Raw genomic sequence first — 71,397 nt, 5'->3', positions numbered from 1 at the left:
AAAGATGGGCTTATTGGGGAAGCAAAAGGCGAAATGAGCAGCCAGGGATGCAGCACAGACTCAGCTGAAACTGCGACCGTGAAAAGCAGACTGACTGGCCAGGGACACAGTGCAGTCTCAGGAGCTGCCACCGTGACCCTAAGCAGTCCTCAAATTAGGGTTTATAAAGGTAAAAGCATAGCACAGATATAGGGGGTTCATATAGGGGGTAGAGCAAGCAACAAGCCATTTACAGAAGCAGAATTTTGGGGTCAGGTTGACCTAATCAACTCCCCAACATTTCCTCCCATGTTTCCCCAGTCAAGATAGAGTCAGCTGTAGTCCCTACAACATCCCCCCCTTTTCTTTCTGCCTAGTCAAACCCTTGACTTATTTCATTAACATTGAGGGGTGTGTACTGGATGAGTAGGACCATCAGTTTTATGGACCATCAGTTTTTCTTTGTACAAACGAAAATGTGTTAACACATGGGCCAATCCAGTTTCCTGTGCCTCTAAGTGCCTAAGGTTGGCTAGTGATATCTGTGAGGTCCACCCCTCAGGAGGGCTCTGTGCAGGTGCTCTTACCTGTTTAGATCTCCATCCAGTTACTTAGGTAACTGGCACACCTGGAGGCAGTTACCTCCCTCCCTTCTGAGGTCACATCCTAATCCGTCTGGACACACGCTAATATGCCTGGACACACCTCCCACCCCAAGCATCCCCTGGGAGTGACTAGCCTGTCACAGAGCTTTACCAATTTTCTTAATAGAGCTAGTCAACTCAGAGGAGTGGGAAGGCTACCACAGAAAGAATGTCCCCCAAAAATCTTTTATTTTTTTTTACTGTCAAACTGATATACAGAGTGGTTACAGTTTCATACGTTAGGCTTTGGATACATTTTTTAAATTTAATTTGTTAATTGAACACAAATTTTTTTGACAAGGTGTTGTGCAAAAAGGGTACAGTTACATAGTAGGGTAGTGTGTACATTTCTTGTGATATCTTACACCCTGTTTTTCTTTCCCTTCTCTAGGTCAGGTAGACACATATACAAAATACAATGTATCAAGAACATATACAGTAGCCACGTGGCCATGCCCAAGAAAATTCACCTAGGGCTTTAAATGTAATGTCGATATTAGACAATATGTCGACAGTAGTCTTATATGAATGTACATACATAGCTTTTGAGCTATTGTATTCCACTGAGAGGTCGATTTTTGACCTTTATATGTTGAGTAGGTGTTTGGTTTTAGTTACATACTGTTGGGTCGCTGCAAATACCATTTGACAAGCAGTTTTTGGTTTCACAGACCTGGTCTCTACTATCTCTCCGTCTCCCTTTCTTTTCTTTTCTTTTTTTTTTTTTTTTTTGGCCAGTCCTGGGGCTTGGACTCTGGGCCTGAGCACTGTCCCTGGCTTCTTTTTGCTCAAGGCTAGCACTCTGCCACTTGAGCCACAGCGCCACTTCTGGCCATTTTCTGTATATGTGGTGCTGGGGAATCGAACCCAGGGCCTTATGTATATGAGGCAGGCACTCTTGCCACTAGGCCATATCCCCAGCCCCCATCTCCCTTTCTTAACAGTCATATATCAGGGAGATCATGTCCCTTTGTTTTCTGTGTTCTAGGCTTGTCTCGCTCAACATTATTTGTTCAAGTTCTGATCATTTCCCTGCGAATAACAATATTTCACCATTCCTAATCGCTATGTAGTATTGTGTATAGGTACCATATTTTTTGGATCCATTCATCTGTGGAGGGGCATCTGGGTTGTTTCCATATTTTGGCTATTGTGAATTGTGCCACGATAAACATGGAAATACAAATGTCTTTTTGATATCTTGGGACTTGCTGTTTAGGATAGATGCCTAGGAGTGGTATGGCTGGGTCATAGGGTAGGTCTATATTGAGCTTTTTGAGAAACCTCCATACTGTTCTCCAAAGTGGTTGTACTAATTTGCACTCCCACCAACAATGGAGAAGGGTTCCTCTTTCCCCGCACCCCCTCCAGCATTTGTTGTTGCCTGAGTTCAGAGTATAGGCCATTCTAACTGGGGTGAGGTGGTATCTCAGGGTTGTTTTTATTTGCATTTCCTTTACTACCAGGGATGTTGAACATTTCCTCATATGTTTCTTTGCCATTTTTATGTCTTCTCTTGTGAAGTCTCTCTTTAGCTCCTTTGCCCATTTCCTAATTGGTTTATTGGGCTTGGAGGAGCTTAGTTTTTTGAGTTCTCTGTAGATGACAGATATTAGGCCTTTGTCTGTTGCTGTGCTGGTAAAGATCCTTTCCCATATGGTTGGCTGTCTTTCTGTTTTGGTGGCTATGTCCTTAGCTGTGCAGAAACTTTTTAATTTGTAGTAGTCCCATTTGTCGAGTCTTTCCCCTATTTGTTGTGCCCCTGGGACTCTATTCAGGAACTTCCTTCCTGTGCCTGTAAGTTCTAGCGTCTTTCCTACTCTGTCCTTCAGTAGTTTCAAGGATTCAAGTCTGATATTGAGGTTCTTGATCCATTTTGAGTTGATCTTGGTGCATGGTGATAAGCTTGGGTCTACTTTGAGTTTTCTGCATATGGCTGCCCAGTTCTCCCAGCACCAGTAGTTGAAGAGGCTATGTTTATTCCATTGTATGTCTTTAGCTCCTTTGTCCAATATCAGCTGACTGTAAGAGTGCGGTTTTATTTCTGGATCTTCAATTCTAATCCATTGGTTTTCCGGTCTGTTTTTATACCAATACCAGGCTGTTTTTGTTATGATGGCCCTGTAGTAGAGCTTGAAGTCTGGTATTGTGATACCTCCTGCACTGCTTTTTTTGCCTAGAATTGCTTTGGCTATTCTAGGCCTTTTGCTGTTCCATATGAATTTATGGATTGCTTTCTCTATTTCAGTGAAGAATGTGACTGGGCTTTTGATAGGGATTGCATTGAATTTGTATAAAAATTTGGGCAATATGGCCTTTTTCACTATATTGATTCTGCCTACCCATGAGCATGGGAGGTCTTTCTATCTCCTTGTGTCTTCTTTGATTTCCCTTATTAGATTTTTTTTTTTTTTGGCCAGTCCTGGGCCTTGAACTCAGGGCCTGAGCACTGTCCCTGGCTTCTTCCCGCTCAAGGCTAGCACTCTGCCACTTGAGCCACAGCGCTGCTTCTGGCCGTTTTCTGTATATGTGGTGCTGGGGAATCGAACCTAGGGCCTCGTGTATCCGAGGCAGGCACTCTTGCCACTAGGCTATATCCCCAGCCCCTCCCTTATTAGATTTTTATAGTTTTCATTAAATAGGTCCATCACGTCCTTGGTTAAGTTGATCCCTAGGTACTTTATTCTTTTTTTGGCTACTGTAAATGGAATTGTTTCCATAATTTCCTTTTCTGTTTATATATTGCTGGTGTACAGAAAAGCTGCTGACTTTTGTGGATCGATTTTGTATCCTACTACTTTGCCAAAATGGTTTATTAGGTGTAGGAGTTTGGGGACTGAGTTTTTTGGGTCCTTCAGATATAAGATCATGTCGTCTGCGAATAGGGATAACTTGATTTCTTCCTTGCCGATGTGGATCCCTTTGATGTCCTCCTCTTGCCTTATTGCTATGGCTAGGGATTCCAGCACTATGTTGAAAAGAAGCCCCCAAAATCTTAGTTCCAGCGGATCCAAAGCAGCCTTCCAGCAGCAATCAGCTGTGTGTGATGGGAGTCCCATCTTCTTTTACTGCCATAGAGGTGCTCAGGGTGAAGATGTAGTTTCTTCCAGATGACTGTCAGGCCATCCTTGATCTCAATCCAAATGGAATGGGCAGGGGCAGTGGCTCCCAATGGCTCCAATAGGATATCACACCTTCTGCTAGGTTGCCTGCAACTTTCTGCATAGACTGGTTAAAGAACCATCTCTCACAAGTGCAAGTCTCCGCTCTTGTATACTTGTTACCACTGTTTTCCATGCCTCGAAGTTACTCTGCCTCATCTTCCCAAAAATGACTCTGGTACCTTGGTCTTAAAGGGGAGCTGATGGGTAAAGATCATTCATCTTCTATAACTTCAGGCTGATTCAGGGACGCTGACCCTACCTAGCCAGGAACCTATAACTTTACTTAGCCTACTATCCCAAAGGGTTGCCAGTATCAGATGTCTACTAGAAGCTTTACTCCATACTGGAAATTACATACAACAGTTAGCTTTTAACAACTGTACAGACCTCTTTTTGGGCTACCACATTGTAGTCTTTTAGCACTCTGGTTTAGAGAAGGATTTTCCTGAGTGGTTGGGGAAACTGATCTCTGATGACCTAACAATGCCTAAGTTACCTTTGCAGGCCTTAGATATCTCAAGGAAGACACTGTCTCAGATCCACAAGCTTCCTTTCCTGAAACAATTATGCCTTCTCAAAATTCACTCAGGGCTTTGAGCAGATGCAGGGTGTCGGGATTTTAAACTATTCCTCATTTGACAAACTTGCTTTTTTTTTTTTTTTTTGGCCAGTCCTGGGCGTTGGACTCAGGGCCTGAGCACCACCGTCCCTGGCTTCTTCCCGCTCAAGGCTAGCACTCTGCCACCTGAGCCACAGCGCCCCTTCTGGCCGTTTTCCATATATGTGGTGCTGGGGAATCGAACCGAGAGCTTCATGTGTAGGAGGCAAGCACTCTTGCCACTAGGCCATATTCCCAGCCCCGACAAACTTAGCTTTACTATCCACTATCACAGATAACCATCACAGATAACCAGCAAGTTCCTGCCCATTTAGTCAGACATGGGCATTAGAAAGGCATGCTTACGAACCATTTTCCTATGATCTCCTGGCTCTGATTAACTTTTGAAGCACCAAACACATGGCTCTAAGGTATGACACCATCTCTGCCATCCCAGCAGTGGCTTACTGCCTCTGGATGCTTCATCACTTTTGTTCCAGAAGTGACTTTTCCACTTTTACGGTCGCTGGACTTGAACTCAGGGCCTGAGTGCTGGTCCACAGCTCTCCAGCTCAATGCTAGCACTCTGCCACCTTGAGCTCCACACAACTCAACTCTGTTTCCAGCACTCTGCTGACTGATTAGAGATGAAAACTCTCACAGGGACCTTTCTCTGCCTGGGCTGGCTTCAAACCGCAGTTTTCAGGTCAACGAGTCTTACAAAAGGCCACTTTACTTCAATTAAAAGCAACAAGGTAGTCCACACAGAAGTAAGCATGCTCTTACCTGGAACTTATTAAGGGTCAAAGTTACATCTGACAAACTTGGAGGACTTGTCTGACCTTCCCTGTGGACCTGTCTGCAATTTTTACAGAAAACCTGCAAGGCAAACTGGAGTAGCAATTAAACAACCATCTTAGTAGCCCTAATTTTTCCTTTATCCAATTTGAAATGAACATTTAGGACAATTTCACTTCCAAATTTCATATCTAGAAATCCATTCTTGATTTTTAAAGCCTTTTCCTAACCTCTCCTTTAACACTTACACTTTAGCTTTCACCTGCATTTGAAGAACTCTGAAGCCTAGAGCTCACATTGCTTCAGGCTGCTTGTTCTAAAAGAGCCAATTTTTTTCTTCAGTCTGAATTACTACCTAGAACATCTGAACTCAATAATTTGAGGTTTTCCTTAATGCAGGAATTACAAACATGAGAATCCGGACTTAGTATCTTCGCTTTTTCAATACATCCAAATTGCAAAATAGCATAGAAATTAAGTTACATCAGGTAAACTTTTTTAACACTCCTCTAAGGTTTTCCAATTTTAATCTATCCCAAGGGGAAGTTTTAGAAATACCAATCAAATCATTTTTACCATCAGGTTTTCAGTGTCCATCAGCAAGGAAAAGACAAAGTTAGGCCTCCATTGGCCTGTCCTACAGAACGGGCATATACCCATCCCACACCTTGGAGCTTGATGAACAGCCTTGGTGCCAGCTTACCCTCTTCAACTATGCATGGACTCCCCCCAGGGCCTGTCCCATCATGGACTCCCCCCAGGGCCTGTCATACCATGCAGACTGCCCACTAGTACCTGTCCCACCATGTATGGACTGGCCAAGCTGCACCTTTGCCAGATCACCCCTTACTCCTGATGATAGGCACACAGGCCTGCCCCAGGTTTTTTCCTGTCCTTTCCTATTGATCTCTGAATGAGAAACCCAAGCAGTTCTTTAACAGTGATAATCAAACAATAATATACAAATTTCTGACATTTAGTCCCAAATTTTAACAGTGGAAATAAATTTCAAGTTCCCAATGCCTTTTGCTAAACCAGATAGCTTGATGACAGTGCAAACAGCCTATGTCTTTTTTTTTTTTTTTTTTTTTTTTTGGCCAGTCCTGGGCCTTGGACTCAGGGCCTGAGCACTGTCCCTGGCTTCTTTTTGCTCAAGGCTAGCACTCTGCCACTTGAGCCACAGCGCCGCTTCTGGCCGTTTTCTGTATATGTGGTGCTGGGGAATCGAACCTAGGGCCTCGTGTATCCGAGGCAGGCACTCTTGCCACTAGGCCATACCCCCAGCCCAAACAGCCTATGTCTTAAGATAAAGTTTTTCAACCAGAAATTAGAGAAATCTTTTTAACTGTTTCTTTAAAACACTGCAATATCCTTTTAGACTTTGGTAATGTCCAAACTTAATGACCTTTCTGGACTTTAAACTTAACTCACCCATTTTTACATCATACTGACAGTTTTAATCTTGAACATATTCACACTCACATTTGTCAATCTTACACTTGCATGTGATCAAAGTTTAAGATAAAACTTTTTAACAAATAACTTTAGCATTCTCCAGCCTCATTTTCCAGGGCTTTCTTGTGTTAGCAAGGAATTTTAGCACACCAAGTACTTTTCAGCTGGAGAAAGCTGGATCGGGGTTCCCTGGACTAAGACTCAGCCCACCCAGTACTTGACTCTAGTCTCAGCCCAATTTTGACTGGAGCATTTTACCTATCAATTGACCCTTTAAGTACCTTCAGTTGGAAGAAGGGCGGTTACCTGAGGCTGATCTCAGCCTACCGGGTGGCCTGACTATCTTAGGCCAATTTTAGCCAGGAGCACTTCACAATTTCAACTTGTTAACTTTAGCTAATTGTTAGTACAATGTCCTCAGCTGCCTGCACACTCCTAACTGCCTCATTGAAGAAGGGGACACAGCACAAAGCAGGCTCTGATTTCCTCTAGAGAGACACAAGACTGAACACCAACAAGAGACTCAAGACTGAGGCAAACACAGAACTCAGAAAAACATATAACACAAAACAGGACAGAGACTTACTTCCGGAAGATTTCTCTCTTCTTTTTTTTTTTTTTTTTTGGCCAGTCCTGAGCCTTGGACTCAGGGCCTGAGCACTGTCCCTGGCTTCCTTTTTGCTCAAGGCTACACTCTACCACTTGAGCCACAGTGCCACTTCTGGCCGTTTTCTGTATATGTGGTGCTGGGGAATCCAACCCAGGGCCTCATGTATAGGAGGCAAGCTCTCTAGCCACTAGGCCATATCCCCAGCCATTCCGGAAGATTTCTAAGTAACTACAAAAAACTTTTTTAAGGCCAGTACTTTGGCTTCCCTTTTCTTTGGGCATTTTTCTTTCCAATGCCCTCTCTCCTTACAATAGGCACACTGACCCTTCTCTAATTTCCACATTCCTTCTCTGGCCTCTCACGGGGCTCAAAGCCCCTTCCTTCTCTGTTCTTAGACAAATTGATTGGGCGCTTTCCAGCAGCCCGGACGACCCCCACCCCCACCCCCCAAGAGTCTGGAGCTGCTCCCTACCAGCAAATTCTGGTCCCAGTCCGGATTCCGTGAGGGGTGGGCTTCCTCTATCTCAAGGGGGTCTTCTGATGGCCTGCCGTTGTGTCCCGGAACCAGCTTCTTGGCTTCCTGGAGAATCCTGCCTTTCTTTTCAGTGGTGAAGAGAATGTCTAAGAGTTGCTGGACATTGGCCCAGGTGGGTCGATGAGTCAGAAAAAGTTTCTAACGAGGTTCCGAGAAGGGAGGTGGGGAGGCAGAATGGCTTTTAGCTGTTTAGGAAGTGGTGGCCATGGTTTCAAGGTCAAAACTGTGGTTGAAGTTTTTTCAGAACCAAGGGCCACCCAGTACTGAGAGTGGGCCATGCAAACCGGCAGAAAGCAGTCAGTTTTACTGGGAAGACACAATCACCAGATAACTTAGCTCTTTTTTTTTTTTTTCCAAAATTTTTAAAATGTTGTAAGACCAGGTCTAGGGAAAGTTCCTCAGTGGGTGCTGCTTGTCCCATGACTTCCTATAAAATATGTCCAATCACAATAATAGCAAGCAAAAGCAGAATCAAGAACAGACACAGATAGACGCAACCATACACAGAACAAGGAACAAGATTAACATACATCTCCTCTATAAGGACCTTCAGAAGGGGCTCAAGGTGTCCCTTGACCACCCTGGCCTTAAAGAGCTCCTGTGTCCAGCTTCTCTCTGTCGCAGGCCCACAAATAGTGCACTTTTCTGATACAGAAACAGGAACTGAGACAAAACAAATTGGCCAACCAAGCTTAGACACACAAACCTACACCTCTGGAGGTTTCTTTACCCCGGTGTCTTCCCCCCCAAAAAGGACTCTTCTTGGTCAGGGAACCAATGTTACAGGGTTTGAGGGAGGGGAGTCCCCATCTCTCCAAGAGTCCACCATTCACAGACAGTCTTAAGCAAAAAGATGGGTTTATTGGGGAAGCAAAAAGTGAAATGACTGGCCAGGGACACAGTGCAGACTCTGGAGCTGCCACTGTGACCGTAAGCACTCCTCAAATTAGGGTTTATAAAGGTAAAAGCGTAGCACAGATGTAGGGGGTTGGCGCAGGGGGTAGAGCAAGCAACAAACCAGTTAAGCAAGCCATTTATAGAAGCAGAATTTTGGGGTCAGGTTGACCTAATCTACTCCCCCAAAATTTCCTACCATGTTTCCCTAATCAAGATGGAGTCAGCTGTACTCCCTACAACAATAGTATTACAGACGTGAGCCACCAGTACCCAGCTAGATTCATTTTTAAATACTATATGCATACATTCCTCCTGGAACATATTTGAATCCCAAGGTATTAACTTGCCACATTTTTGGTGGATAATCTGTATTTGGTAAATGACTAAGACTCCCAGAGGTAAGCATTATGTTTCCTACTTAACAAAAGTCCTAAGGCACAGAAATGTAAGTTTGCCCAGGGTTAGAGCCAGTGTCTAAGTAGGCGTACTTCTAAGACTGTGCTCATTTCTTTTTTTTTTCTTTTCTTTCTTCTTCTTTTTTTTTGGCCAGTCCTGGGGCTTGGACTCAGGGCCTGAGCACTGTCCCTGGCTTCTTCTTGCTCAAGGCTAGCACTCTGCCACTTGAGCCACAGCGCCACTTCTGGCCATTTTCTGTATATGTGGTGCTGGGGAATCAAACCCAGGGCCTCATGTATACGAGGCAAGCATTCTTGCCACTAGGCCATATCCCCAGCCCCTCTTCTTCTTCTTAATTAATTAATTAATTAATTTTTTGCCAGTCCTGGGCCTTGGACTCAGGGCCTGAGCATTGTCCATGGCTTCTTTTTTCTCAAGGCTAGCACTCTGCCACTTGAACCACAGCACCACTTCTGGCCATTTTCTATATTTGTGGTGCTGGGGAGTTGAACTTAAGGCTTCATGTATACAAGGCAATCACTCTTGCCACTAGGCCATATTCCCAGCCCCTGTGCTCATTTCTCTGTGGTTTCCAACTTTATTCTTTTTTGCCAGTCCTGGGCCTTGGACTCAGGGCCTGAGCACTGTCCCTGGCTTCTTTTTGCTCAAGATTTGAACCCAGGGCTTCATGTATACGAGGCAGGCTCTCTTGCCACTAGGCCATATTCCCAGCCCTCCAACTTTATTCTTTTGCTTATTAGTATCTAGTTGCAATACTATTTGTAGAAAGAAAAGATTATTTCCCTCAATTATCTTGGCTAGGCACTGGTGGCTCGTGCCTGCAATCCTAGCTACTCAGGAGGCTGAGATCTAAGGATTGAGGTTCAAAGCCAGCCCGGGCAGGAAAATCTGTGAGACTCTTACCGCTTTAACCAGAAAACCGGAAGTAGTAATGTGTTCAAAGTGGTAAAACACTAGTCTGAAACAAGAACTCAGGGACAGCTCCCAGTCCCTGAGTTTAAGCCCCACAACTGAAAAAAGAAAAACAACAACAACAAATTATCTTCGTACTCTTGTTGTAATTCAGTTAACCATAAAGTTGAAGGTGTGTTTCTTGGCTCTCAGTTCTCTACCACTGAACTATATGTATTTGTTCATGCCAATGCCATACAATTGTCATTAATATAGCATTGTATTAGGATTCAAAATTGGAAATGTGAGTTTTCAATGATCAGACTCAAGCCATTCCTTCCAAACTTCACCCACTTATTTACTTTATCTTTGAATAAGTTGCTTGAATTTTTTCAGTTCATCAAGTGTCTGTCAATTTTCAGTTCATCAAGTGTCTGTCAATAAGTGTTAAATAATGCTTTACCATTTAAGTTGTTATGAGTACTATTTTCACATAATGTCATATTGTTTTTGGCATGTAGATTAGCAATAAAGTCAGATTTATTGAATATTGAGAAAGGCAAACATGCCGAATTTAAATTAAATGAGTTGAGTCTGAATTACATGACTGTTACAGAAGATTGTTAAAGTCTAAAAATGATGTATTCTTTTGAATAAAGTTAAGATTCAATTATATAAGAATGTTGGACTTTCAGTGGACACAGGTTCCAGGTTAATAGCAACTTTATCACTCGTTTAAATATTATATGTGTACTTCTAAAAAACAAATAGTTGATAATCACCTCAAAGCACTCTCTCAGATTAGATAAACTCTGGACTGAGACCAAACTAGCCACATCTTTTCTGTCCTTAAAAACAACAAAAAAAAAAGGAAATAAAATCTGAAAGTGTTGATGGCTCATGCCTGTAATCAGTCCTAGCTTTTCAGGAAGCTAAGACGTCAAGGATTGAGGTTTCACTCCATCTCCAGTTAACCATCAAAATGCTGTGCTGGAGATGTGGCTCAAGTAACATTCCTGCCAGTCAAGCAAGCAAACAGAGCTATTGCAAGGCCCCAGGTTCAAGCCACAGTAGCAACAAAAATAATTTTGTACAAATACTTTTTCCACACTAGGTTATTTTCAAGAGCCTTATTATATCATTATAGTGAGCTAGATTTCTAGGAGTTATAGACAAAAGAGTCTTGCCAACACTGAATACTCTTATTTATTTAAAGTATTGCCTAGTGTTATTGATCAAAGTAGTTATCTCTATGTTTAAACTTTATTTTTATTTGATTGTTACAGAGTGTTGTCCTTTTTTTTTTTTTGTCATGGGGCTTGAACTCAGAGCCTGGGCACTGTCCCTGAGCCTTTTTGCTCAAGGCTAGTGCTCTACCAGTTTGAGCCACAGCTATACTTCCAGTTTTCTGGTGATTAATTGGAGATAAGAGTCTCATGGGCTTTCCTGCCCAGGCTGGCTACCAACTGTGATCCTCAGATCTCAGCCTCCTTCATAGCTAGGATTACACGCATGAGCCACTGGTGCACAGCTTTAAAAAATATTTTTGTTAAGCAATTACAGGTATAAATTGTTTGAACCTTTTCTTTGTCGATTCATCATTTGTGATTTTAGTAATATTACAATTCATGTGAATTTCTTATGTGCTTATTAATCCTTCACCTGTTTTGCTGGAAATATTTTAGTAATTTTTTGTTTATACATTTTTTTTCTGCAAAATTGAATTCAGTATTTTAAAGTGGTGACAAAATTCATCGCTTTTTAGAATTTTGTGTTCTCTATCATTTTATGGCTATCTGTGGATTTACTTTAGTATTGCTATGAGGGAAGAATTTAAATTATTCCTATTGGGCTTGGGAAGTGTTCATTAGTACTAGAATACATGTTTGGTGTGTTGTTTTTTTTAAGTACTGGAGTTCGAATTCAAGGTCTGGTGCTTGCAAGGCAGGCTCTCTACCACTTGAATCACGCCCTAGGTCCTTTTTGCTTTTGTTATTTTTCTAATAGGGTCTTGCAGTTTGTGGTGGCCTGAACTTCAGACTTCCAAATAGCTGGGGTGATAAGTGTGTGTCACCACACCCAACCTTTTAAATTAGTTAAGATCTTCCCAATATTAACCTCCTGAGTAGTTGGGATTACAGGCATGAGCCACCATGCCCAGTTGGTTTGCTGCCTCAACCATACTTATTACAGCTTTATAAAATGTTCTCATTTCCAGAGCTTTGTTTTAATTTTTTGTTTGTTTGTTTGTTTTGGTATTTTCATGATGTTGTTCTCTCTCTCTCTCTCTCTCTCTCTCTCTCTCTCTCTCTCTCTCTCTCTCTCTCTCTTTGCCAGTCCTGGGCCTTGGACTTGGGGCCAGTCCTGGGCCTTGGACTTGGGGCCTGAACACTGTCCCTGGCTTCTTTTTGCTGAAGACTAGCACTCTGCCACTTGAACCACAGCGCTACTTCTGGCCGTTTTCTATATATATGGTGCTGGGGAATTGAATCCAGGGCTTAATGTATAGGAGGTAAGCACTTTTGCCACTAGGCCACATTCCCAGCCCATGATATTGTTCTTTAAGGTGAACTTTAGAATACTTTTGTTGCAGTTTTGGGGGAGATTTTTATTCTAATTGTGGTAGATAAGTTTGGGGAGAAAATGGTATCTCTATTAACTTTGGTCCAGTATCTTTCATTTAAGCCTTCTGTTTTTCAATAAGGTGGCCTCTTTTTTTCATATTGGTAGTACACACTCGTTGTGGAAGTTTCTACCTGTTCATTTTCATCAAGCTTTCTAGATTGTAGGAATAGAGTAGTTTTGGGGTTGTGAGATTACTCCTGACAGGAAAGAAGCTGAGCCTAGAGAGGCTGTACAGCTGAGTCTCAGAGAAATTCTATTACATTCTGGGAACTGGTAACACCCATCTCCTGTTGCCCAGACTAAGCTTTCTAGTTTTCACCTCAGGTACAGAAGTTTATTGATTCCCTGGCATAAAGATAATAAATCATCTCCCAGTCTGGTTTAACTGTACAGTACCTGCAGTCAAACCCCACCCTGCTAGCACTCTGTTTCATCTTTCCTCTATCTCATTGCTTTGTTTTACTTAAGACTACCTTGCCTTCAATTCGCTCATGGCCCACTTTAGCCCGCCTGCCTGTGAAGACCATTCTTGGGTTATGAATTCTAATTTGGCTTTCTTTACAATTCTTTTAATCCTGGGAGTGGTCATAGCTCCTGGTGATTGCTGGTCCAGAGTGATGCTCCACCCTTAGCCAGTGTCCTTCAACCTTGTCCCCACTACTGCACACAGTGTATGCCCTGGACATGTGGTGCATGCTGGGCTAGCATCCACCCAGGTCTACAACCAGCTGGATAGCAACCAAGCTTTTGTAGGTGAGACCCTTCATGGCATTGGAGGTAAAGAAATAAGGAGAGTCTAGTCTATGGCATTCTCTGAGAAACAGAAATGGAGTGAATTCATTCGAATCAGGAAAATACATTCTATTAAAATAATAAACCTTAAAAATTTCACAAAATGTTCTTAATAAATAAATATGTATGTAATTTAAAAAACTACAATCTGAAGATTGATCACAAGTATAACAAGTAACAAACACAGATACCCATGCACTCGTTATCTTGTCCCATTACCACATGCAGAAGCTCTGAGAGCAGTAGTCAGATCAACTGAATGGCCTCTCTGGTACCAGGACTGTCGGGATCTCTGAGGACCCCTTCCCCTCCCTTCCCCGGAGGAGATGTTCCAATGTCGGGGTCTCGAGGACCCCTTCCCCCCCCATCTCCCAGGGGGAAATGCCTGAACCTCGATTCTGTGGAAGAAACTCCGCCCTACCCCTCATACCAGCAGAAGGAGTAAGGCGTGTCCTTACTGGACTGCTCTAAGCTGAAGTGAGATGCCGAAATCCCTTCCTCGGTCCCCCATAATGTGTCAGGAACCGCAGGACAAAGATAACGGGGAGACGGCTGGATGGTTGAATGAGTCTCAAAGGATTTAATTTGGGAGGGGGGCTTATATAGCGGTAATGGAGGGAAAGGGAAGGACTTGGGCCACTGGCTAAGCCAAGCTGCCCATCAGGTGATGTCATGAAACTTCCTTTGTGGGCTGGACAACCCTATCTTGGTGGCACGCACATGTTCACCCCCCAGGGGCGGGGGGGCTTCTTTAACGGTTGAGGCCAGAAGGTGGGAGGGCCTCCCTCCCACACTGTCCCTGGGCTGGGGGAAGGGCAGCGTCTCACTCTTGGCGCCCTTCCCCCACCAAGGCCAAAACTGAGTCCCCAACAAGGACAGCCTATATTATGTCTACAAAAGTTACTCTGTTTCAACATTTTTCTGAGCCAGTTTAGGTACTAGACTCCTATGGTCAAGTTCTGTGATGTTTCAGGCTCTAATGAGATTGGCCTATAATAACCTGAAGAGTTGGTGTATGTGTCTGTGGTCTGACCTCAGGGGCTCTCTCTGCCTTTGTGAAGACCATATAGGGAGGGGCTGGGGATATAGCCTAGTGGCAAGAGTGCCTGCCTCGGATACACGAGGCCCTAGGTTCGATTCCCCAGCACCACATATACAGAAAACGGCCAGAAGTGGCGCTGTGGCTCAAGTGGCGGAGTGCTAGCCTTGAGCGGGAAGAAGCCAGGGACTGTGCTCAGGCCCTGAGTCCAAGGCCCAGGACTGGCCAAAAAAAAAAAAAAAGACCATATAGGGAAACAGCTAGGGGGCTCTGTCTATGAACACAGATGGAATCTGCTGTCTCATTGATTTTGATCATTCCAGTTTCCTGAACTGTGAGATATGTGTTCTTTCTAAGCTACTCACAGTGGGGCTTTTTGTTATGGCAGCCGGAATGGACTAGAGCAGTAGCAAATCATTGCATGATCCTGAATAGCTTCCCACTCCTATCTAGGAAGGGAAGGAAGCTCCTGTGGGGGAGTGGCTACTTTAGTTCTGCTTAAGCATGGTCTGAACTTATTCATATCATCTGTTATTTATGGTTTCAACTTAACTCTGAATTCTTCATACTCCTGGGTCCTATTAACTGCTTCCTCTGCATGTCTCTCAATGCTGGGTTTCCCTGTAAGTCTCACATTCAAATGTTCAAGATAAAGAATAGTGAATTTGTCTTGGAGAGGTGGAGCATCATTTAGATCCCTATCAACACTGCTGCCATCTGGTTGGTTGCTGAGAAGCTGGGGGGGGGGGGCGGGGGGCTTGAATGATGGGCCCAAACACAATCTTGTGACCGGATGCTGTGGCTGCACGGCCAATGTTCCAGAGAAGAAAGAGGCTGTGAGTCTGGCAAGCCTTGGGAAAATGGTCAACTTCTCTTTGTGTCAGTGAAGATCTGAATGTGCCCCCGGATTTCTTTCTGAGTACGTATAAAAACTTTTTCCTATGCATACTTTTTTCCACTTGGGCTAGGAATCTTATTTCTTCTTTTGTCAAAAATCCCTTACTCAGGAACTGGGAATGTGGCTTAGTGGTAGAGTGCTTGCCTAGCATGCACGAAGCCCTGGGTTCCATTCCTCAGTACCACATACACAGAAAAAGCTGGAAGTGGTGCTGTGACTCAAGTGGTAGAGTGCTAGCCTTGAACAAAAAGAAGCCAGGGACAGTGCTCAGGCCCTGAGTCTCAAGCTCCAGGCTAGCAACAAAAACACAAAGTCCCTTACTCATTATGCTGGAATTTTCAAGCCTTTTAGGAACTTTTCTTTGTTTTTTTGTTTGTTTGTTTTTGCCAGTTCTGGCGCTTGAACTCAGGGCCTGAGCATTGTCTCTGGCTTCTTTTTGCTCAAGGCTAGCACTCTACCGCTTGAGCCACAGCGCCACTTGTAGCTTTTTCTATATATGTGGTACTGAGGAATCGAACCCAGGGCTTCATGTATACAAGGCGAGTACTTTACCACTAGGCCATATTTCCAGCCCAGGAACTTTTCTTATAGCCCAGCTGACCTTGAAATCATGATTCTGCCTCATCCTTCCCAGTGCTGGAATTACAGGTGTGCATTACCATGCCTAACAGATTTTAGGTTATGACCTAAATGTTAAAATTCCACTGAATTCAGGAAGACTTTGCATTCCTGTTGTATGCTTTGTAGACTTCTGTCCAGCAGGTTAATTTCAACCCAGGAATTGGCACAGGATGCTCCTAAACCTAGTCTCCTAATATGTGTTCAGGTTCCTGAATGGGATCAGGAATCTTACATAAAGATAACCTTTGAAAAACACTAAAGTATGCAAGCTAATTTGGGGTAGATACACTCCAGAAAACTTCAGCAGTATCGGCCGGACTAAGCATGCCATTAGCAAAACTGGATTGTCACACACTTGGTTTATGAAGTGATGGGTAAGGTACAGAGACAGTGTGGATGCTATGAAAGTTTCTGGACCAGAGTCTGGGGTCCTGAGCTTTCTGTTTCTGCTTGATACTGAAAATGTATGGCTTTAATATCACTTCCCTCCAGTTTGCATTACTGAAAGATGGAATCCCTGTCAACCTTGGCAACCTCATACATTGCCAGATGCATGTCAGTAACTGCCTTGGCCAGAGATGGGCCAGGGTTGCGCAGCATTCTAGTGCTGCTTGTGGCGCTGAAAAGTGGAGCTCGTACATCATTGGCATGTGTGGTCCTCAACCCTCTGCTTTAGGAGGAGTGGGACTTCAGGGGCCATGACTTATCATCTAAGTGCTTTGAGGAGGATCTCTCTTGCTCTTCATCATACCTCTTTATAAGGAGGTTCAGCCTTGCATTGCTACTGGTGAGGCTGCACAGCACCAGGGCCAAGGACAGACCTGAGTGGGCTCTGTACCTTACCAGCATTACACTATCTGTGCTTCTGTTTCACCTTCTTTCTACCTGCAGAGATAATACTCGTACTTATCTTCTAGGAGTACCATAAGGATTAAAAGAGCTAATATGTCTGAAATGCCCACCAAAACTAGTACTTCAGGGGGAGGGAGAATATACCAAAAACCAGTGGTTCATACCTATTGTCCTAGATACTCTGGAGGCTGAAAGAGGATGAATCATGGTCTGAGACCAGCTTGAGTAGAGTAGTTTGTGAGACCCTTTTGTAATCAGCAAATTAGGGCTAGAGGTATGGTTCAAGTGGTATAGCACTGCCCTCCACCCCACTCCACAAGGAAGGTGAATAGGCCCTGTAGACTGTTTTGCCTTGAGAAATTTTGCAAGCAAGACAGAGAGAAGTCATCAGAGATTACCAGCTTTTCTTGCCCTTTTCAAAATCCATCATTGCACCAAGAGATCCCCTCACTAGGTGCGTCATAGAGGAAGAGAGTGGCGAAAGAAGGCTTGTAGGATCCAGGAGCCAGCGGAGAGAAGGGCTTGTCTCCTAAACTGGGAAGGGATCAGAGAGATTCATGTCTTACAGGCTGTGGGGACAAGTGCCTTGGTCTCTACAGAGCCTGGGATGGGAGCAGCGTAATGGAGAGTTTGGCCCTTGGTGGTGGGAGGAAGCAGAGTTCCCAATCTTGGCAAAGATTCTAACACTGTCAGTGTGACCATATACAAGATTATTTCCAAGATTCTAATGTGACTTTCAGAAAGGGGTCACCCATCATGTCTGGAACAGTGATGAGTAACAGGAGAATTGGAATTAGAATAAAGCTATTTAAGCATGATAAAGAACACAACACCTTCTCAATGACCTAGCCATTTCACGCCTCAGTATTTGCCTAAGAGAATGAAAATATGCTGTTACAGGGGAAAAAATAAGACTGTGCAAGAATGCCTGAAACAGATTTTTCTGTACTCGCCCCAGATTGGAAAGAATCCAGATGTGTATTCACACAGTGGAATATTACAGAACAAAAAGGAGGACTGAATCACTATTACAGTAGCATGAGTGAATCTCAGAAATACGCTGATTAAAGAAGCCATACTACACATATGTATTACAGTTTTTTGTATTATATCAGGTATTCTAGAGAGGATAAATCTAATCACAGGAAATACATCAAAGCTTACCTTATATGTTGGGAAAGAAGACATCTGTGCAACTTTTTTAGGATGTTTAAATGTTGAACATTTTGATTGTGAATGGTTAGCTGAGTGTATGATTTTATGTAAAATCATTGATTATAACCTGAACATAAATTGGTGCATTTTAAATAAGTCATTCCTTAATGAAGTTGATTATTTTTGTTGTTGTTGCCGGTCCTGGGGCTTAAACTCTGGGACTGGGCCCTGTCCCTGAGCTTCTTTTGCTAAAGGCGAGTGCTACACACTTGAGATGCCACTTTGATCTCTTTGGGGTAGTTTCTTGGATATAAGAGTCTCTTGGACTTTCCTGCTTGGGTTGGCTTTAAACTGTGATCCTCAGAGCTCAGTCTCCTGAATAGCTAGGGTTACAGGCATCAGCGCCAGCATGAAGTTGATTTTTAGGACTCATTAAATGACTCTTACCTTTAGCAATGTGGAGGACTCTTAAAGGGAAAAAAAAAAAAGAGAGAAATGTTAATGTTGAGCCCCAAACAAAAACCAAACCAATTGGCTACAAAAAAAATAAATTTCAGGTGGATGTTGGTGGCTCACACTTGTAATCCTAGCTACTCAGGAGGCTGAGATATGAGGACAGCAGTTCAAAGTCAGCTTGGAAAGGAACGTCCATGAGACTTTTATCTCCAATTAATCACCAAGAAAGTCAGAAGTGGAGCTGTGTAGCTCAAGTGGTAGAGTGCTAACCTTGAGCAAAAGAAGCTAAGAGATAGTGCCCAGGCCCTGTGTTCAAGCCCCAGGACTGGCATAAAAAAAACAAAAATAAATAAATAAATAAATTTCACCTGATTCCATTTAGTGAAGTTCAAGAATAGTCAAAAATCGCCGGGCCTTGGTGGCGCACGCCTGTAATCCTAACTACTCAGGGGGCTGAGATCTGAGGATTGCAGTTCAAAGTCAACTTGGAAAGGAAAGTCTGTGAGTCTCTTATCTCCAATTAATCACCAGAAAATTGAAAGTGGCGCTGTGGGGAGCCTTTATGATATTCTCTGCTTTGTTTGGGGAGGGGGGTTTACATGGCTGTCTGCAGAAACTGAAAGTCCTTGAATTGTACACTTCATGAGAGCTGTACCTTTCATCTTTAAACACCTTAAAACACCTTTATTTTATTTTTTATTTTTTTTGCCAGTCCTGGGCCTTGGACTCAGGGCCTGAGCACTGTCCCTGGCTTCTTTTTGCTCAAGGCTAGCACTCTGCCACTTGAGCCACAGCGCCACTTCTAGCCATTTTCTATATATGTGGTGTTGGGGTTTCAAATCCAGGGCTTCATGTATACGAGGCAAGCACCCTTGCCACTAGGCCATATTCCCAGCCCCCTTAAAACACCTTTAAACTTATGAAAACTTTATGAAAAAAGACATAAACAGGGCTGGGAATATGGCCTAGTGGCAAGAGTGCTTGCCTTGGGCAAAAAGAAGCCAGGGACCGTGCTCAGGCCCTGAGTCCAAGCTCCAGGACTGGCAAAAAAAAAAAAAAAAAGACATAAACATAGGTGTTTTTGTCCACATGATTTCTGTCCGAGTAATTTCTGAACCTTAATTCCTTTCATAATTGTGTAACTGGCACTCCTAGGGCAAAGGCCAATGTGGGTGACATGGCTGTTTGATACTGAGGAATCACACCTGCCAGAGAGCCCAATGGTATTCATTTGCACACAGCCTGAGCCTGATAGTTTAGACATATATACAGTGAGCAGAAATAACAACAAAATAGTCAGCTCTGCTACATAGAGAGCAAATGTGAGTTAGGCTTGGCTCTGGAGGAATGTGTGCTGTCTTTTCCCAAGACCTTGCTGCTCTGAGCATACAAGGGTGGTTTTCCAGGCCTCCCACCCTTTTTGTTCTTCATGCTGTTCTTTTTCAACTTCACAGATACTTTTCACAAGGCTTCTGTCTTGGGCACATGGCTAAATCCAATATCCCACTCACAGTCACCCATAATTCTCCACTGGAGTGATTCTTCCCCAAGTATGTGAACCTCTTCTGCAAGATTGAGGATGGTTGGCCTACACGTCTGTAGGAGGCTTCCAGGCTTCCTCCCCGGAGTCTTCCATCTTGGAAGTGCCTTATTCAAGGCAAGTCCATATCCTCCCAAAGCATGTGGGCTCCATCTGGTACTGATCACTGGGATGGCATACTCCTCACTTTCTTTTCATGCTATTACTCCATCTTAATATCCCATGCCACCCTCCCTCTGCAGTGGGTGTCACTCATGAGCCTCCTGGGCCAAAGAACAAGGTTTGCCTCCTTGTTGTGGACTGGACTGGGTGCTGACTGGGTGCTCCAGATGACTCCCACCTGGATCATCTCATCTATGGGCGAAGGGTGCCCTGCTGTCAGTAGGCAGTCCTCCACAGACACTGATGACAGGAGAAACCCAGAAGGCAAACTAAGAGGGGCTGCCAAGTGACTCCTTAGAGTTTGGCAAAGCAATGTTTGTTCCTACAGAGGCCTGAAACTTTTTTTTTGCAGTTCTGGGGCTTGAACTTTGGGTCTAGGCACTGTCCCTGAGCTGCTTTTGCTCAAGGTGAGCGCTCTACCACTTGAGCCACAGCATCACTTCTGGCTTTTTTTAGTAGTTTATTGGAGAGAAAAGTCTCACAGAGTTTCCTGCCTGGGCTGGCTTCAAACCATGATCCTCAGATCTCACTCTCCTGAGTAGCTAGGATTATAGGCCATCAGCACCTTGCTAAGTCTGCAACTTGCTAAAGCACAACACTCTTAACCATGTAACACCTTCCTTACTCCTTTCATATTTGCTTTCCTAATCTAGTGGCTTTTGATCTTTTTCTCAGCCTGGGTACTTTGTATTGGTGGGCTTTTTCCAGGCCTCCAATCCCTGACTTGGGCCAAGCTGTCTGGATTGGGAGCATGGTCAATAGGTAATATAGAGGTAAGTGGGTGGAAGTACAGCTTAAACAAAGCAATTTGGAGGAAAAGGGTTATAAGAGAGGAGGGAAACGGTGCAAAAGAGAATACTATTCAACCCCAAGTGTATGTAAACAGAAGCAGGAACTTAATTCAGTTTGTACTGCAAAAAGGATCTTAGGGACTGAAAGAGTTAGTGCAAATTCCAGATCATAGTAGAAAGTCTTTGGACATGGAAGGTACAGGTTTCTTGTGGTTTGTAATGGTTTCCAAAGTGTCAAGTAAGCCCACTGTCTTCCTGCTTGTCTATGGTTTAATTGGCTGATTTAATTGGCTCTTTGCCCTCATTCAAAGTGATGTAACCTTCAATGGGTTACAGCTGTGTAATACTGTGCACTACCTATGGTTGGTTGATTTAGTTGTCTTGTTGCCATCATCCAAATGTGTATATCCTTCAATAGGTTATGGCTGTATAATATTGTCTAATGCAGTGCTATCTGGTGCTCTCTTTATCTGTTATGATAGAAATCTGCGATTTCTACACTAATACAACAGCCGTGAGTCACATGAGGACACTGAATACTTGAAATGACTACTATCCCTGAGGAGTTATCTTTGAATTTATTTAGACAACCACACTTGACTAGTATTAGATATTAGATATCCTATATTAGATAGCACATGTCTAAAGTTGACTCCTACCTGTGTGCTCTGGTAATATGGGAAGGTGGTTTTGCAATAATATAGCTTGTTTGTGTGAATCAGTAACCATTTCACTCGGCATGAAATAAACATTTATTGAAATGCCTAAAGTGCTACCCTTGAGAGAAGAGAGGGAACATGATATTTTTATGTTGCAGCAGTAATGGGGAATAGGAACAGACAAAATCTCCCTCATAAATTCCATCTACTTTCCCTAGTAAAATATGAACATCCCCCTCAAGTGAAGGATGGGACCCTGGGAGACAGTTTTATTCTGTGAGACAAGGCACTAATCATAGTTCCCAGGCAAAGGAAAGACACATTTCCAGTGACAGTGAAGAAAAGTGTGTTGGCAAAAGATAGGCTCCTTAGATGTCTGATGATGAAACTTCACTTCCTAAGGTGCAGATGGGATTCATTTAGAAGGGGGCTGGCATGAGTAATTTCCTGACAACTCTCTTTCCTCTGAGCCCAGGAAACTGTATCTGCCCCTCATTAGAAAGTGAACTCTGCACAAATATTGTACAATGTTCTACTTTGCTTTGCTTCTTCAGTGTGAAATACTGAGTATGCCATTATTGTCTTCTTCCTTTCTCTCACCAACACATATCCAATAAAGCAAGTCCTGCTTAGCTTCTCTCTCAAATATTATCAAATATGTTCATCCTTTTCACCACAGCTTCTCCTGCTACAGTTCTGACTCACAACAATTTTATGTGAATCATTGTAGTAGGCCCATTTCCAGTCAAACACTACACTAATAAAGGTCATTGTTCACAGCTGGACAGTTTGTGTAGTTCACAAAGGTGCCTAGCCAATTCCTATGCTCTAGTGTGGTCCTCTGTGCATCTGGAGAAAGGTCCTTTGCAGGTTGCACAAAGGTGGTGCATAATCTTGGAAATATAGTCCTGCACTGCCCAGTAGCCATGCAAATTTTAATTAATAAAAATTGTGTACAATTTAAAGTCCTCATACTACCAACATTGTAAGTCCTCATGGCAAGTTGCTACTGTACCGGCCAATGCCAATATAGCAAATTTCCACTACTGCAGAAAACTGTATTGGCCAGCACTGGATAGACCCTCTCTAAACTGTTCTACAGATTTGCAAACGTAAACATGACCTTCTCTTGCTTAAAAGTCATAAATAATTTCCATTTCTACAAATAGCAGTTAGGAGGGGGTGAATCAATTTTATGGGTTGCAACCAGCATTCAAAACCAAACCAAACCTTGTCAAGACCATCTATACCAGAGAAGTACTTATGGATCTTTAGTCTTGTTTGTGAAGTTTCTGTATAACTATAATTTGATGTCTTTATGATGAGTTGCAAAGAAAAATAACCTAATTGCGTGAGAGACCAAAAGCTTTAAAAAATAAACAAACTTTGGGCTTACAGAATGTGACTCTGAGTAGGCTGATACAGCCCTCTCTAAGCTGATCTCTCACTAGCCCCCCACCCCTTTTTTTTTTTTTTTGGCCAGTCGTGGGCCTTGGACTCAGGGCCTGAGCACTGTCCCTGGCTTCTTCCTGCTCAAGGCTAGCACTCTGCCACTTCTTGAGCCACAGCGCCGCTTCTGGCCGTTTTCTGTATATGTGGTGCTGGGGAATCGAACCTAGGGCCTCGTGTATCCGAGGCAGGCACTCTTGCCACTAGGCTATATCCCCAGCCCCCCCCACCCCTTTTTTTTTTTGAGCACTGTCCCTGGCTTGTTTTTGCCCAAGGCTAGCACTCTGCCACGAGCCACAGCGCCACTTCTGGCTGTTTTCTATATATGTGGTGCTGAGGAATTGAACCCAGAGGTTTCATGTGTACAAGGCGAGCACTTTTGCCACTAGGCCATATTCCCAACCCCTCACTAGCCCCTTTCTAATTCAACCCTTCCTCACTTAGAGTTCTTCTGATACAGAATGGCTGCTGCTAGTGTCACCTAAGATATCAAATCTTTTTTTTTTTTTCATTTCTGTGCCTTTGCTCATTTGGAACAACTTTTTTTTTTTGCGGGGGCGGGGGGGAGGCAGTCCTGGGGCTTGAACTCAGGGCCTGAGCACTGTCCCTGGCTTCCTTTTGCTCAAGGCCAGCACTCTACCACTTGAGCCACAGCGCCACTTCTGGCTTTTTCTGGTTATGTGGTGCTGAGGAATTGAACCTAGGGTTTCAAGCATGCTAGGCAAATACTCTACCTAAGTCACATTCCCAGCCATGGAACAATTTTTGTGGGTAGATTCTACCTTCTCTTTGCCTGGACGATTTCTACTCACTTAAGTTTGGGATTAGAAAATCTCTATTCCAGGAGTCCTGCCCTGAATGAATCCCCTCCTTTGACCTTCAAAGCATCTCACAGAAATCCATTTACAGGGCTCTGATACCATCAATTATTTAGTTGTTCATTTCTTGCACTACTCTATATTTTTCCAATAAGAGGGCCACGTTAATTTCTGTATCTCAAGGGAGAGTACAGTATCTGGAAAAGAGTTAGGTACGCACTCCAAAAAATATGTGTTCAAAAAACCGACGAGACAGTAAAGGACAAATCAATCAACCGTTGCAGGCAAGATAAGCGCAACGCAGTCTCTGGTCATCAGAGGGCGCCCGCGCTGCTGGATTGGTGCGCAGGCGCACCGGGAGGGCGCGGGCGCCACGGCGGCCGAGGGAAGTGAATGGTTTTACCCAGAGGGCCGCGCGGCGCCTTTCTCCGCTGGCACTGGCGCGGCTGCCAGCTCCTCCCTGGCCATGGCGTTCACGTTCGCGGCCTTCTGTTACATGCTGGCGCTGCTGCTCACCGCGGCGCTCATCTTCTTCGCCATCTGGCACGTGAGTAGCGGAGGCCGGGGGAAGGAGGGCGAGGCGTCGGCGCAGCGTTCTAGGGACTCCCGGGCCGCGGTCGGCGCCGCGCGGGGCCCCGGAGGTCGGCGAGCCCGAGGATGTGGCGGGGCGGGGCGGGCCGCAGAGGGTGAGGAGGCCGCGTGCCCTCCGGCCCCTGGGAGGCTGCAGGTCTGTCGGGGAGCCCGCTGCGGGGGTGCGCCGGCCGCGTTCCCGCGCAGGTCGGGCGTGGACGGGCCCTGCTGGACCCGCGCTGGGCCCTCGCGGACCCTCGGCCGCCACGCATCCGGGGACTGGAGGGAGTGCGCACCGTCGCGTCCTTAGCGTAAAGTTGCCCGGATTTTTAAAATTCGATCCCGATGGACGTGGAAGGTTTGCACAAGAGCGTCATGGAGATAAAGTTGTAATAACCCATGTTAGGTGGATTTCCGACTCTTTTTCAGTAGGTGGGGGTGCTTTTCAAGTAGAAGTACCATTTCCCCCCCTTCCAATTCCTGTTTCCCTGGTGAACTTTGGTGCAGGTTGGATCGATGACTTTGCTGGCCGCCTCTCTTGAGTTTACTCCCCCAACATCATACTCTGACCGTGGGAGTTCCCAAGAGGCAGTCAGGCCAAGCCACCTCTGTAGTCAGGGTAGCTGCATGCAGTAAAGGAGTTTTGATTTGATTTTGAAAATTCCCAGAAACCGTAGGTTACTTCTAGAGCAGTTTGATTTCTGTTCTCATCACCTTGGAGATTGAAGCACATCCTTAAAAGCCCTGTGAGAACCAACTCGTGAGTTACCTGGATGGTACGCAAGAGGTTTTAAAAAAAAGGGGTTTTCTGTTTTCTAATGCAAAATTAGAAGTCTAGAGTTCTCTGGAAATCAACGTTCATAAAAAATGCAGCTGCCCTCCCCATACTTCAGTACCTCCTGGAATACTGTCATTTTAGTGATTATGTTCGTTCTGGTGTACATTTTGTCAGATTTGATTATGACCATAACTGATTTCTGTTTCTGCCTTTTTAACATATATTTGTAATGTGAAGGGATTTCATTAAATAATTGTTTCTTTTCCTTTTATTTTAAGTGACAAAATGTCACTCTATAGGCCAAGTTAGCCTCACACTATGTAGCCCAAACTGATTTCCACCTGGTGATACTCCTGCCTCTTCGCAGAATGCTGGGATTACAGGTGTACACCATTGCATACCACTATTATGATTTCTATGAGACTTAGAGATGATTAAATCATTTGCAAAAGAAAGTCTCAAAAGTAGAGTGGTATCACAAATGCCGTCCCTTTGTTGAATTCAGAGTGTTTGTACTTGTTTTAATTTTTTTGTACTTTAAAACTTATCTGCTTGAGGAATAAAGGCTTAGTGTAGGCTGTTCACTGTATCAGAAATAACTGCTGCCTCAAAATGCTTATTAGTAGGAACCAAAAACCTGAAGAGTATCTCAGGCATTTTGGTGGAAGAATAATAAAAAGAGAATGTGGGATGTAGACTAGCTTTACTTAAGCTTCAATGAAATGCAAATGTCTTGTTCTCTTTCTTCTGTAGGTTGGCTTTAAGTCTATTTCTGTTTGGTGGGTGATGCTCTTTCTGGGGTGCTAGAAGATCTTAGAAGAGAGTTGTGGGGTATATTTCTTTTCACATTTTACATCTTAGGTCATATATTTGAAGTAAGGAAAACTTGAATTGCACTTTTAAAAAATGGATAATTTAGTTTCAGCTTTGAAAGGAGTGTGCCTGGATGGAATGGACCATTTTAAGTCATAGAGAATTTTTTGTTTGTTTTATTATTTTGTGCCAGTAGCAGGGCTTGAACTCAGGGTCTTTTCTTTCACTTTGATTTGTTCACTCAAGGTTGAGCCACACCTCCACTTCCAGAATTTTTCAAAATTAGTGGAGGACTTTTGTGCTTAGGGATTTTAGTTTAGAAAGTTATTGCATCTTTTCAGAACCAATTTTATATAAATATGTAATTTTCTATAACTGATAGGACTTTCACAAGGCTCATTGAAAAATTTTAAGTACAAATTCCCCAAATGCTGTTTGCACAGTTATTGTATTGTGCTTTTTATTGGTGATGGTGTTTAACAATCAATTTAGTGCTAACCATACAGTGATATTCTGGGCAAAGCAGAGTTGGGAGCAAAGCTAAAATGCAGAAGTCATTCTTTTAAGGCTTTTAATAAATTTGGAAAGATGGTGAATTCTTTGCTTTGACATCTTAGGGATGTCTGTGTTACTGTTTGCACATTTCAGTGGGAAATTGTGTGAAAGATTTTGTTCAGCTGCACAGTTGCAGAAGGGGTGAAAAACACTAGGTAAGGAGAACCTTCTCAGAGCGTTTTGGAGACTAGCTTCTAACCGGTAGAAACACATTCAGCAACTTACTGAAAAGTCTCTTTGAAGCCACTTGAAAGAAATCATCCAGTCCCAAAAGACAGTTTTAAAGATAAGTTTTATTTTCATTTTGTTGTGTTGGAACTTCTTATAAGCAAGTAGTTGTTGTATTTAGTGCAGTTATGGTCTTGGTCTTAAACCTTTATTACTAAAATACACAGTGAGGGTCACATCTGACTAATTATATATATTTGCCAGTCCTGGGCCTTGGACTCAGGGCCTGAGCACTGTCCCTGGCTTCTTTTTGCTCAAGGCTAGCACTCTGCCACTTGAGCCACAGCACCACTTCTGGCCGTTTTCTATATATGTGGTGTTGGGGAATCGAACCCAGGGCTTCAGGTATATGAGGCACTCTTGCCACTAGGCCATATTCCCAGCCCCTAATAATATTTATGACTAATCAGAAATAATTTTCTTTTAATTATGTATTTATACCATAAGCATTTGTCTGCATTAGAAGTCACTGGCAAAGGAAAATGCATTGGAATGACTTTTTAAATAATTAGTCTAGTGCTTTATTTTCTTTGATTTTTTTTAAAAATCCCCTTTTAATCAACAATATTTTATTTTATTTTTTTTGCCAGTCCTGGGCTTGAACTCAGGGCCTGGGCACTGTCCCTGAGCTTCTTTTGCTCAAGGCTAGCTCTCTACTATCTGAGCTACAGCGCCACTTCCAGCTTTTTCTGTTTATGTGATACTGAGGAATTGAACCCAGGGCTTCATGCGTGCTAGGCAGGCTCTCTACCACTAAGCCACATTTCTAGCCCCGACAAATATTTTTTGAACACTTGGGTTGTGTGTAGTATATACAGTGGAAATCTTTGCTGTTCTGGAGACAACATTTTAATGTTCAATTACTTCTGTTTGGGTAGATTTATTTTATTATAGCACATTGATGAATTTTATGAAACTAAAAATTGAAAACCCATCTCTTTATAAAACTAAAAACGTTAACAGGAAATATTAAAGTTAGAAATATTAGACTCTACTGATCATTGATAAAATTGAGTAACACTATGTCACATTTAAAGATATTCCTTAATCCACCAGGGAAAGGCTGGTTAGGTTCTGCATGCCGGGTGACCTGGAAGCAATGGAAACAGCTCTCCCATAAACCTGCAGTTAATGCAACAGAGTGATGTGCAGTCCTTTTCTATTTACTACATTTTGGTTTGGAAGTTCTGTTGTGAAGACCCTAATGTCAAAACCATATTCTTCTAGAGCATGGACAAAAACATCCTTAGAAAATATGTGGGACACAAATGGGAATAAACTGAGCTAAGTTTACTCTATATCGGAGCCTAGGGCATATGGAGATCATTAAAAGTGGTCCTCCTCCCTGAGGACCACTGGAGTAGACAGACTTGTACATAAATATTGTAGTCCAGTGTGGAAGTGTAGTCCACTCTGTTGGCAGTGTTATAAGCACAGAGATGTAGAAAAAGATGCATTCCTCTTTGTTTCCATAGGAGTGAAAAACACGGGAGTCAGCATAGGAAGAAGAGGGGCTTTAGGATACGGAGAGAGTTGGATCAGTGTGGTATAGGTATGGGAAGGCTCATTTCAAGTTGAGAAAATAACTTGAACAGAGGTATTGAAGACATTGATAATGGAAAACTTACTGCAGTAATATCAGATCATTGTAGTAATGACATAAAAGTATGCTCAGTTCTTTAAACCGATTTTTGCTGCTTTTTCTGTTTTTAATATATTTGAGTTTCCTGTAAATTGGTACTTGTAAGCTAGAGCACTTTTACTTTATTCAGTTTGACACTGGGACAAATTTGTTGCTGTTTTTAATTAAGGTGAATGGTACTAACTGTGTTACTTTTATTTTAGATTATAGCATTTGATGAACTGAAGACTGATTACAAGAATCCTATAGACCAGTGTAATACCCTGAATCCTGTAAGTTACAATATAGGATTTACCTTTAGACTTTAACACATATTTGATTTTAATTTGAAATGGCCACTACTCCCAGTAGCATGATATATCAATGTTTTGAAGTAGGCAGAATAAAAAGAATATTTTTCCTCTCATGCTTGACTATTCTGACTATTATTAATCTACTGATGATCTTGTCAGCTGTCATACTAACATTCTTCCAATCTGCTTTTTACATTGTCGGGCCAAAGACAGTTGAAAAGGTCAAAAAGATTAAAAGAGTCAAAATTGCACTAAAGGTGTGTACTGCATTTTAGTTCAATGTTTTAATGCTTCGTTCATTTCATGGGGAGGGTTAAGGCATTTGTATTTGTACTGTTCTGTTCAGTCTGCTCGCTCATGCTTGTTGAGGTTTATTATTTCATTAAACTTCATATTTTTTGCAATTGTTTGCTTGCTGACCCAGTCAAGTAGGGAAAGCTGTTAAATGCTTATGCATTTTTCAAAATGTTATAGCCATAGGCACATTCCTTTTAAGTTATTTGGTGAAAACAAAATGACTTTCATAGATGGTGAGATAGTACTTTGGGAGCTGGTTACAGAGAGAATCATGAGGCAGTTTGCAAATAGAATCTATAGTATAAACTCACTGCTATATCTAGTATTATCTGGCTATGTGTGTTCTGGAAGAAATTAGTTCAGTCTTTCAGCTAATGTTTATCAGAATCTTAGGTAGATAGATATGTTCTTGGGCTGTCAAATAGTGCTTACAGTAATGCAGTTATTTGTAGACAGCAGTTTGTAAGAAAGTAGTGAGTATACACCATAATCAGTCTTTAAACATTATTTAACAAGGGAGAAAATTTGTGTAGTTATGTAATGCACTCACATGCTAGTGAATCTTGCTTTGTAAAGCACTTACATCATTGTTTCCTTAAATGTGAAGAATGATGGAATAGATCCTAGTTTGTGCTTGGGGAATTGTTAAAGTAAGATAATATAAATACAATTAAAAGTTTTAATTTGCTAGCTTTTCCCTGCTCTTAGGAAGCAAAACATGAGAAGTTAGATCTGTCTTCTGGTTAGAAAGTTGTAAGTGTAAAACTTAAAATTGTAAAAACATCTTTAGTAATTCACACTTTTACTAAGGAATCAAGAAGATGACATTTCTCCTCATGCTTATTAATAGAATTCTGTGTTTTTTGACTTTTCATTATTTCAAATAACCAAATGCTGATGAGAGTAATAACTGAAATTAGATGAGCACTTTCCAGGTGCCAATCTGGCCTATAAAGCACTTTTCCTGGATCTATTCCGTTACTTCTTATGGTAGTCCTATGAGGTAGGTATACTATTATTCTCTTGGATGCATCAGGTAATTGAGTTACTTTGTGAGGCTGAAGCACTTTGTTCAAAGTTAGAGACCAGAATTTTAACCTAGCCAGCCTGATTTTTGAAGCTTAAGTTCCTGTGTTTTACTTATTTACGGTAAGTTTTAAAAGATATCATTTTCATTTTAATGTAGTGATTTTTGGCCTTTCTTAAAGGAAAGATACTGTCACCAAGGAAAGACATGTGCTTAGGACATCTTGATGCTACAGTAGGCTGGAAGGAGGGTTTTTATAGTAGTACAGGTTGCATTTTTTGATAGGGTGCCAAGAATTGGCTGAACAGCAGTGCATCTGACAGTTTTCCCTATAGAAATTTGTTTTGACAGTTCTGCCAAAGTATGGGGGAAGACAAATATTTTTTTTAATGTGAACTATAACAAGATTATTATTTTGCATGTATAAGTACTATCATTCCTGCCATATTTGCATGAGGTGTTTTTATTTTTTGGATACTAGTATGTGAACTTTGGTTCGTTTTTATTTTTGTACTTATGGTGAAATTTCATCAATGAAGAAACTTGAAACGACTGACTTTTTATGAGAGGTAGATTGAGTATTTCTGGACTGAATTTTTTTGAGGAGGAGGGAGGGAGTGTGAGTGAAATTTGTTTCTATTAGAACTGGAAGAGTTGAAGGCTATCTTGAACACTGCTGAATACTGTTATTAAAGAATATTGGGTAAGAGGTCATGTTGATTTCGGAATCATCTCTCCACATCTCATTCTGCAAGTGTAGAATGAAACCTTGCAAGATAATTTGTAGAAGGCTGAAATAAGCCTGTCGATTTTAAAGAGATAATTTCTAATTTAAACTAATATTGCAAAAGCTATTTCTTTCTTTATTTATTTTTGGTGCCTGGACTGAGACTTAACACAGGACCTAGGGAGTGTCTCTTAGCTTTTTGTTCAAGGCTGGCCATCTCACTTGAGCCACAGTTCCACTTGAGGCTTTTGGTGGTTAAATGAAGGTGAGTCTCATGGACTTCGCTGCTTGGACTGGCTTTAAACCAGGATCCCATGATCTCAGCCTCCTGAGTAGCTAGAATTATAGACATGAGCCATTGGCACCTGAATACAAAAGCAATTCTAGTTAAATGCTAATGTATATTTTTCTTGGTGTGTTCTTGTTGTAATCACTGAGTTTCAAAGATGTCCTGTGGACATTTTCTTGTTGAGAGAACTCTGATCTTAAGTAGGTTCTGGCTTAAATGTTCATTTACTTACAAGCTGGCGTACCCAATTCAGAATTCTATCTTTGTTATTCATTTTATTTGTAGAAAATAGTGGGTTTGTAGCATTGATTACTCTTTAGTTTTTACTAGGATTTAATTTAAAATAATATTCATTAAAAAGTTGAGTCTAGGGTTAGGGGTATAGTGTGGTAGTAGAGTGTTTGCTTGCTTTGCTTGTTCTGGATTCTGTTTCCAAGGTAGGAAAAAAATTTCACTCCATAGTTTTCAATTTGAAAAGATAATTCAGAAGAAGAAAATTGTGCTCCAATTACTTCCACAGCTGTGAATTCCTTTGAGGAAAGATCTGATAATATTGATTTTTAACTTCTTATAAAGTCATTTGAGAAATTGCTTTGCAGCTCTGATTGGAGGGTTTTGGGCTAGATCTGTAATGAAAGGTTTTAATGTTTTTTTAATTTATTTTGTCAGTTGTGGGGCTTGAACTCAGGGCCTGGGCCCTGTCCCTGAGCTCTTTTTGCTTAAGTCTAGCATCCTACCACTTGAGCCACAGCGCCACTTCCAGTTTTCTGGTTGTTGATTGGAGATAAGAATCTCAGACTTTGTTGCCAGGGTTAGCTTTGAACCTTGATCCTTAAATCTCAGCCTCATGAGTAGCTAGGATTACAGGTGTGACCTACCAGTGCTCAGCTTGATGTTTTATTTAATGAAATTGTTAGGCTGAAATCTTTAGGAGGAAGATGATTTTAAAACTTACTAAGTCATCTTCATTTTGTAGAATACATTTTGCTTAAGTTTTCCTTACTTCCTGGTACTTAATATCAAAAAGCTTTTCCTTTAGAGTTCTACTGGTCTTTTGTTGGCATTTCACTGACAAGCAGGTGTAAAAGAGTGGAAAGACCATGTGAGAATGAGAACTCAGGAACCTGGGAAATTCTTATTTCATATTAAGAACTCAGTCTTTTCCCTCCTACATTGCAGAAAGCACATCATTTACATCTGTGTATTATTCCTCCAATTGTGCTGATATTCTTGGCTGGTTGGCTTTCCATTGAAAAGTTACTATTGTGATAATGTGATGTGATTTGCTAAATATTGTATCCATGTAGCCTTCCTGGTTTTTGTTAAAGGCTTAAAGACATAAGTGTATACACTTCTAAACAGGAGTTTTTGTGTTTTTTTCTTTTACCATGTTGCATGCGATAAAGTATGTCATTGCTATTGTGTTGTTATCATTGTTGGATGGTGTAAATAAAATGTATTCTAACCAATTAGCAAGGAACTGGATAATCTTGGTGGTAACTTTGTATAATTTAAATTATTGCTTTAAGAGTTTGAGTTTTCAATTTTAAGTCATCTCTTTTTTTAGTGCAAGCTCCAGCCTTTCTATTCAATGTGCTTGTAATACTGTTTTTGGTAAAAAGCCAAGTATGAAAGTAAAGCATTATAGCATCTTTCATTTCTAAGAAGACAGTAATTTTTACATACGGTAACTTCCAGGCTAGCAGCTGACTTTCCTGCTAAGACTTACCAGTAATAGTTTTGTACTTTTCTTCCAGCTTGTGCTTCCAGAGTACCTCATCCATGCTTTCTTCTGTGTCATGTTTCTTTGTGCAGCAGAGTGGCTTACACTGGGTCTCAATATGCCCCTTTTGGCCTATCATATTTGGAGGTAATATTGATAAATGTTTTAAACATTTTTTCATAATTTTAGTTTTACTGTTTTAACAGGGTTATCTTATGGTACTCACCTAAATGAAAATTGAAAATTTGTTAGCATTTACTTTTAAAAACTCAGGAGATGAACAAATAACTTTCAGTAAACTCTTCTGAAGCTTCTTTATTTCTTAAAGAGAATTTTAAAAAAAAAGATACATCATTCACAATAACATGTAGAAATCTAAATTATACAACATAATGGATTTTTATATATGTATATACTTGTAATCACCATACAGGTCAAGAGAGCATTTCATCCTCTAAAAATTTCTTTTGTGCCTCATCTCAAATACTCCAAGACCACTGGCCTGGGTGCTGTCTCTGAGGTTTGTTGTACCACTTGAGCCACAGCTCTGCTTGTGGCTTTTTTTTTAGGTTAATTAGAGATAAGAGTCTCATGGACTTTCAAGCTGTGATCCTCAGATCTCAGCCTCCTGAGTAGGATTACAGGCATGACAGTATTAAAAACACTTTTTTCTTTTGGCTGAGGTGGGGGAGCAATACTGCGGTTTTGAACTCAGAACTTTGTACTTGTTAGGCTGGTATAAAACCACTGAGCCATGCTTCTAGCTCTGTTTATCATTGGTCATTTTAGAAGGTCTTTTTTCTCACCTGGATGTGCCTGAGTTATGAAATGCCTATAGGCTTCCTATGATTGCTGGGATTATAGGTGGACAGATGTGACTAGGTTTGCCTTCCTTTGAAACAGAATCGTACGAAAATCTCTGCCTTGGCCTTCACTACCATCTTCCCAGTCTCAGTTTCTCATGTAGTTTGGCATGACAGATGTACGGCACTTTACCCATGTCATAGTTGAGAAGTGGTTTCCAGGCCAAGGATGGAATTGAACAAAGAGGGATCCTCACATTCTCAGCCTCCCAAGTAGCTAGTATTGCAGGTGTGAGCCACTGGCACTCTATAAATTTAGGTATTTTACAGAAGACAAAAACATGGTTTATAATTTCAAAGTGAGATAAGCCCTGAGCACAGTTGAGTTTTTGTTTTAAATAGGCATGTCAAAATCCCATCACCCTCAATTTAGGAAATGTGTTATAAAAGCATATTTTAGGAGTAAAGTGGCATAATTTTTATCTCTATCTGAAATGATTCAGAAAGAAAAGGACTCACGGTTAGAAACTAAATGAGAAAGGGAAAGAAAACAGTGTGGCAAATGTAAACATTCCGACTTTCTCCGTGAAGAGTCCTTATAGCTTTCTGGACTAAAATTATATTGAGATAAAAAGTTAAAGACCTTATTCCTTCCTTTTCTTTCCCTGTCCCCTCTCCCTTCCCTATCACTTTTTCTTTCTCTCTCTCCCCTCCTTTTGCCAGTTCTGGGGCTTGAACTCTGGGCCTGGGCACTGCCCTTAGCTTTTGTGCTCAAGGCTAGCACTCAACCACTCGAGCCATAGCTCCACTTCCAGCCTATTGGTGATTAATTGGAGATGAGAGTCTCATTGGCTTTTCTGCTTGGGCTGGTTTTGAACCACAACCCTCAGTTCTCAGCCTCCTGAGTAGCTAGGGTTACAGTAGGTAGATTATGTGTGCCACATGGTGCCTGGCCTAATTTCTTTCTTAGTTATTGTTTTTCTTGGACTTCAGAAAACACAGGAACCAGATGTGATGTGTAGCTATCTTTTTTGAGGGCTTCAGGCTTTTAAATTAATAGGATAAAAGGAATTTTACCTGTAAATAAAAGTATGGGTGAGGGCTGGGGATATAGCCTAGTGGCAAGAGTGCCTGCCTCGGATACACGAGGCCCTAGGTTCGATTCCCCAGCACCACATATACAGAAAACGGCCAGAAGTGGCGCTGTGGCTCAAGTGGCGGAGTGCTAGCCTTGAGCGGGAAGAAGCCAGGGACAGTGCTCAGGCCCTGAGTCCAAGGCCAGGACTGGCCAAAAAAAAAAAAAAAAAAAGTATGGGTGAATGAGTATGAATAGTTTATTTGCATATATGAAATAGAACAATGAAGCTTGTTAAAATTGTTTTAAGAAGGGGCTGGGACTATGGCCTAGTGGCAAGAGTGCTTGCCTCCTACACATGAAGCTCTCGGTTCCATTCCCCAGCACCACATATATGGAAAACGGCCAGAAGGGGCGCTGTGGCTCAGGTGGCAGAGTGCTAGCCTTGAGTGGGAAGAAGCCAGGGACAGTGCTCAGGCCCTGAGTCCAAGGCCCAGGACTGGCAAAAAAAAAAAAAAAAAATGTTTTAACAAAGGGAGAGAAGAGAGTGACAGAGGAGATGAGGTTGATTGGAATACACTTATACACGTGGAAATGTCACAGTACTCTCCCCCACCCTCTTGTAGCACTAATAGAAGTTTGAATCATCTCTCATTGTAACAAACACTTGAGAAGGAAAACCCTCTTTGGCCTGAAGGTTTGCTGTACTCTGGAGTAGCTAACGGGCTGTGTTTGTTCCAGGTATATGAGTAGACCAGTGATGAGTGGACCAGGACTTTATGACCCTACAACCATCATGAATGCAGATATTCTAGCATACTGTCAGAAAGAAGGATGGTGCAAATTAGCTTTCTACCTTCTAGCGTTTTTTTACTACCTATATGGGTAAGTTCAAAAATAAAGCAAAAATTTGCTTTTACTTTGCTTCCTGAGATATTAGGCCTCACGGTCTTAACACTTTGAAGTCTACCAGAAGAATTACTCAGTGTCTTGAGTTGAGGTAACTAGGAATGGCACTGTACATTCAGGCATGCAGTCAGAGGCAGAAAGTTTGGGTGTAGGGGACGTTACTTCCTGAGTTGGCAGACCCACTCAGTTGTTCTCCATGGCAGCGATAGTATTAAGGCTGCGTGAGTTTGCAAAACATGTCCAAAGATTGTATTTAAATTTTTTCCTTATTGTGCTTTGTAAGCTGTATGCACTGCCTTTTCTGGTTTGCTTGTTCTGAATGGGATATATGGAGAAAAAGAAAAGAAGTGGTTGGTGCTATAGGTACAGTTATGGATCTTTCCCCTTTAGTACTGATGGACTCCTTTCATTGTTCTAGGTTGGGTTTTTTTAGATTTGGTGTTGGTGACGTTCTTTACTATGTGCCTGTTGTATAGCTTGCAGAACATTTACCCCTCATCTCCTCTACCCCTGGTGGTGCCAATTATCTCTGGTGTTGTTAGATGGCCCTGTAGAGCAAAAGTTCTGTTCTTGAGAACCACTGGTGTAGATGCCTACTAAACACAGTCAAATAAAAGGACATTTGTTGAGTGTGAAGTTAGAATTTTGCCAGTTTTTTTTCTCATTTTAAAATATTTAAAAAGCTGTATAAAATGGAATTATTGAAATAATTTAACTTCTATTGTTAAAATTCTTTATTTTTACTTTTTTTTTTTTTTGCCAGTCCTGGACCTTGGACTCAGGGCCTGAGCACTGTCCCTGGCTTCTTTTTGCTCAAGGCTAGCACTCTACCACTTGAGCCACAGCGCCACTTCTGGCTGTTTTCTATATATGTGGTGCTGGGGAATGGAACCCAGGGCTTCATGTATATGAGGCAAGCACTCTTGCCACTAGGCCATATTCCCAGCCCCCTATTGTTAAAATTCTTTTAGAGGGTATAAGTGAAATGAGTCGAGTATACCTATAAATATGATTCATATGAAATTAAGGTGGTAAATAGGTTCTGAATGCTGAAATTCCATGTATCATTCTAATTCCTGCTTGCTTCTACTTTGGAAGTTTTTAAAAACAAATACCTTGAATAATGCTGGCATATAATAGATAGTTTAAAAATATTAGGAGAAAAAGGGTGAATGAATGATAAAAGTTGGAAGTGTGCAGTTGTGGGGAGATGTTTATGAGGGCATAGTAAAACTGAGACATTTGTTGTTACAAGGTTTTCTGTTTCCATTTAGAGATATGGGCATGCTTTCTGAGGGAAAACCCCATGCCTTTCCCAAACCACTATTTTTTTTTTTGGCCAGTCCTGGGGCTTGGACTCAGGGCCTGAGCACTGTCCCTGGGTTCTTCTTGCTCAAGGCTAGCACTCTGCCACGTGAGCCACAGCGCCACTGGCCATTTTCTGTATATGTGGTGCTGGGGAATCAAACCTAGGGCCTCATGTATACGAGGCAAGCACTCTAGCCACTAGGCCATATCCCCAGCCCTCCCACACCACTATTGATGTGTGGTTTCCTTTAGTGTTTGTAGGCCTATATCAAATGTGGCTATTTTTTCCTTTTTGTTTTTTGGTTTGTAGATTTTTTAACCTGTTCTTGAATTGGAAAGGTTCTAAGCAGTAGCTGCTAATGAAACCATTCTTCAATTGATCATTCCTTCTAAGAAATGGGAATCACAACAGTACCTAACTGTTTTCTAGAGCTGTCTGCTGGGAGGAATAAGCACGGTAATATATGTATATATATTACATATTATACATATATACACACACATATGAAGGGCCTAAGGGCTTGGCACAAAGTGAGCTCTCCATAGAAGTTCTCTCTATTATTAGATGCAGCTCCAGAGAGTGGTGTTTTAGAGTGCTTCTCTAAACTCTGATCCCCATTAAGCTTTCAGCTGTGCTGTTCTGCTTGCTAAAATTGGAAAGGAAATAAGGAGACAACTTCAGCACATGCACTAAGCCAAGTCCTGGGTTGGGCAAAAGTCCATAAATGCAAGTTTAAAGTCACACTGTGAATTTGTCACTAGTTTTTCTCATTTTCGTTGATGTTAAATATGATTCTTCATACTAGTTTGCCATGTTCAGCAAGCCCAATTTTGTGCTCTTTGTTTATATAATTAGGAATGTTCAATTAACAGCTTTTTTTTTTTTTCAGCATGATCTATGTTTTGGTGAGCTCTTAGAACAACACACAGAAGAAATGGTCCAGTTAAGTGCATGCAAAAAGCCACCAGATGAAGGGATTCTATCCAGCAAGATCCTGTCTCCAAGAGTAGCCTATGGAAATGATGTTTCTTTAAAAAATGACTCCTTATTTTTTAAATGTTTCCACATTTTTTGCTTGTGGAAAGACTGTTTTCATATGTTAAACTTGGATAAAGAATTTAAATGGAATTACGTATAAATTAATATAAAATGATTACCTCTGGTATTGACAGGTTTGAACTTGCACTCCTTAAGGAACAGCCATAATCCTCCAAATGATTGCATTTATTAAGGATGGTCCTTGGCCCATGGAATCTTTCGTGTATAGGAACTTGTAAGGCTCATTTGGTTTTATTGAAATGCCATCTAATACTAAATTAGCTGTAGATATCAGGTGCTTCTGATGAGCTGAAAATGTGTATCTGACTTGTGGAAAACTATACAGCTTTCCTCACTTATTGTGTAGATGATTATATATGGATACATTTACAAAAATAAGAAGAATGGGATTTTTTCCCTTTGACTTGAATATTATCCCTATATATTGCATGAATCAGAGATTTCCATCAGAGTACTATACTTGCTTTAATTCTTAAGCATAAGCGAACATGATATAGAAATACATACTGAATTACTTGTGAAGAATGCATTTAAAGCTATTTTAAATGTGTTTTATTTGTAAGATATTACTTGTTAAGAAATGGTTATATTATGCTTACTGTTCTAAACTGGTGGTAAAGGTATTCTTAAGAATTTGCAAGTACTTTAGGTTTTCAAGTGAATGAGAGAATTGTATAGCCATCTTGCTGTTCCTTTAGTGCAATACAATAAAACACTCAGAAATTAAGGTTCATTTTCATTTCATTGTTTCAAAGATTACACACAGGTATTTCTCACTTGCTCATCCAATAATAAAAGACATATTACTGTCCTTTTAAAAGGTAGGCTATTATAATTTTTTAAAAAAATACCGATAGGACCTGAAATGGCCAACTACAATCTGTGTTCCCACATGAGAAGAAATTTTATTGTTGATGGTACAGCAGCATTTCTCCTACAAATATCAAAAGTGATTTAAAATGTTACTTTTTGGTTAAGGCAAAGTGACTTGTAATTTGAGTTTTTGCTGTTGCTTATGAGGCAGTCAAATTGTGGCATGCATGGTATATAAGCATTTCCGTACATTATGTAGGATGAGGAGTTCAAGGCAACTGAAAACATAACTGGCTCAGATGTCTCTTTAACAAAGGATCTAAGAAAAACAAACTAAATTCACCTAGTGGTCAGGGAGTTTATAGATGTGTTTGTAGGGGTCTTGCTCTAAGAACTTCTTGTATTACTTGTTATTTTATTCCCTACTAATGAAAAAATGCTTTGAAATGATGCTTCAGTACCTTAGGGAGAAGAGATGTTACTGTCTGGGGATTGGAGAAGTGGGATTAATACACTCAAGAAGAAATTATAGAACCCAAGGAGGAGGAGGAGGAGTAGTTAAAAGCATTTCACAAGGAAGGCCTGTAATTTATAGTCTAGAAATACCTAGAGGGAATTGACTTATTCAGATTAGACACTAAATTATTATTTTTTTGCCAGTCCTGGGCCTTGGACTCAGGGCCTGAGCACCATCCCTGGCTTCTTTTTGCTCAAGGCTAGCACTCTACCACTTGAGCCACAGCGCCACTTCTGGCCGTTTTCTATATATGTGATGCTGGGGAATCAAACCAAGGGCTTCATGTATATGAGGCAAGCACTCTTGCCGCTAGGCCATATTCCTAGCCCTCACACTAAATTATATATGGAACATTTGCTAGGCAGTCACTTTCTGTCCAACTAACTATATCAGCTTCTACTCTAATTTTCTTTTCCCGTTCACGAGTACTGTTGATCATGACAGACCTGGTCACGTCTACAGTCTAGATTGATTTCCTAGGACTGTTGTTTTTGTATTCCTGTTCTTTCGTAAAAGTCACACTTAATGATTTTCAACAATCATCTTACTAATCTATTCTAGAATTTTCTCCAGGATTAATGCCAAGTTTATGGGTTGGAAGCCACATTCTCATGCTTCCAAAGTTATGTAGTCCTTAGCTAATTCCTCCCAGATTGACAGTGAGGTTCCCCCATTTCACTGGTAGGTTATTAGTTCTTAGGTATGTCATTAGATTGAGTAGTTAAATAAGCTCATTCCTACTCATTTTTTCCTTTTCAGGGTTTTGTGAAATTAGGTTACCAAAAAAAAAGCAGAAGCAAGTACTTATATCTGACAATATCCCATTAGTTCTTTAACCTGTTCCTGTTCCTACATTAATTTAACCTGTTCCTACATTAATATATTTGGGATGGCTCTAGTATTTTATTACTTCTGGATGTTGAGCTGAGACATAGTTGGCCTGGTTAGCCATAGCCAACTTTTTAAGTTTATGTCACATACTCACATTGTGCAATGGATAGCTGCTTATTTAAGCACACTTTATTTTTTTTCCCTTTCTACTATACTTCTGATATTATGTACTGCATTTTATCTACCAGTTCTCTAGCTCTCAAAAACCATTTTCCCCATTTTATGCTACTTCATTTCATCTAGTAAACTGTAGTTCTGTCTGTACCAAAAATGATTGCTATGGATTATTACAGATTCTCCTGAATTAAAATCTTAGATAATGCCTATTAGTAGTTATTCTGTTGGGTAACATTGTATCATGGCAGTGGGCCCCTTGAGTACCTGAGAGATGTAGGGGTGGGAACTATTAAATACCTATTTCTAAAATGACATCCAATGGGTTTCACAATGGTTAACAGATGTTCCTTACTCGGGGTAGGGAGAGTTCAGTCTTGGACTACAGACAAACTGCTAATTTGTTTGAAATTTGAATTATTTTTCATGGGAAGGAGAAATAATAGATGACCAGATAATCTTTGACTTATGTATTAGTAAGCAAAGCTTCAAGTACATTTGAAACAGCCAAGCCCATCAGTCAGGTTCTAATGCCTGGGGATGATAAGATGTATATCTGTCACACAGCTCTCTGTATTCCTCAAGTTTATATATTTTGAAGGTATGTCTAATGCATAAATAAAACTGCTTTGAGGCTGGCAAAGGCTCATGGTATGGTTCAAGTGTTAAGAGCAGGCCCCGAGTTCTATCCTTCCCCGTCCCCCTAAAAAGGCTGGCAAAATGTTTTCCTTGATATAACATTTCTCCAATTATGTGTTCATGGAGTACTTTTGCCATGGAGCAACTGATGGTTTTTGTGTATCTCTTCTCTTCTGGGGTCAACTTTTTTTTTTTTTAATTTTTTTTCCCGCCCCCCACCCCCGGCCCCCACGGCGGCCCAGCCGCAGCTAGGGGTCAACTTTTGAGTTGTGAATATATCATAATACTATAATGATCTGTATAAAAAGTACACATCCAATTATTTGTCACTTAGTATCCACAAACACACATCTCTCAATCAGTTGTGTAACTTGGTCAGAAATTTTGTTGACAAAAGTATTTTAAAACAAGACTCATTTTAGAGGGAATGGAAAAATAACAATCCCGTGACTAGTATTTGAAACTACTACATTAGTCTCAAATAATTTTAAGCTCTCTTGCTCAAACCAATCACTGATCTGCAGTCAGACTAGCAGCTATTGTGTCTGCCTTGAGTACTGTAGCTTATAAGAACCTAGAGTGAGGCCAAGGGGAAAAGTGTGGCTCTGTTTCTGGATATATTGACTAGTTTTCTTTAAACAATTTTATGTTGACTAAAGTTCAGAGTTCTAAAGCTAAGTGTCTAAAAGGAGTAAGTGCTGCTTGCTCAGTTTGCTTTGGGAAATAGTACCAACCATGTAGGGTGCTTAGTCTGGAGGTCAGCAAGTGTTTTGTCCTGAATCAGTCTTAGTGCACATTGACCTAGCATCTTGACACACAAGGAATGACTTGCATCTTGTATGCCCCTTTTGTGTTGTACAATTAGTTTTTGAAATATTTCAGTTGCTTTGGTTGTCATGTTTATGTATTCTGGAGAAGAAAAAAATGAACTAATGGCTAAGTAAACCCTAATACTGCTAAGAGAAACATTCAGTGCAGTTTGCTATCTTTGCCCATGGTTTGTTAAAATCTAAGCTTGATGGTGCTGTTCAACTGTCCAAAGAAAATGCACTTAAGTAGTCTTATCTTATTTCTTAGAGCTTGCTTATTTTGCTTTTGTATATTTAATAAAAGTAATCTCAAGTACTTCCTTGTGTAGTTTATGATAATGGTTCAATCAGTGTGTTAATTTCAACTGCAGCTAACTGGTTTGTGTATGACCAAGACTAGATTTTCTTTCTGCCTGCTCCAACTTTGCTGTTTTTGGAGATGTCACATAGGTAAGCAGAGGAAATGCTTTTCATAGAATGTTGTAATTACATGTTATTAGATATAGGGTAACACCCTAGTTTTCTCTGCTAAGGAATTAGTGATATTTTCTTGTATAACTTGGTATTAAATGTTTAGTTAAACATTTTGATCTAGAAGGCTTACTCACTTGCAAAGTCCCCACATAGCATGAATAATTGTTTGGAGTGTTCCCTAAAGAAATTCATGTGGTTCCTCAGCAAGTAGTAGGGCAAAGGAAGGCTTTTAATCATCTCATGAATATTCAAACTGGAAGTCCTTCTGAGTCTGCAGCCTGATGGTTCTATCCAGGTGACCACTGGTTCACCCTTGTCAGTAGCAGTAGCGGAGAGAGCTGGGGTACCACTGTGTGATAGGTGGGATCTGTTAAAACAAGTGGCTTTGGCTCTGGTATGGCAAAAAAGAGGGGTATTTATACAAAACCTTTATATCACTATGTCATTTGCCAACTAGAACTAAGCAGAATGTGGTAATAAAATAGGAAAGTATTTCCCATCTTTTCTCTGGATTACTAATGGGCAGTCTTTTTTTTTTTTTAAGTGCCAGTCTTAGGGCTTGAACTCTATAGCTTTTTTTTTTTTTTGGCCAGTCCTGGGTCTTGGACTCAGCGCCTGAGCACTGTCCCTGGCTTCTTTTTGCTCAAGGCTAGCACTCTGCCACTTGAGCCACAGCGCTACTTCTGGCCGTTTTTTTCTGTATATGTGGTGCTAGGGAATTGAACCCAGGGCCTCATGTATACGAGGCAAGCACTCTTGCCACTAGGTCATATCCCCAGCCCCGAACTCTATAGCTTTTGTGCTTAACGCTAGCACTACCACTTGAGCCACAGCTCCACTTTTGGCTTTTTGGTGGTTAACTGGTGCTAGAGTCTCATAGACTCCTACCCTAGCTGGCTTTGAACCACAGTTCTCAGATCTCAGCCTCCTGAGTAGCTATGATTACAGGCATGAGCCACTGGCACCCAATGCATTTCTAAAAGGAAAACTATCACTTTACTAACCCCTCTGCTTTGAGAGATGGAATCAACACAGTGAATTTAGTTAATAAAAACTTTAGGAATATCTGCACATACACATTTACATTGAATGAGTTAGCATGAGTTGTCGTTTCTGTACAGATTATGCTAGAGGAATTTTAAATTTCAGACATGGTCATATATAAGCTATTTGAAATTCATCATCTTGACACAGATCTTGACAGTGTATCTCTTGATGATAGATAGGAGGCTAATTTGTCCCGGAACTCATGGAGATAATTATATTGCTGAAAAAAAGTAAAGAGGCATTGAAGTATAATGTAGAAAATTAGTTGTCATAGTAGTTGTCAGGAATCAAAATATATATTTGCTAAGAACAATTTTACATCTTTTGTAAGAAGCTTTTGTAACCTAGGGAAGTTTTATCCTGAAATAAAGTTGTCTACAGTTGAATAACTATTATGTTAAAATCTCTTTAAAGATCTGAAGCCAGATGAAAAAAATATATATATATTTTTTTGCCAGTCCTGGGGTTTGGACTCAGGGTCTGAAAAGTGTCCCTGGCTTCTTTTTGCTCAAGGCTAGCAGCACTCTACCTTTTGAGCCACAGTGCACCACTTTGGCCTTTTCTGTTTATGCAGTGCTGAGGAATTGAACCCAGGGCTTCATGCATGCTAGGGAAGCTCTCTACTGCTAGGCCACATATCCAGCCCCCCAGATGAAAAATTTAAAATTCTGTAGAATCCTTTCTACTGGGAGGGTCAAATAAGATTAAAAGCAAATCTTTAGCCAAGTTAATAAGGAGAGAATATTTTCAGTAGTAATTAACAGTGGCATGTTCAAGAAAAGCTATTTCTCAACTTATAAAAAAGCCCTAGTGTGCTCTTTGTGGTCACACAGTCTATTTGGGACAATTGTAGACATTTAAAAAAACATCAATCTTATCAGATATGCAAAATAAAAGCTTTCCAAAGCTGTCAGTCATTGCATACCAATCCTGGTGCAGGTCATGTACTGCTAAGCTATATTAGCAGTAGGTTAAAGCCTGTTGGCTGTGCAATGCCCAGGGTAATGCGCTGCAGCCCATACTAGTGCAGGCTTCATTTTTTTCCAGTATTAACCATATAAAACATGTATTCATTCATGTATTTGTGCATTTCAAAGACAAATTGGAAGCATCATTTGATTTTAACATAATAAAGGAATTTATCCTTTTTAAAACTGTACATTGAAAGTGGCTCTTATATGGAATGTTTTGTTTATGACCTGACTTAAATAGCCTTGAGGATCATATTGCTTGATCATTGTAATGATTCACTGGACAGATGGGTTTTTAAGATCATCTCTGCCTCAAGGCTAAGATTCTTTTAACACCCACTTTTCTGTGTGATCTAGTGGAAAGCTGGACAGGGTGTTTGGGGAAGGAAGGCACACTAGGTCTATAGATCTAGAAATAAAGTGAAACTGCAATACTGTGTTGGTAACATAGTGTACAATAACATGTGTGGCACTGCTCTGTGCTGTATAAGTGTTTGCATGAGTCATCTTTGTGAGCTAGTGAAATCACTGGGCACATTGTGGGACACGCATATCCTATTGGCTGCCTGGTTATCTGCCTGTACTGATCATTCTGTAGGGCCTATAATGAGCATATACATATCCAAATGGCCCTTGGCAGAAAAAAAGGAAAAAGGTTCTTTGTCCCTATGTGAAAGATGCCATTTTAGTTATCCACAGCAAAAAGGTAATGAGTACTGCTTTACATGAAAAAAGTATATAACATATAATATATACCATGAATTCATCTTTGTTAAGTGATTCAGTGGCCTAGTAGGATCTTATTTAGATCTTTCTGAAAAAGCATCTACCCAAGAAAGTAGTACCAAGTTTATAGCAAACATCCATCCCATTCCAATTGAGAGGATCCATTCCCAGAACAGACAAGGGACAAAAACTGAGCAGTAGTAGATCCTGGAAGGTGAGAAGTTTAAAATTTCTCATTGTTTTGCTTTAAATACTGTGGGCTTTTGGCTTTTGCATACTTGTGAGTTCTGTTTAAATGTAAATGAAAAAAATAGGTGTGTGTGAAATAAGCATGCTTTGGATTTTCTTTTCTTTTTTTTTTTTTTGGCCAGTCCTGGGCCTTGGACTCAGGGCCCGAGCACCTTCCCCGGCTTCTTCCCGCTCAAGGCTAGCACTCTGCCACCTGAGCCACAGCGCCCTCTCTGGCCGTTTTCCATATATATGGTGCTGGGGAATGGAACTGAGAGCTTCATGTGTAGGAGGCAAGCACTCTTGCCACTAGGCCATATTCCCAGCCCGCTTTGGATTTTCATTGTGGTGGCCCTGGCTGTCTCTTATGCATCCCACCAAGCAGACAGAACTGCTGAGCTCCTTACTTTAATGGTCTGGATCGCCCCAGATCCTCTTACATCTCGAAGGCTGTCTATGGCTTGCTGTGGTGAGACTGTGTCAGACAGGTACAAGAGGAGACAAGCGGCTACTAAGAGAATATGACAGAAAAACAATTGTTATGAGAAGAAACCAGTGATAGGGGAGGGCATTTGATGTTTGGACTTGTCAATTTAGTATAACTTCCAAGTGAATCGAAAGACTGGTTGCTTTTTTAAATTTGTGCTTCTGATATTTAAGTGACTAGCTGATTTAAAGTTTAACATAGTCCATTCTGACTGCTTTATTAGATATACACTTTTTAAAGTGTGCACTTCAGTGAATTTTAGTATATTTATAGATAATGTACAATCATCACTATCATAAATTTTAGAAATCTATGATGAAGTCCCAGCTTAGTGTGGTGGTACCTTCTTGTAGTCCCAGCACTTGAGAGTCAGAGATAGAAGGATTCTGTTACATAGCAACACCTTTCTCAAAAGAAATTGTAGTTTCACTAACATCCCACCCTGTTACTCATCTCATTATTCTCTGCTCCAAGCAACCACTGATCAACTTTGGTTCAGTAGATAGTAACTGTTGGGGATTCTGCATATAAATGGAATCGCAATACATGGTCTTTTGTGACCTTTTTCACTTGGCTAAAGTTCATATTGTGACATGTATCCATTGTTTCATTTTTATGTCTAATCTATATGGATCTACTACATTATGTGTATCCAACAGTATATGGACATTTAGGATTTTTTTTTTTTACTAATATGATTAATGCTGCTATAAACACTTGTTTGCAAATTCTGTCCTGTGTCAGAGTCTTACCATGTAGCCCATGAACTGGCCATGAACTCACAGACTTTGCCTTTTCAGTGCTGGGATTGCAAGTGCCATCATGCTTAGCTATTTACAAGTTTTTATGAGATTTCATGTTTCACTTTTTTGTCTATATTCCTATGAGTGGAATTTCTGAGTGACACGATAACTCCATGTTTCACTGTTTGAAAAGTAGACTCAGGGCTGGGGATATGGCCTAGTGGCAAGAGTGCTTGCTTTGTATACATGAAGCCCTAGGTTCGATTCCTCAGCACCACATATTAGAAATGGCTAGAAGTGGCGCTATGACTCAAGTGGTAGAGTGCTAGCCTTGAGCAAAAAGAAGCTCAGGGACAGTGCTCAGGCCCTGAGTTTAAGCCCCACATCTGGTAAAAAAAAAAAGAAAAGTAGACTCAGTCTGCAACAGTTGTGCCATTTTACATTCCCACCAGTGGTATGTGAGGGTTGTTTCTCTGCATCCTCACAGATGCATATATTATGTTATATATTTTTTTCTTTTCTTTTGCCAGTTCTGGGATGTGAACTCAACTTGCCAAGCTGTTGATGCTGCTAAGCATGCCGAGATCCTATTTTTCACTGGTTATTTTTCAGACAGGGCCTCACTAACTGCCTGGGGGTTACACCTGAGCTGATTTAGCTACATTAGGCTTCCTGTCATCACTGGGATCATAGGCATGTGCTACCATGTCCAGCTTCCATCTGAGGAGATGGAATCTCACACTGTTATGCCCAGGCTGGCCCTGCACTCCGATCCTCCCAAGCTCAGCCTCCTATGTAATTTTTTAAAATTAAATTTTATTGGCAAGGTGTTGTGCAAAGGGGGTACCAGTTATATAATAAGGCAGTGAGTACATTTCTTGTGATATTTTACACCCTCGTTTTTCTTTCCCTTCCCTAGATCAGGTAGGCATATGTACAATATCCAGTGTACCAAAATCATATACAGTAACCATGTGGGGTACACCACAGGAAATTCACCTAGAACTTTAAAGACAACATCAACAGTAGAATCCTCCTGTGTCCTTCTCTTGGAGTTGTTTTTGCTTATCCTTGTCTTACATGATCATGTGTACATAGCTGTTGAACTATTGTGATCTACTAATAGGTTTATTCTAGACCTTTTCATGTTTAATAGTTGTTTGGTTTTAGATACATAATGTAAAGTCGCTGACCCAAACATGTAGAAATACCATTTGAAAAGACGTTTGTTGTTTTGCAGACCTGGTCTCTACTGTCCTCTTCCCTCCCTAATAGTCATATATCAAGGAAACCATGCCCTTTTGTTCTCTGTGTTCTAGGCTTGTCTTGCTCAACATTATTTGTTTCCTATGTAATTTTTGATAACAGGCAAGTGCCTCTGCACCCAAATATGGGTTAACAGGGGAATCTTACTAACTTTTCTGCCTATGTTGGCCTTGCACTATGATACTTCTGTTCTCAGCCTCCCAAGTAGCTAGGATTATAGGCATGAACCATGGGTATCTGGCTCTATTTTTTTAAAAATCAGCCATTTTAAAGGGTGTCAAATGTATATTTTGTGTATTATTGATTTGCATTTCTCTGATGGCTAAGGATGTTGAGCATTTTTTTTTCATGTGTTTACTATTTGTGCATTTTACTTGGAAAAATATTTAGATCCTTTGCTCAATAAAAAAATTGAGACTGGGAATGTGGCTTAGTGGTAGAGTGCTTGCCTAGCATGCATGAAGCTCTGGATTTGATTCCTTAGTACCACATAAACAGAAAAAGGTGGAAGTGGCACTGTGGCTCAAGTAATAGAGTGCTAGCCTTAAGCAAAAGAAACTCAGAAATAGTGGTCATGCCCTGAGTCCAAGCCCTAGGACTGGCAAAAAAAATTTTTTTTCATCTTGTTTAGCACTGAAAGGAATAACTTCCTCTAGTGAGACATGTTACCAATTTTTTGTCATAGCACATTTTTTGAAAAAGTTTTTTTTTTTTTTTTGCCAGTCCTAGGCCTTGGACTCAGGGCCTGAGCACTGTCCCTGGCTTCTTCCCGCTCAAGGCTAGCACTCTGCCACTTGAGCCACAGCGCCGCTTCTGGCCGTTTTCTGTATATGTGGTACTGCTGGGGAATCGAACCTAGGGCCTCGTGTATCCGAGGCAGGCACTCTTGCCGCTAGGCTATATCCCCAGCCCTGAAAAAGTTTTTAAGTTAAGATTTGGTAAATAACCTTTATACTTATGCTATCCATTACTTAGAAGTTAATGTCAGAATCATACCTCCATAGGGAGAGTATTAGCAAAAGCAATGCAGGTGCTAAAACTTTTAAGTGGTGTTTTGTAGACTCCTCTAAAACAAAGCTGAAAATACCTTCTGCTGCCGTGATGTTCAGGGCCGTAAGTAATCCTTTATGTCTTGGAAAAATACTGTGTTTTGTCTCATTTCAGTATAGTGAACCTATAGTCAGGGATTTGCCTACTTGGAGGTTAAAGGAATAATAATGAAAAGACAGTTCTTACCAAGACAGGATCTCCCAAGGCCTCCATAACAGCTGAAAGGGAAATACAGTTTTGAAGTTTATACATTTTCCTTCTATTCCAAGTAAGAGTCACTTGCCCTTCCTGCTAGGTATCTCTAATATTCAGCACAGTACCTCACTAACACAGATTGTTTAATTAACCAAAAGCCAGAGGTGTTTATTAATTTGTAGAGAGGTATTCTGAATAGCTCTAAGGGGCAAGGCAGGCAAAGCCTTTTATTGTCCTCTTTATGCTGAAGATCCACAGGGAAGAATGAAGCATGTTATTAATCATAAGAACTAGACTTCACTAACTGCCCACTTAATTTTCTTGTGTTTTTAAAATGGAGTAGATAGTATCCACAAAAAAGCCCTTCACTTATCTCAAAAACATGTACAGAGTAGTAAGACGGAGGCTTAGAGCAGCGAGTGTGTGGGGCCTGGATCTGCCCTTTGCTAGATATGCTAAGCAAGCAGGTTCTTTCTGTTCTCTGGGCTGTGCCTTCTCACCTATCATGGGGCTAGCAGTAGACCTATGCCTGAGGGAGGACTGAATGAGGCAGCATTTATAAAGGGCTTAGAATAGAGGGTGCCACAGATTAAAAAAAAATAATAAGCAAAATCTTTTTTTCCAGAAAAACGATCTATTCTCAAAAGTTGCAAAATCAGTCATTTAAATCATTTTCAAGAATCCCTTCACACCTTCTGACTTAGAGAGTATATCAAGCCTGATTTAGTACTGATGACTTATCATCATGAACTCAATTACAGTACTGTACTGTAGGAAAATCTGTAGATAAGTATACTTGGGGATGTGAGTTAAAAGGCCTAATAGGTACTGAATGCAGAATTGCAGTGTCCCCCCAAATGTAAGCTTGTTTCAGTGAGCTCTGGATCTCCTATATACATGCAGGGAAATGTCGACCACTGCAGTAGGTTTTCTCACAACCAATACTACTTTATACCTTAGGATACTTTCATCATCCATTTGGTGAGATCCCACTCATCTTCCAAACCCAGCTCAAATGTCGTGTTTTGAAATGTCTGTGTTCCTACAGAACCATCACTGTCCTGTGTGGTGTGCTTTGATTGCACTCGTGTGTAGTGCTGTTAGGCTTTGGATTCCTTGTAGTTTCAATGTTAGAGCCACAATAGGTGATATAGGTTCAATTATGTTGCTGAGGGCTAGGGGCATGGCTCAGGTGGTAAGGTACTTGAGACAGGCTGGGATCCTTATCCCAGGCACCTATGAATGTGACCTTATTCAGAAATAGATTTTTGCCAGTGTAATCAAATGAGGTCATTAGGATGGGTGCTAACCCCATGTACTTAATACCACTGTAAGACAAACACACCTCTGAAGATAAAGACACATGGGACGAGTCCTATGATGACAGGGGCAGACTGGAGTGATGCAGCTACAAGCCAAGGAATGGCAGGATAGATAAACACTACTAAAAGCTAGGAAGAGGCAAAGAAGGATTCTACAGAGTCTCAGAGAGATCATGGCTCTGCTGATACCTTGTTTTTGAACTTCTATCCTCCAGACTGGATAAGAATCAACTTCTGTGTTTTATAAGCCATCTACTTTGTCCTCCTGTGTTGTAAGAGTCCAAGGAAACAATGTAATACAGTAGGCAAACTGTTCACTGCTTTTTATAAAGGGTGGAAAATTCCTGGGCAGAACCAGTGAGTACTGACAGAGAATAGGAGAGTTGAAAGACTACCAGACTTTGCTCTGAGGTAGGCATTGTGGCTAGCTAGCATTGTGAACACCTAACAACAGGATACATATAGAAAATCATCTTTATCCAAACAAATTAGTAATGTAAGACAACTTTGAAAACTCTAAAACTAGGCAAATCCAACCATCAGATTTTTCCTTGCCTTAAATGGGAGGTGAAACATTCTAGTTAGGGAAGATCACCTATCCATCTGGCCATCTTGTTTACATTTTATTCAAACATTGGGGCATCTGATTTACTGGAACCTGCTAAAGTTTGTTAAGATCTACTAAATGGAACTGGTTGGATATCTGGAAACTCCTCAGTAGAGGCTGCTTTCAAAAATTTATTTGGGGGGGCTGGGGATATAGCCTAGTGGCAAAAGTGCCTGCCTCGGATACACGAGGCCCTAGGTTCGATTCCCCAGCACCACATATACAGAAAATGTCCAGAAGCGGCGCTGTGGCTCAAGTGGCAGAGTGCTAGCCTTGAGCGGGAAGAAGCCAGGGACAGTGCTCAGGCCCGGAGTCCAAGGCCCAGGACTGGCCAAAAAAAAAAAAAAAAAAAATTTATTTGGGGCTGGGAATATGGCCTAGTGGTAAAGTGCTCCTCTCGTATACATGAAGCCCTGGTTCGATTCCTCAGCACCACATATATATATATATATATATATAAAACCGGAAGTGGCACTATGGCTCAAGTGGCAGAGTGCTAGCCTTGAGCAAAAAGAAGCCAGGGACAGTGCTCAGGCCCAGAGTTCAAGCCCCAGGACTGGCAACAAAAACAAAACCAAACAAAAACTTATTTGGAGAAAACCCCATGAAAACCTCAGAACTGTTTCAAAAAAGGAGCCTAAAAAAATGAGAAACCTTTTTTCACTAGCTGCATCTAATATGAGGTGAGATATATATATGCCAGTCCTGGGCCTGTGCTTACAAGAAAATTATATCTTCTGAAATTTTGTCTTTATAATCAGAACTAGATGATGCTGTATTTTTTCCCTAGAGAAAGTATGGAAAATGTAGGATGCATTCTTCATTACCTATTCTGCAAGCTATTGCTTTCTGTGTATTAAGTTAGTCTGATCACAAACAGTTTTTTTTTTGGTTTTGTTTTGTTTTTGCCAGTCCTGGGCCTTGGACTCAGGGCCTGAGCACTGTCCCTGGCTTCTTTTTGCTCAAGGCTAGCACTCTGCCACTTGAGTCACAGCGCCACTTCTGGCCATTTTCTGTATATGTGGTGCTGGGGAATCGAACCCAGGGCTTCATGTATACGAGGCAAGCGCTCTTGCCACTAGGCTATATCCCCAGCCCCACAAACAGTTTTTATGTCATCCGAGTCCTTGTACTGGTAGGTTTCCCTCAGAACTGGCATGACTGGCATGAGATGTCCATGTTGTAAGTTTAAGGAGAGATGTTGAATGAAATTACCCTTTCACTAGATGCCCTAAGACTAAGGTGGCTACTTGCATAGCTTGTCTATCTCTAGCACAAAGCAATGGCCCTTAGGTATTAGTAGTTGGAGGTACCCTCTCTGTTCCAAAGAATAAATGGCATAGAGAGATAAAAAGTGAACAGCATCAGCAGTGAAAGACAGACACTTGTTCTGCATGCCTGCCTTCAGGTGGAGCAGCTATTGTTCATTATCCTAATCTTTGTGATGCTGAATCTACTGCCCATGGCCACTCGCTCCTACCTCCTCCAGGCCTTAATTTATTATAGTTGGTTATAAACATTCAGATCAGCAACTGTATTTTTACAGCCACTGACAAATAATGAGTCCTATTTCATTCTGGTAGGAAATTTAGATATCAAGTTTCAAGTCGTAGTTTTTTAAGATTGTTCATTACTTACAGATATTTTTCCCCATGTGTTTAGAAAACTAAGCAACTGAGCAAGTGATAGGCTAACAAATATTAGCAAATATAGTATATAACAAGAAATATAGTATATAACAAGAACATGTGGCAGTGCATGTTTGTGAGGTTGGAGTGGTTGCCCCAAACTGCCATTAAAGGTCTAAAACAAAAGAAAAAAAAGAGGGCTGGGGATATAGCCTAGTGGCAAGAGTGCCTGCTTCGGATACACGAGGCCCTAGGTTCGATTCCCCAGCACCACATATACAGAAAACGGCCAGAAGCAGCGCTGTGGCTCAAGTGGCGGAGTGCTAGCCTTGAGCGGGAAGAAGCCAGGGACAGTGCTCAGGCCCTGAGTCCAAGGCCCAGGACTGGCAAAAAAAAAAAAAAAAAAAAGCTCGTTATCTTCTAAAAATTTCCAGTCTACTTGCTTTCTGTCCTTCCTCTTGACAATCACAGTAATTATGTGAGTGCTGTCCCTGTATCAGAGGTTGTACATTATGCTGTTCTAATAGGAGGTAAGAAGTAACTGAACAAGGAGACATCTCTGGGTAGCATATGGAGGAAAGGAGAACATACTGTAGTAAGGTTTTGCGGTTGTTTTTGAGGCAGATTGCGAGCTCCTCCATTATTTCCCAGCACCTGTCTATGTCAGGTGTTCCTCCATCTGGGATGGGATGGTGATGAGTGATAATTCCATGCTGCTGGTAGAGGTCCAAAAGGTTTGGGACTCTATATTTTGACAGTTCCCCTCTGGTGCAGAAAACAAATATGTCCTGTATACCATAGCTCCTTAGTTCGTCTGTCAACAGACCAAGATACACACAGACATATACATCAGACATGACAAATGCAAACATGCTCAAGTAGATAATGGTGACATTCTTAAGACACACTAATAACAAGTGATAATTTGTATATTTGTAATGCCTATTGAGAACATCTGAACCAAGAGGTGATTAGAATTAAACCACATTGATTTATAAATTAAATGTTTTCTACTGAATTTCAAGTCAATTACGTTTCTGTTCTTGCATAAAAAGGCAATAAATGCTGCTTTAAAATAAACTTAAAAAGCACATCATAAATAAGCTGTTGAGAAGGAATGATAGCACATTTATAACTTTTTCTCTCATAAAACCAAGTTTGCTAGTTCACCATTCTGCTGTTTGTGTTCATGCAAGCATGTGTCTCTAGCTATGGCTCTTTCATTTTTCCTCATTTCTGCACTCTGCCACACCACTGGGTATTCAATTTTATGGACTAGGTCTCTCAACAATAAAGCATCAATTGTATTAATGTTACTTGATGTAGCCATTTTCTTTTGTAATCATATGAGCTATGAAATATGCTACAGGAATTCTATACTCATGTTCTTGTGGCAGTGTTCTCACTGAAGTATACAGGTCAAAACAAATAATTCAGGCTGATCTTGAAGCTCTCCATCCAAGAACATTTAGGGTGCCATGCTTGTTCAGCTTGTTTGCTCTGCTATTAGTGTACCACTTGAGCCATGCCTCCAGCCTGGGTTTTGGTGCCCTTGCTTTATTTGTAAAGATGTTTCTAGCTTATGCACATCATCACAACAGGAAATTTCCATTTGGAGGACATTTAAATAGTAAGTAACATACAAATTAAATAATTGATTCAAGACAAATTTTGTATATTTTGGAATGCCTACTGTGAGAAAAATGTCTTTTCTATCAAAGTTTTCTTCCTATTAATCTTGAGAGATTTTTTTTTTTAAAGTTCCTGCTTTGGTTAGGTGGCTTGGCCCTTGTTAATTACATTTTAGTTACATGCTTTTCTCCTTGCACTGTAATTGAGAAATCCTATTAAAAGCTCCTTGAATTTTAATTACATCCTGTTAATTAAGCCATGGTTCCGCTTGCAGATTGTGAACCTAAGCTTAGCCAATGTGAGCAGAGGGGCGGGGCCTGCTGGATTAGGGACAGAAAGGGAGCAGCATGTCTGCTCTGCGCTTGCTTACCAGATTATTGGCTGATAGCACACTCTTCTACATAAGTAAACTGCTTTGTTGAGTTCCTTTTGAATTGGTGTCCTTATTCCTATGTGTATCTGCAACATCCTGAGCTATTTCTAATACTACTACTACTATTTAGTAATGTCTACAAAAGAAGCTGCTCATTTAAAAAACAAACTTTGCAATGAGATCTTAAGTGGAATCTAAGGCATAAAACATTTTGAGACCTGGACAATGGCAGATCAAAGCCAGCCCAGGCAGAAAAGTGCTTGAGACGCCATCTCCAAAATAATCATCAAAACTCTGGACTGGAGGTATGGCTCAACTGGTAAGTGTGCCAGCAGAGCCAGCAGGCTAGGTATGAAACCAGTACTATTCCCCAATAAAATAAAATAGTAAAACAGCAATGATCAACTCAGGTATTGGCCTGTTTTGATTTTTATAGAAAGGAATAAAACTAAAGTACACTAGCAAACTGATATTTCAAAACAACCAGAAAAAAATTAAGATAAAAAATTGTACTAACCATAACCAAGCAGTATATGAAGATGGTGGGAATAAGTAGACTTGAGATATTCCAGACCATTTGGGATAGTTTGAAAGTTCACATTTGTTAATATTACATAGTATGTAAATTCTACATTGGGGTAGATTATGAATCTTTTTCTTTTCTTTTGCCAGTCCCAGGGCATGACCTCAAGGCCTGGAAATTGTCCCTGAGCTTCTTTTGCTCAAGGCTAGCACTCTACCACTTGAGCCACAGTGTCATTTCTAGCTTTTTCTGTTTATGTGGTACTGAGGTACTAAACCTAGGGCTTCAGGCATGCTAGTCAAGTACTCTCCCACCAAGCCACATCCCCAGCCCTAGACAATGAATCTTAAGGTTGCTGTGCTATGAACATCCTGGCATGGATGCTAGCTTTCTATATTTTCTGTCAAACATGAACAATTTCACTGCTGCTCAGTCTAAATTCCTACCTACCTGAATTCTTTGACTACCACAGTCAAGTGTGTAAGAGATTATGGTAAGTGCAAAGATTTGAGCAAGGCAATGTGTCAGTGCTATGTACTTTCTAACATCAAAAGCAGTTTCTTCACATAACTACCATAGTCAGTGAAAAGCAAAGTCATGTTTAGATACATGACCAGTTCTTTGACCTTCAGATACCTCTTCATATGTCACAATAAGCTGATAGCTTAAAATGTCACAAAATACTGAATAGTTACCTTGCTTGAGAAAATATCACAATTCATTCCTTTTGACAGGAAGGTTTTTTTTTTTCTTCAAATTTTTATTATCAAACTGATGTACAGAGAGGTTACAGTTTCATACGTTACGCATTGGATACATTTCTTTGACAAGAAGGTTTTTAGCTATAAAATATTAGAAGGGTTGTGTCATGTTTCACTTACCTGTGTCTTTGTGAACATTTCTTCTAACATCTTTAAATTTACAACCTATAAGCAGTAATAAGGTGAGCAAAAAAGTTAGTTTTTGGTCATATTAATGCAAATCGTTATTTTAGAAAATCATTCCATATGATCATTTGTATATTCCAATTCCATTTTTTGGATGTGAATTGTAACTGCTTAGATTCTTTTTTTTTTTTGGATGTGTGCGGCTTGAATTCGGGGACTGGATATTGTCCGGGAGGCTTCTTGTGCTCAAGGCTAGTACTCCACTAATTGAGCCACAGCTCCACTTCCAGTTTTTGAGTGGATAATTGGAGGTACGAGTCTCCCAGGGACTTTTCTGCCTGGGTCAGCTTCGAACCTTGATCCTCAGATCTCAGCCTTCTGAGTAGTGAGAGTTACAGTGCCCGGCTTCTTTTTTTTTTTTTTGGCCAGTCCTGGGCCTTGGACTCAGGGCCTGAGCACTGTCCCTGGCTTCCTTTTGCTCAAGGCTAGCACTCTGCCACTTGAGCCACAGCGCCACTTCTGGCCGTTTTCTGTATATGTGGTGCTGGGGAATTGAACCCAGGGCTTCATGTATACGAGGCAAGCACTCTTGCCACTAGGCCATATCCCCTGTGCCCGGCTTCTTAAGACTCTTAAATATAGGGATTCATAGTTTCAAGCTGAAGCAGTTCTTGACCTAAGTTTCTTTATTCTGTGTATTTCTGTAACAGGTTACTGTTTGGAGTCCTCAGTTTCATTTGTACTAAAGAGTTTACATTCTATTAATATAGGGAAAGGAGAAATTAGAAATGTAGAGCTCTGAATACTACAGATCTGGAAGGGTTGAAGAATGGATCTATGATTCTTTGTCTATACCCCACCATGAAGACTTCTAAAAATCACTTCCCACTGACGGTCTATGACACTCTTTCATTGCTCGGTGTATAGAATGATGTGTTAGCTAGCAAAAAAAAAAAAAAAAAAAAAAAAATCCCCCAACAGTCCTAAACACATTAATAAGAAGCCAACTGTGGTATTACTTACCTGGAAGAGCACATAAACCGAGAAACTGAGAACAATTTATTTGTGATAGAGGTAGCCTGAAAAGAAAAGTTTATCCAGTTTAGTTCAGTTTTTTGTTTTTGTTTTTTTTTTTTTTGTTTTGCCAGTTCTGGGGCTTGGATTCAGGGCCTGAGCACTGTCCCTAGTTTCTTTTTGCTCAAAGCTAGCACTCTACCATAAGTCACAGCCACACTTCATATGGTTTATATGGTGCTGAGGAATCGAACCCATGGCTTCATGCATGCTAGGTAAGCACTCTACCGCTAAGCCACATTCCTAGCCCCCAGTTCAGTTTTGAAAAGGCATAAATGGAAAGTCAACTTAATCCATATGAAGGCTTACCACTGGATAGACATGTTTTAAACACAGTTTTACAGAAGCCACCAGACAAAAATACAGAGTTAACTATTAAAAGGTGAGGCACAGAATAGAAAGACTGGAGGCTTTCAAACAGGGACTTACTTACTTGGTTAAAATGGTAGGTTAACTTAAATTGACCTTAAGGATAGTAATGTCTAGACTGCCAGTAGTATCCAATGTGCCTAAGCTATCCTGTGGTATTTTGTACCCTGAGCTATTGTGTATTTCAGGCTGAGTAACTCTTTTTCTGAAAAGCTCCAGGACCAGATGTAATCTCAGATTTCAGAGGTTTTTGATTTTAGAATATTTGCATAGAATTTACCAGTTGAGCCTCTCTAATCTGAGTATCCAAAATGCTCTAAAACCTATAAACTTTTGAGTGCCAATCAAAACCTTTTGGATTTTAAGAGTATTTTGAATTTGAAGTTAGGATGGTCACAGTAATCTTAGGTCAAATGAGCTAAAATTGACCAGATGACAATTCCATCTTTAATGCTCATTTTTACATTACTATTTTAAGATTTTTTTATATCAGTACTTTAGCAGATGTAATCTTATATAACGAAAAACATAAGCTACCATTTCTTATTGTAATTGATTTTGATCAAATGAAATAATTCCAAGAAATCACAATCCCAGTTTGCAGATCTAACGGATAGAAGTGCACCTTGTTGGCAAGCCAGGAGATGAATTTAGAGGAAAACAGGAGACATCATATAACTACCATCTAGGATATAAAATTATTTGGGTTTCTTAGCTTAAAAGGTGGCTTCAAGCCAGGTGCTGGTGGAGACACCTGTAATCTTAGCTATTCAGAAGGCTAAGATCGGAGGATTACGGTTCAAAGCCAGGGCAGGAAAGTTCATAATACTCTTATCTCCAATTCACCACCAGAAAACTGGAAGTGGAGCTATGGTTCAAAGTGGCAGAATGCTAACCTTGAGTAAAAAAGATCAAGGACAGTGCCCAGGCTCTGAGTTCAAGCCCCATAACTGGGGGAAAAATAATGGTGGCTTCAAGGGGAAAAAAAAAGGTAATTATACTCAATGATAAAGGAACATCAGAGACAGATACTTAGTACTCCTTTTCTCTTCCAGTAGGGGATAGTGCTTTCCTGAGGAGAGAGTGATTGCCTGCTAGTTGTAGAGAATCTGGTAAAACTATAAGCCATTTGCTCTGACTTGGCAGTTGGTTTTCTGTAGCTGCATTTTGACTATTATATCAGCATGGATTTTTATCTTAAGTCTGCCAATAGATGCATTTCTATGACACATAATTCCAAGTGTTATCTAGGATTTAACTTAATGATAAATTATATACTATTTCTTTTGTCTTGAAAGAATACGCATGTTTTGGTGGGAGATCATTTCAAAATCCTTCCCTCTATAACATACTTGCTTTTACAAAGGTTTTTCTCAATGTCTAACAGCGAATTTTAAAAAAGGCTTTATTCTATATCATAAGTAGTAAATAAATCAGAGTTAGGAGATCTTAAAGATATCAGAAGAGTATTACTTAATATTTTCAACCATGTTCCCTACAGGGCACAATTATTATATAACACCAAACATTTTAGCTCCTCATTGATCAAAAGTGCTTACATACCAAGAAATCTGAATTGGAGTCTGTTCGTCTTCACCAGGCTCTTCATCTGAGGAGTCAAATTCACTTGCTTGTATTGAAATAGGCTTCAAAAGAAGAAATTACGTTAAATAACTGTAAATAATGTTTACACAGTTTTAGCATAGGCAGTCCTTGCTTAAAGACCCATTGATTTCATATTTTCAATTTATTTGACATGGGGTATGGAGTACCAGATTAAAAATAGCAGTGACACCAATTTACCATCCTATTAATAATCACAGCTCTGCATAGTGGATACAGTTGGGCTGGGAACCAAGCAATGTGGCTTCTAGTCCTGACTTTGGGATAGTCTCAGACCTCTTCAGTTTATCTTGGATCTTAGTTTTTCTCAGGTATAAAGGAAAATAATTCATTTATTTATTCACAAACTTTTCTTGGATACCTCGTTCATTTACCAAGCCCTGGAACTGTAACCATCCATAAGAGTACAGCCTGCCTCCTGGGCAGCTGAGGGAGAAGGCACAGGCATGGATCACAGGAGAAAGGTATAGATGCTAAGCTCGAACAGAAACCATGTGTGTAGAGCCCAGAGGGAAGTGAATGACCACTTAGGGAGTGGCAGTTTTCACAGAGATGGTTAAACTGATTTGAAAGAAGAGAGGGAGGGCTGGGAATGTGGCTTAGCGGTAGAGTGCTTGCCTAGTATGCATGAAGCCCTGGGTTTGGTTCCTCAGCACCACATACACAGAAAAGGCCGGAAGTGGCACTGTGGCTCAATTTGCCTGAGTGCTAGCTTTGAGCAAAAAGAAGCCAGGGACAGTGCTCAGGCCCTGAGTTCAAGGCCCAGGACTGGCAAAAAGAAAAAATCAGACAAAGGCTTGTATATTCAGGATCTATGATGTCAAAATAAAGGTGGCACAGTTTTACTCACTTTGTTTCTCAAAAGATAACCCCCATCCAGCCTATTAGCTTGGTGCTGGGGGGAGCACAGGTGAACTAGCTTCCTCCTGACTTCATGAATCACTGAACTAGAAAAATAGAAAAAATGGAGATGGCCCTTGTAGGATGATTAAAGCAAAGTTCTGCTCAATTAAGTTCAATCCTGAAGATGGCAATTCTCTATGGAAGACATCTATACTCCCCTGTTGGAATTAATTCTTTGTGCCTGTGCTTGGGCTTGAACTCAGGGTTTGTGTGATGTGATGTCCCTTAGCTTTTTTGTTCAGGGATGATGTGCTATCATTTCTGACTTTTTGGTGGTAAACTGGAGGTGAGAGTCTGACAGACATTCCTGCCTGGGATGGCTTTGAACCTCCATCCTTATATCACAGCTCCTGAGTAGCTAAAATGGCAGCTATGAGCCACCAACACCTAGCTCTCTATTGGAATTTTAATGGATTAAAAAAATTCCTTTTTGGTTTGTCTTTTTATCCTGTCTCTCGATTTTGATATTCCCTTTCCCTTCCCTAGTTCCAATACACGTATATACAATATCCAGGGTACCAAAATCAGTCATAGTGATATCAGGGGTACCAATGCAACAGCAATACTTACAAAACTATATGGTGTAAACCAACTGTACAACTCATGGGGGGAGAGGGAAATGGGGAGGGGGGATGATAAAGGTGGTAATAAGTTGGATTAAGAAATATACTCACTGCCTCACATATGAAACTGTAACCCTTCTGTACTTCACTTTGACAATAAAGAAAAAAATCCTAAAAAACAAAATATCTACTCCCTGTTGTTAAGAAACTGAGAAGTCAGACTTTGGACTGGATGTAAAGGTTGGTTTTATTCAGTTTCAAATGCAGCTCAAAGTTTCAACTATAGCTCAAGGTTATAGTTGAGTGAGCTTGCCACTTCCCTTGCTAAAATCAGAGAACGATCTGCCCAATTATAGTGATCAACAACCCAGGGCTTCCGTGTAACAGATTGGACCCGAAGTGTGCTTTCTGGTAGAATGGCAAGTAGGTAGATTTCCTAGGGAAAGATAAGAGGGTGCTAAGTTCAGTTTCTCCCAAACTTGGAGATCAGATAACTCACTCTTCCCCTCCGGCCATGCCAAGTGGAGAAAGAGGCCCGAAGTGAAAGACAGCTGACTTCTTCCCACTTGAAACCGGGGTTAGCAAGGGTAAGCAGGAAAGCCCCGTCCAGCTGGGAAGCTGTGCTCTACAGCGCTGCTGTTTGATATCTGGCAGAAGTCAGCTTAAGCTGTGGATTTTTGTTGTTTCGGATCTGTAGCATTACAATCAACAGAACCTTCAGAATCTTGGAGGCAAGTAATAGGAATTAGGATAGGCTTCAGCTTCTGGCCAACGTCTCCGCTCCGCGCCCCGCCCCCCCCCCCCCACTCTTTTACTGTCTAGCAATTTTGATGAAATAAAATTTAAATTCATTCTGCCCCCTCCCCCCAGCCAGGTGGGTAGAAATCCGAGCAGGCGGGCATTTCTGCTCTCCCCAAGCCCAGGAGACCGGGAGGCTCAGGAAGGGGGTGTTGCTAGGTGGCTGTGGTCGCAGTGAAGTCGCCCGTAGCACGGATAGGTCCTTCCCGACGGGCGCACCCTAGGGTCCTCCTCTCCGACAACCCCCTCTCCTCCGCCCGGGGTATCGTGTTAACCACGCCCTGTGCCTCAGTTTCTCAGGTACAAGGGAGGTCTATCGTCTTGGGCTGGGCTGTCCAGATGCTTATGATCCCTCCCACAGGAAACGGGAGACAGCCCTCGGGAGGCGCCCCACTTCGCCTCGCCCCTCTCCTCGGATGCCTCTCTCTCGCAGGGGTCATGCTGCAGCGAAGCGCCGCTTCCTCCACCCTCTGGGGCGGTTGCTACTCGATTCCCGCGGCGACCCGGCACCGGCGGCCCGCCCATTCTAAGAGCTGGTCGTCCGGTCAACTCGCGTCCCGGTGGCACTGCTCCTACAGACTCCGCCCGCCCGCCCGACTCACCGGCTTCATCACTGGCTGCCGAACACCAACACCCTAGCGGCGGCGTTGCCTCCAGTGGCTGAGTTCACGCTACGGCTGCCGTCCAGGCCGCGGTAGCGGCTGTAGCCCCGTGCGGAGCTCGCCCCTCCTCTCAACTAATTGGTGCATCCTAATTGAGGGTGGGGCGAAGCATCTTCTAGCAACCAATCAGAACGTCTCTTCATTTCTTACTTCTCCTTCGGGTGCTCGGGTTCAGTCTCCAGCCGCTTATTGGTTCCTAGGAAGCCTTCGAAAGACGCGCGGAAGGTAGCCCTGGTGGGACGGTGATTGGTTGGAGTGCACTCTCCTTCCGCCAGTGGGAACCGGGAGAAGGGAGAGGGGGCGGGGCTAAAGCTTTCCTCTACGCTCCCCACCAGACTCAGGATTTGGCAACTGTTTTTGCCAGGGCAGATTTGAGTGGTGCCAGGGTGAGAAGGTTTTGCTTGGTTAAAAGTTCTTTTAAGGGGGCTGGGAATATGGCCTAGTGGCAAGAGTGCCTGCCTCATATACATGAAGCGCTGGGTTCGATTCCCCAGAACCACATATACAGGAAATGACCAGAAGTGGCACTGTGGCTCAAGTGGCATAGTGCTAGCCTTGAGCAAAAAGAAGCCAGGGACAGTGCTCAGGCCCTGAGTCCAAGCCCAGGACTGGCAAAAAAAAAAAAAAAAAAAAAGTTCTTTTAAGGTATGGTGGTGGTGGAGGAAGTAGGTTTTTATAATTACAGTCTTATCTAGTTATATAAATACTACAAAAAGACAAAAATCCAGAGTATAAACATATTTTATATGCTTGTTATTTTATATTCTTTACCATTCTAGAAGACATACGACTTACAATATGGATTATCTTCCTGTTTACCAAATATATGTGAAGCAAAAATTGTATGCAAAGGCTCCAAACGATGCTAGATGGGTCCACAGTGCCAGTGTTTCCTCACGATGAACCATCATCTTTTCTGAAAGTGTTTGATTAGACTCTCCTTCATTCTCCAGCCCCTGTTTAGTTGGCTATGGGAAAGACAGTCACCTAGAGCAACATTACCTGAAGATCTGAGAAATACCTGCAGAAGTTTCAGCTCTCTGACTGAGTGGAGAATAGATGAGGATGGATTCCAGGGACCTTGAGCTAGGTATAACTGGTAAGAGGGGCCTGGCCCAGAAAAGTTGATAAAGTAACAAAGGACTAGGAAAACAACTTTGGATCTGGCTGCTTTGACTTGTTTTAGGTTATGGAATGTTAGAGGGTATGTGGTGGGGGCTCTCAGGCCCACTGTCTTGCTCAGTGGTTTGTTGGAAGCACTCAAAGGAATAAGCATATGGTTGTCTTTACAGCTATCACTTATTATAGAGGAAAGGTGAAGCAAAGCCAGCCAATAGAAAGGTACATGAGACAAAGTCCTTCGGGACCCAGGTTCAAGCTTCCCAGAGTCCTCTTTTGGGGGAGTTGCACAGGACACACCTGCTAATGAGCTGGGATGTTGAGTTCAAAAGATGTACGGTAGGGGAAAACTAAATTGCCGTTATCCCCACTGGAGTTTCTCCGTTTGCTCTGTTAAATCCTATTAATCATAAAAGTCTTACTTAGAAAGCCAAATTATTTCCTCCTTAAATTTCTGTGTGAACCTTATCCTAGCCTAAGGCCTCAAGGCAGGTTAGTACCATTCTGGCCAGAAATCAAAATCCTTCCCCGGCAAGGCAGTGCACAGGTATCTGAAGTACAATTCCAGAGGACATCTGATGATAGGTGTTTTTTGTTGTTTGCTTTTTCTGTTCAAAGTGGGCAGAGTCTACTCGAGTGACTGTCACTGCCTGCTAGTGTTATAGTCATGGAACAGGCAGCACATACTTATGTTACAACTCAGCAGCAGACACCGCCTAATAGTGCTGCTGCTTGGCTTACTGCTGCCAGTGTCACCTTTTTGGCTTCTTGTCTTGAGAACTTCTAACAAATGAAGTCCATGGATGGTAAAGGGTAAGTGTGAACTTTTTATTGTTGTTGGTCATGGGGCTTGAACTCAGGGCCTGGACACTATTCTTGAGCTCTTTTTCGCTCAAAGCTGGTGCTCTATCACTTTGAGCCACAGCACCACTTCTGATTTTCTGATGATTAATTGGAGATAAGAGCCTCACAGACTTCCTGCCTGGGCTGGCTTTGAACCATGATCCTCAGATCTCAGCCTCCTGAGTAGCTAGAATTATAGGCATTAGCCACCAGGTGGGTGTGAAACTTATTCAGCAGAGAAGTGTTATAGTGGAAGGTTGCTACTGCTGTGCCTTGAAGTAGAGTCTATGCAAATGAGGTATAAGATGACCAATCAGAAGAGTCACTGTGGACCTGCAGATCTGAAACTGTAGTTCTCAGTTGGGAATTGTCTGTGCATCCTCCACTCCCCCATCCCCCAACTAAGATTATACATAATTAAGAAGACTAAGAAGGATGGAGGCAGGCCATTTTTCTGTAGCTGTTTTTTTTTATTAAACAATCTTGATTTTTCTGATGTGGGTTTCCCTTGGCCAAGCCTGTACTCCTTCCACTGCAACATGTTCATCTAGGCGTCCTAGGTCCTAACTAATCCACTGAACTATGTAACTTATTAACTCAATCTACCGTCTCAGTATGATACCCCTGCAAACACAGAATTTACAGTTGTGTCTCATGCAGGTTGTACACTGACCAGGTAGTGCAGGTTAACAATGACCTAATATGGCTGTTACAGGGCTCAAGGGAGGAGATCCCACATCCGTCCAAGAGTCCACCGCTCAGAAACAGTCTCAAGCAAAAAAAATGGATTTATTGGGGAAGCAAAAAAGCCAACTGACCAGCCAGGGACGCAGCACAGACTCAGGAGCTGAAACTGCGACAGTGAAAAGCAGGCTGGCCAGCCAGGGACACAGTGCAGACTTGGTTGCTGCCACCGTGACCCCGAGCAGTCCTCAAATTGGGGTTTATAAAGGTAAAAGCATAGCACAGATGTAGGTTGACGCAGAGGGTACAGCAAACAACAAACAAGCAAGCCATTTACAGAAGCAGAATTTTGGAGTCATGTTGACCGAATCAACTCCCCCCAACATTCCCTCCCATGTTTCCCTAGTCAAGATGGAGTCAGCTGTACTCCCTACAACACCCACCTTTCTTTCTGCCTAGTCAAACCCTTGACTTATTTCATTAACATTGAGAGGTGTGTACTGGATGAGTAGGGCCATCAGTTTTATGGCCCCAATTCATTGTACAAATGAAAATGTATTAACACATGGGCCAATCCAGCTTCCTGTGCCTCTAAGTGCCTAAGGTTGGCTAGTGATATCTGTGAGGTCCACCCCCAGGAGGGCTCTGTGCAGGTGCTCTTACATGTTTAGATCTCCATCCAGTTACCTAAGTAACTGGCACACCTGGAGGCAGTTACCTCCCTCCCTTCTGAGGTCACACCCTAATCCATCTGGACACACGCTAATATGCCTGGACACACCTCCCACCCCAAGCATCCCCTGGGAGTGACTCCAGCCTGCCACATGTGCTTTATCCAATTTTCTTAATAGAGCTAGTCAACTCCTGCCAACTCAGAGGAGTGGGAAGGCTACCACAGAAAGAATGTCCCCCAAAATCTTAGTTCCAGCGGATCCAAAGCAGCCTTCCAGCAGGAATCAGCTGTGTGTGATGGGAGTCCCATCTTCTTTTACTGCCATAAAGGTGCTCAGGGTGAAGATGTAGTTTCTTCCAGATGACTGTCAGGGCCATCCTTGATCTCAATCCAAATGGAATGGGTGGGGGCAGGGGCTCCCAATGGCTCCATTAGGATGTCACACCTGCTGTGTTGTCTGCAACTTTCTGCATAGACTGGTTAAAGAACCATCTCTCACAAGTGCAAGTCTCCGCTCTTGTACACTTGTTACCACTGTTTTCCATGCCTCTAAGTTACCCTGCCTCATTTTCCCCCAAATGACTCTGGTACCTTGAATTTATTTATTTATTCATCTATCTATCTATCTATCTATCTATCTATCTATCTATCTATCTATCTATCTATCTATTTATTTATTTATTGCCAGTCCTGGGTCTTGGACTCAGGGCCTGAGCACTGTCCCTGGCTTCTTTTTGCTCAAGGCTAGCACTCTACCACTTGAGCCACAGCGCCACTTCTGGCCATTTTCTGTATGTGTGGTGCTGGGGAATTGAACCCAGGGCTTCATGTATAAGAGGTAAGCACTCTTGCCACTAGGCCATATTCCCAGCTGGTACCTTGATCTTAAAGGGGAGCTGATGGGTGAAGAGCATTCATCTTCTGTAACTTCTTCAGGCTGATTCAGGGACGCTGACCCTACCTAGTCAGGAACCTATAACTTTACTTAGCCTACTTTCCCAAGGGGTTGCCAGTATCAGATGTCTATTAGGAGTTTTAGTCCAGACTGGAAATTACATACAACAGTTAACTTTTAACAACTGCACAGACCTCTTCTTGGGCTACAACATTGTAGTCTTTCAGCACTCTGGTTTAGAGAAGGATTTTCCTGATTGTCTAGGGAACCTGATCTCTGATGGTCTAACAATGCCTAAATTACCTTTGCAGGCCTTAGACAGATCTCAATAACACAATCTCAGGGCCACAAGCTTCCTTTCCTGAACAGATATGCCAGCTCAAAATTCACTCCCAGTTAGGGCTTTGAGCAGATGCAGCGGGTTGGGATTTTAAATTATCCCTCCATTTGACAAACTTAGCTTTACTACCCACTATCACAGATGACCAACAAGTTCCAGCCCAGTTACAAAGTAGACATGGGAATTAGAAAGGCATGCTTACAAACTATTCTCCTAGAACCTCCGGCTCCGTTTAACTTTTGAAGGGCCAAATCTGACACCATCTCTGCCATCCCAGCAGTGGCTTACTGCCTCTGGATGCTTCATCACTTTTGTCCCAGAGTGTCTTTTACGGTCACTGGACTTGAACTCAGGGCCTCAGCTCTCCAGCTCAAGGCTAGCACTCTGCCACTTTGAGCTCCACACAACTCCGTTCCCAGCACTTCTGCTGACTGATTAGAGATGAAGACTCTCACAGGGACCTTTCTCTGCCTAGGCTGGCTTCGAACCACAGATTTCAGATCAATGAGTCTTACAAAAGGCCACTTTACTTCAATTAAAAGCAACAAGGTGGTCCACACAAAGGTAGTTTTAAAGCATGCTCTTTCCTGGAACTTATTACAGGTCAAAGTTACATCTGACAAACATGTAGGAATCATCTGTCTTTCTCTGTGGGTTTTGCTTCGGCTGCTTGTTTTAAAAGAGCCATTTTTTTTCTTCAATCCCAGTTTCTGCCTAGAAGACCTTTGAACTCAAATGACAGTTTTCCCTTAATGTAAGAATTACAAACACCAGAATTACAAACACAAGAATCCAGACTTAGCATCTTTGCTTTTTCAATATCTCCAAATTGCAAAGTAGCACAGAAAGTCAAGTTACATCATACAAATAAACCTTTATTTATTTATTTATTTAATTTTTTTTTTTTTTTTTGGCCAGTCCTGGGGCTTGGACTCAGGGCCTGAGCACTGTCCCTGGCTTCTTTTTTTTGCTCAAGGCTAGCACTCTGCCACTTGAGCCACAGCGCCACTTCTGGCCGTTTTCTGTATATGTGGTGCTAGGGAATTGAACCCAGGGCCTCATGTATATGAGGCAGGCACTCTTGCCACTAGGCCATATCCCCAGCCCCATAAACCTTTATTTTTAAACACTCCTTTAAGATTTTTCAATTTCAATCCATCCTAAGGGGCAGTTTTAGAAATACCAATCAAATCATTCATTTTTACCATCAGGTTCCCAGTGTTCATCTGACAGCAAAAGAGACAGGATGAAGAAAGGCCTCCATTGGCCTGTCCTACAGAATGGCCATATACCCATCCCACTCTCTTTAGAGCTTGATGAACTTAGAGCCTTGGTGCCAGCTTACCCTCTTCCACCATGCATGAACTCCCCCTATGCCCTGTCCCACCCATTTCCTCACAACACCCTGCCCCTTACAACCTTCTAGGGACAACCAGAGCCCAGGTCCTTAGGGTGGTGTGCAAATCCTGCCATGTCTAGCCTGAGCAGGTATGAGCACAGTTTCCACCTGACCTACTTTCTGCAGGGTCTGCAGAGGGAAGGACAAGCGTCTGGTCTCATTCCAGGAGGGCGTGGAGGGCTAGGGTGATCTAGTGATATGATTTGTTTCGCTTTCTTCTCCCCTCACATAGGGCATTGCCCAGCTTCTCTTCTCTCCCTCCCAGGGACTCACCAACTGTGGCCTACGAGCCAGATCCCACAGGCTTGATTTTGTAGGACTTTACTGGAACAGTCTTATCTTTTATTTGGATATTATCTGTAGCCATTTTTTGTGCTCTTAACAGTAGAATTGATAGCTCCAAGACTGTATGGCTTGTGCTACAGTTTGGATCTTGAATGCTCCTCAAAGGCTCAGTCCCTACCGCGTGGCACTATTGGCACTCTTGGGAGGTAGGGGGACCTTGTGGGAGTTAGGTCACTGGGGTTGTACCCTTGAGCAGGATTTTGAGCTCCTATTTCTTCTCTTTCACTCTGTTTCCTGGCCATAAAGTGAACTGTCCCCTTTGCTACACACTCCATTTTCACCAAGGCCCCAGAGAACAGGACAACGTGATCAGAAACCTCTGAAACAATGAACCTGAATAAACCTTTTCTACTCTTCAGTTGGTCATCTCAGAAATTGCTTGCAGCAACAGAAGGTTGAATAATATAGCCCACAAAGCCTAGCATACTTATTAGTAATTTGTTCACCCCTGTCCTGGTCTATGAGAAAAATGTGTTGTGATAACATGATTTTAAGCCTACTCCTTGAAAAACATTAACCTTGGACTTACTAGGCTGAGACATTCTTCTCTTGGCCTCATCCCTTCCTTACAGAGGGAACCACAAAAACTGATGAGGTCTCTGGCTGTGCCATCTGATTAAATGGCATCATACCACCTGGTTTCTCTCTGACTCCCAGGATTCTCCCCTGAGAGGAGGAGCAGGTGCCTTCACACCTGCAGTCTTTAGTTCATATTTCAGCGTGTGACTCACAGCTGTTAACAGAAATATGTGTGATCAAAACAACATGGCAGATTTTTCAAACCTCCAGAGCAAGAAGTGTTACCACGCTCCTAGCCCATGTGTATTTTGAGAACTGTTCCAAGAGAAATGAGACAGGATTACTCTCAGCAGTTGTACTTACATGTATGTTTGACAAGTAGATGCATACTTAAAGTGATTTTAATATTCATGCTTGTGATCTGACATGAGTGTTGAGAACGCTGAGATCTTATAATTGACTGCAATATGGAGGGAATGACTTCCTTACGCTTGCCACACCAGGTGTAATTCTCTTGTGATGACCATCCATACAATAAGAATGGTAAAGCAGACATCTGCTGTTCTCCCATTCATCCCTTTGGTGCACTTCCTTTCCTGTGTCATGGAGTCTTCTTGGGTACGTGATTCAATCTGATGCACATATGTAGCACCTAGCTCTGGTCACAGTTAGAGATCCAGGGAAGGCGCATGATGGCTGCTGGGCTTCTCATTTCTTCTTTAACCTTCTTAAAATGTTGGCTTGATGCCAGAATGATGCTGAGATCAAATTTGCATTTGGACAATTGGACTCCTTTGCAAAATGTGTCTGAATTACTACTTAAAAATTCAAATGAGATTGAATTTTAGAACTAGACCATTGTATTTTCTATAAAAAGGTCACAGATCTCTCATGGTCTTCCAAAATGTGATGGGCATTCCCCACAAGAGGTGGGGTGGAAAGCGCTCCTCTAATAGGGATGAATTTGATTAGCAGGATGAAACAGAAAGGACAAATGCTTGTCCCATCTACACCCCAATCCAGAAATGGAAGCTTGCAGTCCCCCTAAGCCCCTTTGTGTCTCTCTGTTTCCTGATCCTGCCAGAATAATACTTTTTTTTTTGCTGATTTAAAAAAAATTAGGTAGTTATACAAAGGGGTTTCAATTCCTGAAGTCAGGTTATGAGTACAGTGCCTCTTGATCAGTGTCACCCCTCCCAGCATTCTCCCCATCTTCTTTTCTTCCATCCCTACCTTCAAGTTGTGTAGCTCAATTTTTTCATAATGTACATTGTATATAATTGCCATTTGCTCACCCTTCAATTTTTTCTTCTGATGCTAGGGGGTTAAGTGTGTTTGTGAACTTTATAGAAATGGAATCTTTTGTGGGTCTGGCTTCTTTTGCTCAACTTAATGTCTCTAAGGTTCATGCCCATTTGTCAGTGGTTATGCTTGGTTGATCTCATGGAAGTTTTCCACTGTATGAACATAGTGTAATTTTTCCATTCAAGCTACCCATGGGCAATTTCCAGTTTGAGTTATTATGAGTAACGCTGCTATAACTATCCTTGTCCATGTCTCTTGCTGATATGGTGTATACATCGCTGTTGAATGCGTAACAGAAGTGAATGTGTATATTCATGTCCTCCGTCCACTACTGACACCTTTCATTTTTGAGATGGGATGTCACCCTGTGGGCCAGGATGGCCTGGAAACTACTTGGTAGCCCAGGATGGCTTCACACAGATGGTCTTCCTCCTGCCTCAGCTTCCCAAGTGCTGGAATTACAGGAACGCATGGCCACACCTGGCTTTGGACATACAGTTTTCCAAAGAGGTTACACCAATTTAAATTCCCACTGGCACTGTGTTTGCCCAGACCTGATAGTGCCTGTGTTTTTATTTTAACCATTGGGCAAATGAGTTATGTTATCCTAAATTAGCAATTAGTTAATAATTATAGAAAGACTAACACTAACCAGTTGAACATCAGGAAGAATCAATAGATGCCATTATTAAAAAAGGTAGCAAAATTAATAACGTATATGCCTTTTTAGAAACATGTTTCTACATGCAAATTATGAGCATAAGCATTTCTCTCAACTATTTTATAAATGTACATATTATTGTGATGCATATTTTAGGCATGTATCCTTATTTTGTAAAGCATCAACTACTGATAGGAATTAAGTGCCGCAAAATTAAAGTGACATGATTAGAATATGATCTCAGTGAGGACCTCTCAGGGTTCCAGAGGAAATGTGGCTTAAGTTGTATCACTAGCTTTGGGGAGGAATTTAACAGCTGTCGATTTGACGGGAGCCTTGCTTGTGTGAGACAAGCATTCTACTGAACTGCATCCTCAGCCAGTACAAACATCTTTTTTTTTTTTGCCAGTCCTAGGGCTTGAACTCAGGGCCTGAACACTGTCCTTGAGCTCAAGGCTAGAACTCTACCACTTGAGTCGCAGTGCTATTTCTGGCCTTTTCTGTTTATATGGTACTGAGGAATTGAACCCAGGGCTTCATGCATGCTAGGCAAGCACTCTACCACATTCCCAGCTCCCCCTCCCTGAGCTTTTTTGCTCTATCACTTTGAGTCACTGCTCCATTTCTGGTTTTCTGGTGGTTCATTGGAGATAAGAGTCTCACAGACTTTCCTGCCCCAGCTGGCTTCGAACCATGATCCTCAGGTCTAGACTCGTAAGTAGCTAGGATTATAGTCAT

General features: G+C 41.6%; 2 protein-coding genes across 4 annotated transcripts; one reads left to right on the top strand and one right to left on the bottom strand.

Moving 5' to 3' along the window:
* Nucleotides 1-24,233: 24,233 nt before the first annotated feature.
* On the top strand, nucleotides 24,234-38,779 carry Cnih1 (cornichon family AMPA receptor auxiliary protein 1). The gene is made up of 5 exons (XM_048361948.1): nucleotides 24,234-24,392; nucleotides 28,635-28,703; nucleotides 32,822-32,934; nucleotides 35,407-35,550; nucleotides 37,773-38,779. Exons 1-5 carry the CDS (start codon nucleotides 24,312-24,314, stop codon nucleotides 37,798-37,800), a joined length of 435 nt encoding a protein of 144 aa, XP_048217905.1. The 5' UTR covers nucleotides 24,234-24,311; the 3' UTR covers nucleotides 37,801-38,779.
* A 4,487-nt stretch (nucleotides 38,780-43,266) lies between these two features.
* Nucleotides 43,267-62,099, bottom strand: Cdkn3 (cyclin dependent kinase inhibitor 3). 3 transcript variants are annotated; one of them, XM_048361946.1, is made up of 8 exons: nucleotides 61,817-62,099; nucleotides 58,891-58,973; nucleotides 56,908-56,963; nucleotides 55,879-55,923; nucleotides 53,061-53,283; nucleotides 48,904-48,935; nucleotides 45,579-45,679; nucleotides 43,267-43,466 (listed from the first exon to the last, which is right to left on the bottom strand). In XM_048361946.1, the coding sequence occupies exons 1-8, from the start codon at nucleotides 61,823-61,825 to the stop codon at nucleotides 43,380-43,382; spliced, it is 636 nt and encodes a 211-aa protein (XP_048217903.1). In that variant the 5' UTR covers nucleotides 61,826-62,099; the 3' UTR covers nucleotides 43,267-43,379. The 3 variants fall into 3 exon arrangements, with proteins under 3 accessions (XP_048217903.1, XP_048217902.1, XP_048217904.1); XM_048361945.1 differs by having other exon boundaries at nucleotides 45,579-45,682; nucleotides 61,817-62,090; XM_048361947.1 differs by lacking the exon at nucleotides 43,267-43,466 and adding an exon at nucleotides 44,167-45,277 and having other exon boundaries at nucleotides 45,505-45,682; nucleotides 61,817-62,097.
* Between the last annotated feature and the right edge of the window lie 9,298 nt (nucleotides 62,100-71,397).

This window comes from Perognathus longimembris, chromosome 14, assembly GCF_023159225.1.
Source record: "Perognathus longimembris pacificus isolate PPM17 chromosome 14, ASM2315922v1, whole genome shotgun sequence".
Lineage (NCBI taxonomy): Eukaryota > Metazoa > Chordata > Mammalia > Rodentia > Heteromyidae > Perognathus > Perognathus longimembris.
This window is presented reverse-complemented; position numbering and strand designations above follow the sequence as displayed.

Bases quoted from the DNA above. Each gene is read 5' to 3' on its own strand.
- Cdkn3 (XM_048361945.1), bottom strand. The intron at 55,924-56,907 runs GTAAGTAATACC...TACTGCTTATAG, and splicing joins CGGTTTATGTGCTCTTCCAG to GTTGTAAATTTAAAGATGTT. The intron at 48,936-53,060 runs GTATGTTCTCCT...TTTCCCTTTCAG, and splicing joins AACCGCAAAACCTTACTACA to CTGTTATGGAGGCCTTGGGA.
- Cnih1 (XM_048361948.1), top strand. From the start codon at position 24,312: ATGGCGTTCACGTTCGCGGCCTTCTGTTACATGCTGGCGCTGCTGCTC. The intron at 24,393-28,634 runs GTGAGTAGCGGA...CTTTTATTTTAG, and splicing joins TCTTCTTCGCCATCTGGCAC to ATTATAGCATTTGATGAACT. The intron at 35,551-37,772 runs GTAAGTTCAAAA...TTTTTTTTTCAG, and splicing joins TTTTTTTACTACCTATATGG to CATGATCTATGTTTTGGTGA.